The sequence below is a fragment of the Pyrus communis genome, chromosome 15 (assembly GCF_041283825.1).
Source record: "Pyrus communis isolate YQ-2024b chromosome 15, ASM4128382v1, whole genome shotgun sequence".
NCBI lineage: Eukaryota > Viridiplantae > Streptophyta > Magnoliopsida > Rosales > Rosaceae > Pyrus > Pyrus communis.
Genome location: NC_142579.1, coordinates 38,053,595 through 38,123,896, shown reverse-complemented (window position 1 = coordinate 38,123,896; position 70,302 = coordinate 38,053,595). Strand labels below are relative to the sequence as shown.

Sequence of the window (70,302 nt, the reverse complement as noted above, 5' to 3'; positions counted from 1 at the left end):
GATTAATTAATTGATTTTCTAATTAATCGATTAATTTTCTAATTAATTGAAAAATATTATAATTACACCCTAAAACCACTAAATGTGGCCGGTTCCCACCTCTCCAAAGGGGGCCGGCCACACCCCTATAAATACCACTCCATTTTTCCAAAAAACCTAAGTAGAATCCTCTTGCAAAATTCTCTAAATTCTCCAAACACTTTTCTCTGAAAAATTCTAACTTTGGTTTCGGAGGTTCTTTGGCCAAACCCCCCCCCCTCCAAAATTCATCGTGGGCGCATGAGGCTCTTAGCCTTGACCTAAGTTGTTAATTGTCACTACTACAATATTAGCTTTAGGTGGTGGATGATGGTGGCGGATATTAGAAAAATCATGTTGGATAAAATATATCCGACACATCATTTAATTAGTGACGGATATTAGAAAAATCATGTCGGTTATATCTTACATAAAGTCCTGGCGGATATTTAATGGCTGATATAAAAAAATCATGTCGGATATTTAATATTTTTTAAGATTCTGGCGGTTTTGAAGTTAATTGTGGCAGTTATAACCGACAGAAATTGACTATTTTATTATTTTACTTTCTAGCGGTTATTATTTTAGTATTCTGGCGGTTATAACCGACATAAATGAAAATTTTATTATTTTAATATGTTATATTGATTAAAAATAAATAAATAAATAAACACATATTTAAAATTATTTTTTTCACTCATGACCCTAAAGTCTAATGAACCCAATTCCCACGAGCCATAAATTTTCTGAGAGAATAATAACAACAGACTACAATCTGAAGCTCTATCATTTTTGTAATAAGGATTATGCTCCTTAACAAGCAAGCAACAAGATACAACGAAATTCAAACAATTTTTTTCAATGCGTCACAAATCACATTGTCTGGCACATAAACACACATGAACATTTGGTGTACTCTATCATGTCTGATTGTATTATTTTAAAATGTTATATTGATTAAAAATAAATAAATAAACACATGTTTTAAACATTTTTTTTTTTCACTCATGGCCCTGTCGAATATAACCGACATGAACAAAGCAAGATTTTGGACGACCGCCAGAATAATCTCTGAATGTTTTTTTTATGCGATTTTTTACACATGCTATCTCGGAGTATATACAAATATATATGACGGTTGGATCGTTGAAACTAATTTCGTAGAATGCATATCCTATCAAATTGATAGATTTAGCAAACACTTAAGAGTTAATGTTATACTTCCAATAAGTATAAAATAAGATTTATCCACTAGTGTAAATATTTTAAATTGAAGATTGAATTTATTCATTACATTCTTATAGGGTCGAGGAGTGTAGCTGTAAAAAATCATCAAGATCGGAGTTAAAATAACCGTTAATTTGTGATTTTTCGTTTATAACCGTTGAAAACTTTTGTTCTGTTACCTAATCTCTGAATGTTTGTTTTTTGTGATTTTTTACGTATGCGATCTCGGAGTGTGTACAAACAAGTTTGATGGTTAGATCATTGAAAAAGTTTCGTAGAATGTTTATCGTGTCAAAACGGTAGATTAAATAAACACTTAAGAGTTAATGTTATACTTCCATTAAGTATAAAATAAGATTTTGTGGTATCCACTAGAGTAAATATTTTAAATTGAAGATCAAATTTATTCATTGCATTCTTATAGGGTCAAGGAGTGTAGCTGTAAAAAAATCATTAAAATCGGAGCTAAAATAACCGTTAAATTATGATTTTTCGTTTATAACCGTCGAAAACTTTTGTTCCGTTACGTAATCTCTGAATATTTTTTTTTTACAATTTTTTACGTATGCAATCTCGGAGTGTGTACAAATAAGTTTTACGGTTGGATCATTGAAAAAAGTTTCGTAGAATGCATATCACGTTAAAACGGTAGATTAAACAAACACTTAAGAGTTAATATTATACTTTCATCAAGTATAAAGTAAGATTTGTGGTATCCACTAGTGTAAATATTTTAAATTAAAGATCAAATTAATTCATTGCATTCTTATAGGGTCAAGGAGTGCAGCTGTAAAAAATCATTAAAATCGGAGTCAAAATAACCGTTAAATTGTGATTTTTCGTTTATAACCATCGAAAATTTTTGTTCCGTTATGTAATCTTTGAATGTTTGTTTTTTACAATTTTTTACGTATGCAATCTCATAGTGTGTACAAATAAGTTTGACGGTTGGATCATTGAAAAAAGTTTCGTAGAATGTATATCACGTCAAAACGGTAGATTAAACAAACACTTAGAGTTAATATTATACTTCCATCAATTATAAAGTAAGACTTGTGGTATTCACTAGTGTAAATATTTTAAATTGAAGATCAAATTTATTCATTGCATTCTTATAGGTCGAGGTGTGTAGATATAAAAAAAAATCATTAAAATTGGAGCTAAAATAACCGTTAAATTGTGATTTTTCGTTTATAACCGTAAAAAACTTTTGTCCCATTACGTAATCTTTGAATGTTTGTTTTTTACGATTTTTTACATATGCGATCTTGTAGTATCTACAAACAAGTTTGATGGTTCGATCATTGAAACTAGTTTCGTAGAATGCATATCTCCGTTAAATTTGCCTAAATTTGTAAGTGGAAAAAGTAATTTGTGCTAAATTTTTATTTATATTTTTCAAGTATTGATTAGATAATATTTAGTTTGTGTGATGACATTTTCAGTGTACAATTATCTTTTTGTTTCTTTATTGCATATTTTACATGGATTATTATCTATTAAACCAAACAATTATTTATTTAATTTTTAAAAATGTATTCTATTTAAATACATATTATTTATTAAACCAAACAATTATTATTTTATTTCTTAAAATCGTAACAAAATTTTGGGGGGATTTTTGCCGCCTTTTTTTCTGTCGGTTATAACCGACAGTAATTAAAATGTTTCCGTAGATTTTATATTTTAAAAAAATGTTTCTGTCGGTTTTAACCGACATTAATTAAATTTTCCAGAATAAAATGGCGCTCTCATTTTACTCACTACAAAACTCTCTCTCCTCCCTCGCATTCACCCCCCAAAACCCCCTCTCTCTCTCTGAGTCTCCAACCCAAAACCTTGGGAATTCAAACAGCGCCAGCCATGGCGGACAAGGAGAACTGCCTGCGTGTCACGAGGTCGATGAAGAGAAGGCCCGAGGTTGCAGTGACCCCGGAGTAGCCGGCCACCAAAAAACGCGTGGTGTTGGGAGAGCTCCTGAATGCTGTCGTTCTGGAGAATAAAATGTCTGGGGCGGAGAAGCAGATCCAGAAACGCGGCTCTAGAGGCAAGGCAAAGAAAGTAGTGCCCTTGATCAAAACGATACAGCAGCCGGAGGCGGTCAAGATGACACCCCCCGATCCTGATATTCCCCAAATACCTCGATAGGCACGTGCTGGCCGATACCCGAGGGTGACGAAAGCCATTAATTGATACAAAAGCTAAGAATGAGAAATAAATAAGGGTTATAAATTGAAATACAATGAATTAACAATTTAGGAACGTGTTCAGAGCATACAGCTAATTAGAACACTAAAAGAAATAATATAAAATTGAATGAATAAAGGAGTGGGTCCTACACCGAGACGGCTTGAAGATGCTGATGTTGAAGTGCCTTGACGCCAAAATTGTTTGCCTCGATTCTAAGACCTGAATGGGGGCACAAAATAAATGTGAGTGGACCAAGTTTATATATATACATAATACGAAAACAGTTGTGAACATACTAACCCCCCAAGTTTTAATAATGAAAACTACTAGCATAATAAGTGATAGGTTTACTAAAAACCCTAGCATGCCAAAAACATCTCAAAAGACATATCGCGGAAAAACATCGCAAAAATCAAAATATCAATCATCTCACAGATCGTCTCGTAAGCGTGGTGTGCTGCTAGTAAGATCACTGAATAAATATAACTCCCGGCCCTATGCCAGCACCGTGGTCTCTGCGCCCATAGCCAGAGATTACCAACTCCCGGCCCAATGCCTGCTCCGTGTCCCTTAGCCCGTAGCTAGGGATTATTTCTCCCGGCCTAATTGCTAACATCAGATCCTCGCCCCAGGCGGCATAGTGTCCTCTAGGTACGCACAAATAGTTACGCCTCTCATAAATAACCACTTCATAATATAAAGTCATCTATCGTCTATACTATAAAGAGGGGTTTCTAAACATGTTCTAGCATCCTATCGTCATCTATCAGATAGTCTACCAGTTCATGGTTTTTATAGAAAATACGATATATTAAAATATAGCTCAATATAGGCCAACAATTAATTCCTTGCAAAATAACGAGACGATAATCAACATTTCAATAAACATGCTTAACATAAAATCAATCCATAAACTCGTAAGGCATGCTTTTCATTTATGCAATTAAACTATGAAATCATGTAATTTTAGAAGGGGTTCACTCACAGTACTCAGCTGCCGAAGAGCCACGCAATTAGCAAAGACGGAAACGCCACAATTAATTGCCTCTAAGCACATAAAGGGTACATTTAGTCAAACTCTACTCAAACGACTTATTTTGGAAAAACAGACATCGCAAAAAGGTTCAGGACTTCGAAATTAGCCTAAGAGGGTCTCGAACGAAAACTCGAAAAAGTCAACAAAAAGTCAACGTTGACTGTTGACCAGTCAAAGTCAAAGTCAACGGGTCAAATAGTCAAACCGGGTCAAAGGGTCTTGGGCTTAGGGTTTGGATCTGGATTAGGGCTTAGGTCCTAAAGCCCAAGGGTTTAGGGTTTTGCTACACGGGTCGAAGGCCCTTGTTTTCCCAAAGCCCAAAGGCCTGCTTTGAAAGGGTTTAGGGGGATCGGGCTCAAGCCCTTAACAGAAAGTGGCCCAAATGGCCTATTTGGTTTAAAAGAATTAACTAAAACTAAAATAAAAAGGAAATGGGTTTGGGTTGGGCTCGGCAGGAAAGGCCCAAAGGCCTTGGGTTTGGTGGGTCACCGAATTCCAAGAAAGGAGAAGGCCGGATTTCTGCTGGAGAATTCCTAAGCTCTGATGAAGCTCAAAACTCAACCAAAAGATGTCATTCAATATATCAAATTAAAGCCCCGAAGGTAAGGAATTAAAATATACCCTTGGTTCTTGTCATCGTGGCCGGAGTTGGCCGGAAAACGGCCTGGAAGCCACGGGTGTCTGCTGGAAACTGGGCAAAATACAAATGGATATAACTTCTTCAATACTCAACGAAATTGGGTGAAACAAAAAGGAAAGTTGTATTACTCGACAAGACGAAGAGATTGATACCTTTCATGCCTGCCAATTAGCCGTTATTTGGCCGGAAATTGCCTCGAAAGGGGCGGTGCTCGCCGGAAAACTGAGAAAGTATCCCCAAATTGGTTCTTCTTGGTTTTGACGTCCAAAGCAAGTACAAAGGGGTTAGTTTGCAACCAGTGACGAGGGAAAGATGATCAAAAGGGTTTAGAACTTACCATCGTGACTGGAATTTGAGAAAATACTTTGAGGCTCATCCTCCATACCGGAGCTCGGTAACTCTTTTGCCTTCATCGAGTTTCAATGATGCCGAAAAGGAGCTCAAGGATGGTGGTGTTGTTTGTTGGTGAGAAAAGCCCTCAGAGGGGACTGAGATGGAGAGAGCTGAGAGGGAGAGAAAGTTAAGGGAGGGTGAGACAGAAAGTGACAGAGAGACAGCGAGAGTGAGAGAGACATGCAGATCGGGAAAAGAGAAAGAGAATGGGAGTTGGGTGTTTGCCACGTGGCAGCGTGGGGGAGAAGAGAAATCGAGATAAAGGTCCGAATTAGATTAGGATAAGGGACCAAAAAGAAATTTTCAAAAACCTTTTAGGGAAAATATGAAATTTACAAAATAATTGGGGTGGGGTGTAACACAAGGACGTTGATGCGGTGTTGGATGACCACCAAATGTGTGCCCTGTATGCTCGTGACATTTATGAGTATCTTCAGAAGCTCGAGGTAAAGGGTTATCGAATTGTAGCTTTCTTTTTAAAATTAGAATTTATTGGAAAAATGGGAGCTGGGTTTTGTTGATTTTTGGGTTCTTAGTTTATCTGTGGGTTCTGGTTGCATTGAAATTTGAATTAGGGATAAAGGCTAAAGCTTTCTGGTGATTAGTTTATGTCATTTTTTCTTAGCCAAAGATTAAGCTATATATAGGAACTTCTGGAGTATCTGTAGTCTGGGCTTGGTTTGAAGTGGAATTTACTGGAAAATTGGAGGCGTGTTTTGTTAATGTTTGGGCTTTAAATTTTCTAGCGGTTCTTCTGGTTACTCTGAAATTTGAATTAAGGATAAAGGCTGAAGCTTTCTGGTGATAGTTTATGCAACTTTTGATTAGCAAAAAGTTTGACGCTTAATTTAGCAGGTCTCGTAGTCTCTGTATTTTGTTTTGGTTTGAATTGGAATTTGGAGGTTATTTTGGGTTTTGGGGCATCTGGGCTAATGGTGATGATGGGTTAATATTCAGGCGGATGAAGATCGAAGACCTTAACCCGATTACATGACAAAGATTCAAAAGGATGTAATTGCCAATATGAGAGGAGTCTTAGTGGACTGGTTGGTTGATGTTGCAGAGGAATATAAACTCCTTTCTAACACTCTTTTCCTCACCGTTATGTATATTGATAGATTCCTATCTATGAATGTTCTCAACCGGAAGAGGCTTCAGTTACTTGGTGTTTCTTCGATGCTCATTGTCTCTCTGGGATGTGATTATGCTATTTGATGTTGAGGGTCAGTTCATGTGAAAGTGCAGTGAATATGGAAGGATATGGAAAATGCAAAAAGTGGTTTATATTTTTTATTATTATTAATATATTTTCTGTTGGTTTTAATCGACAGAAATGCTCTTCTTTATTTATTATTAATAAATTCTCTGTCGGATATGTTCGACATAATTTTTGTCGATTTTAACCGACAGAAATGCTCGGATTTATTTATTATTAATATATTCTCTGTCGGTTATATCCGACACAATTTCTGTCAGTTTTAGAGTATCTTCTGTCGGAAAATTCATTTCCTGACACTGGCAATTCTGTCGCTTATTATATCTGCCACTGCATGCATTTTTTGTCGGATTTTGCTTAAAATCCGACAGTAATATACGTCTTTTGTCGGTTTTTGGACCGCCAATTATAGATAATTTTGTAGTAGTGTGTTTTTGTAGGTGCATTTTCGTCAGACTGTAGTCCATGTTTTTTAAATAAAAGCTTAATTTTATTGAGGAACCAACAAACAAGCAACAAATTAACAAAAAGAATGAATATATCGAATACATAGAGATCTATTAGAGTGATATCCCCACAGGATTTATTCGAACACAAACAAATATTGAAAGAGTGAAGTATATATGGTGGCCATTTGCCCCCATACCCTCGAACTATCAATAATTTATTGTAATTTACATTTCCAAACAGTATAACTTAAAGAATTACGACTTGTTATCGTCTTAGGTAACAATCAACCAGTAAATACTTTCAGCATGCCCGTTGGTTGACCCTGCTTGGCGACTCTCTCTTTCGAGAGTAGCTTAGCAAACCTGAAAATTCTAGTTAATTATATGGTTAATTAAGTTACAACTTCCCACTGATCATCATTTACATAAACAAATCTGCAAGTTTAACGATAAATGTTTTACCTTATAAGAGCCTCTACATTTGTCTCATGATTAGAAGCCTCAAATTTACCGTTGTCCAAATTAAGCCGAGAAACTTGTTTCAATAACCCTTCACCAACTTTCACAAGATTGGCCAAATTCCTCTTTGTGGCTATATCCACAGAAGATATGGTCCCATGAAGGGTATCATTCTACGTTCGATATTGTTGTGCTTTGAAAAAAAACTGTTTCTGCTGTGCTGTGAGAATAAGCTCATTTTTGCTGCTTCACGTTTTCAGTTTTTTTTCATCCAAAACTATGAAAATGAGTTGTTTTTAAGTATTTACCAAACACATTCTTTAGGTTAGTTTTTTTTTTATACCCACTTTTTATAAATGCATTTCGTATGACAAGTTCACTACCTGAATTCTAAGATGGTTTTTTTTTTTTTTTTTTTTTCTCCTTCAGAATGAAAGGCTTGGAAAACTCCAGAAAGGTGAAGATCAACCATGTCTCTACGCTTGCTTGACTGAAAACATCAATAATTGGAATGGAGCCACCGCTGGTTAACCAATTCAACAGGCCCCATTTTGCTGCTGAACGTGCATGGTAATTCAGTTCAGCTTTTGATGAGCCAGTTCCTAATGACATCACTAGAAATCTCCCATAGTCCACAGGTTTCACGGGAAAGACGTCTTCTTTATTTCGTTTGTCATTTCACAAACAGCAAGTAAAGTCTGCACCACAAAGTATTTTAAGTGTTTAAGTTATTCTAAACGCTAAGTTTACTTTTAAAAGCAACGGTGTAGATTGAGAGTCTCTGGCAATATATATAACTCCTCCTCTAATATTATACATACCGGATTATTTGTAGCCACGTCGCCATCTATAAGGTTGAATTCTTTATCTTTGCCTGCAGCGTCCTTGGTTTTAAAATAATGAGTTGGAAGATAAGTTGGTGCTGCTGAGGTTGCAATGCATATGTCAAAGAGTAAGGCATCGTAGGTTGGCTTCCTTTTCACCTAACAATCAAAATAATGAGCATATCATATTATATTACAACCATATAAGTAATTTGATTAAATAATTTTTGGACATGAACAAATTTTACAGTGCTTCCACATATAATTCTGGCATATACTAAAAAATTTAGAAATAGTGAATATATCATAAAGAAGGTGAAGTACCCTATGGTTGGAGAAGACGGTTGGATGGAGATTCTTGATGTCAAACGTGGGAATGACAACATTAGTCAATGTGTCGTGCAGTTTTTTGTTGCCCAGTTTTTCTCTGATCAAGCTATGCAGATATTTTCCTTTGTATTTTGGTCCTGCTAGAGATTTGATAATCTTTATCGTATAACGAAAAATTGGCCTGTCTTCCAACTTGATGTGAAATCGGCCTTCCTTAATGGTGAACTACTTGAGCAAGTCTACATTAAGCAGCCTCCTGGTTATGTGATAAAAGGTAATGAACATAAGGTTTACAGACTGAAGAAGGCGTTATATGGACTGAAGCAGACACCTCAAGCCTGGTACAGTTGTATAGAATCACACTTTGAAAAGGCAGGTTTCAGCAAATGTCCATATGAGCACACTCTATTCATCAAGTCTGGAGAAGGAGGTAAAATCCTGATAGTTTGCTTATATGTTGAAGATCTCATTTTCACGGCCAATGATGAGGCTATGTTTGTTGATTTTAAGAATTCTATGATAGCTGAATTTGACATGACTGATCTGGGAAAGATGAAATATTTTCTTGGTATAGAAGTAATGCAAACAACCACTGGATTTTTTATTAGGCAACAGAAATATGTTCAGGAGGTTTTGGAGAGGTTTCACATGGAGAATTGTAATCCAGTTGGGACTCCAACTAAACCGGGATTGAAGCTCACAAGTGATCTTGATGGAGAGAGGGTTGATAGTACTTACTTCAAACAAATTGTTGGAAGTTTAATGTACTTGATAGCCACTCAGCCCGATATTATGTATGCAGTGTGTCTGATTAGCAGGTATATGGAAAGACCAACGGAGCTCCATCTTAGAGTTGCTAAAAGAGTGTTTCATTACTTGAAGGGAACAACAGATTTCTACAAGAAAAATGGAGGATCTATTTTGACTGGTTTCACTAACAGCGATTATGTTGGTGATTTAGATGATAGGCGGAGTACATCTGGCCATGTGTTTATGATGGGTTCAGGTGCCACATCATAGGCATTAAAGAAGCAACAAGTTGTTACTTTGTCCACAACTGAAGTAGAGTTCATAGCTGCAGCAACTTCTACATGTCAAGCAATTTGGTTGAGAAGGATTCTTGAAGAGTTACATTTTTATCAACATGGGCCTACTGTGATTCATTGTGATAATAGTTCAATTATCAAACTATCCAGGAATCTAGTTTTACATGGAAGAAGCAAACATATAGATGTGAGGTATCATTTTCTTCGTGATCTTACAACTGAAAAAACCATTGATTTGATTTATTGGCGAAGTGAAGACCAAGTTGCAGATATCCTGACCAAACCTCTAAAGCTGGAAGCATTTGAGAAGCTGCGTGGATTACTTGGAGTTTGTTCAAGTTCCCTTTTAAACTGATTGCGTAGATGGCATTCAGTTTAAGGGAGGGTGTTAAGATATTTAGTTGTTTGTTTTTCAATAAATTCTTGTTTGTTAGGAAGTATGTTGCTTTTACCTATTCCATAGCAGAATCCCAAATTAGTCGGAGTTGTTAGTCATGGGATTAGATGTTGCTTTATTTTCTGGCTTTCAGTTCTTAGCATTTGTATTTAATTAGACTTCAAGTCAATAAATCAGTATCGCATTCCTTTTACTCATTCTGCAGCAAACTCAGTTTTTAGTTTTACAACATGCCGGAATGAGGCCTCTAATTCCGCCCCCATCGATACTCAGAACTCTGACTATCTTTCCTAAGACTGGGGGGCGCTCTACGCTACCGCTTCTTTCCATCAGATAAGAGAGAGAGAGAGAGACAGAGACAGAGAGATTTTTGAGTTATGCTTTGAGAGAAGTCGTCTTGGTATTTATAGACTGGAACTTTCGTGCATGCGTGTTTCTGCATTGTAACCCATCTTCCAGGAAATATGCAACCTCCCTGAATTGCCGAGCTCTTCCTTCAGAAATTAGGCGAATTAAATAATGTATAGCTATATTTAATTGACTCTTTAATTATAGGTGGGACTGATAATTAATTCTAGTCTTTATAGATTGAGTAACCAAACGTTACACAACAATCCGGCAAGCTCCCATATACGATTAGAGAGATACTTGACTCCAGAAGAATTATACAGAAATTTCCACACAAATTACATCATAGCTAATTCAAGGAATTTTTGTTTATGATCAGTAACTATTTATATTATTTAACACTTTGTATAATAATCTCTATAAGGAATTTTTATTTCAGCCTCCTCCCAGACTTGTGGTCAGGGAAAGGCTTAAATGTCTATGTGAGTCTTTCCGGCCCCTAGAATAGGTGGATAACCATGGCTTGCCACCAGTTGTCCTCTTTTTTTTTTCTTTTTTTTCAAAGAAAAAAACTATAATAAATAAATAGATGGTTCGTATTACTTTTCTCAATTCCGATCATCTAGCATTATACATTTCGATGACCAAAATCTCCTACCAAACTTTATGGAGCCAATGTCCAGCTTGATGAGGCTCTTGCGTATGTAATATACTCCTGCATGCAACATTGACTTGTAAATGTTCATGTAGTGCCTCAAGGGCTTATATATAGGGTAATGTTAGGTAGACCAAATTTTTAAACCAAATTTATAAACTGAATGGTGTGTCCCAATAGTAAAATAAGTACATTAATCAACACTCAAGTAACAATCCAATTATCAACAACCATATCATTTAATTTACAAAATTAAGTTTCAAAATTTGGTCTCTCTAGCATCACCTTACCTTTATATATATGCTCATGCATAAATGGGAATAACTATTGAAATAAAATTTGGGAATAACTATTCTGAAGCAAAAAATAATCCAAAAATTTTTAGAGCTGACCCATATATTTTTACCAATGAATGACGATAATGCTCTTATTCAATTGGTGAGGCCATATTTATTACGCACACAATTCAACTTTGTTGAAGACCTAAATTGCTCGCAAGTGGCCCTTTACCATGGTGGTGGAGAGGAGTGTTACCCTTACACCACGGCGTGGGTTCAACCCCGTTGGCTTCCTAATATAACAAATCTATAGTTTGACCGAAAAAAAAAAAAAAAAAAAGACTTGAACTACTCACTACATTCTCATCAACCTCCCCAAGAAAAGTCAAACATATTAAAGATAAGATATTAATCTTATCTTTAATTAAATGAAGACCGCTCCCTCAAAAAAGTCAAGTAAGGAATCACAACCAAAATTCAATCAGAGCCGGATTTTACAAAATATTATTATTCAATAATATCTTCGTGATAATTATTTCCTACTCCATCTAATAGATGATATGGCTTGGCCAATTAGACGATGACACGTGCATTACAAACTCTACACATGTGGTGGACCCTATGATCTATAAATACAAGTCAAGTAAGGAATCACAACCAAAATTCAATCAGAGCCGGATTTTACAAAATATTATTATTCAATAATATCTTCGTGATAATTATTTCCTACTCCATCTAATAGATGATATGGCTTGGCCAATTAGACGATGACACGTGCATTACAAACTCTACACATGTGGTGGACCCTATGATCTATAAATACCTCAGTCTCCGCTAATTTATGATAAGCGAGACATCAAATTTTTGCGACTACAACCATATATTTCATTTATTCAATGTCATGCAGCCGTGTTTCATTAATTCAGTTCAACAAACAGAAAAAGCGATTGAATTTATTCCATGTCATTGTCAACCAATTGGTCTCACATATGCCACTAGGCAGTAGCCAATTCAACAATATCAGGTTGACACATAGGTTAATATGTAATTTTATCCAATAGGACTTCAAAATCTTCTTTTTAAAGAGTGTGAAGAATATCATCTCTTAGCTTGTAAATAATTAGACTCTAACACGTGCCCTAAAAAAGGTACCAAAACAGTCAGATGTTGGTTTTAAAGGCAACGTATACACCATTACTACCATGACCATCACCACTCGACCATTAAATGAATACACTTGAGCTCTATTTACCCCAAATAGAATACTATTAACAGAAATTTATAAGTAAGAAAATCAAAGCTTAATTTTATTGATAATTGAACAACAAATAAAAGAAAGAATGTATATGTTATACATCTGTTACAGTGATATCCCAACTGGGATTAATCGAACACGAACAAATATTAAAAGAATGGAGTCTGATGGCATTTGCCCACGTACTCTTGAACCATCAATAACTTTTTACAATTTACAAATCCAAACACTACTAAATTAAAGAATCATGACTTCATCAATCATAGGGTAATATATATCAGTAGGTATTTCCAGCAGGCTCATTAGTTGACCTGCTTGCTTGGCGAAACAGCTTCTCTTCGGAGAGTAGTTTAGCAAACCTGAAATCATAATTAATTAAGTTCCAAATTTGCATTAATAAATAATCATTACAATATATACATGTGGATTATATATGTGAATAATAATTATGTTATGTACCTTGTAAGAGCCTCTGCATTAGTCTCATGCTTAGAAGCCTCAAACCTGCCACTGTCCAAATTAACCCTGGAAACTGGTTGTTTCAATAACCCTTCACCAACTTTCACAAGATTGGCCAAATTTTTCTTTGTTGCTACATCTACAGAAGATACTGTCCCGTGAAGGGTATCGTCCTGCATTTGTTTCCACGAAGGGTATCAGAAATGTTGTTTTGTGTGTCTAAACCATATTACTAGACAAATTAGACTAGCAGCCATGGATAAAATACATTTCAGATGATGATTTCATTACCTGAATTCGAAGATAGTTTTCTTCAGAATTAAAGGCTTGAAAAACGCGAGAAAGGTGAAGATCAACCATATCGGCGCTTGCTTGACTGAAAACGTCAATGATTGGGGTGGAACCACCGCTGGTTAACCAATTCAAGAGACCCCATTTGGCTGCAGCAGATGCATGGTATTCCCGTTCAGCTTTTGATGAGCCAGTTCCTAATGATATTACTAGAAATCGTCCATAGTCCACACGTTTTACAGAAACGATATCTGAATTCTCCTTCTCTATTTCGTTTACCACTTCACAAATAGCAACAAATGTCTGCAAGGTAAAAAATGTTTAAGCTATTTTCTAATTAAACCAAGTTTATTATAAATGAAATCTTAGATATACAGTACAACATTCTCTTGTCTGCAATCTATAATAAAAATAATATAACAGAAAATAGGGGTTTGAATCGTGTTATAATAGTTACCGGATTATTTGCAGCCACGCCGCCATCTATAAGGTTATATTCTCTAACTGTTCCTGCAGCATACTTGGTTTCAAAATAATGAGCTGGAAGGTAAGTTGGTGCAGCTGAGGTTGCAATGCATATGTCGGAGAGTAAGGCATCGGTGCACGGCTTCTTTTCCACCTGGTAAAAAACCACATAAATGCCCATGCGTATTAGATATCAACTACATATTTTTAGTAATTTTCTGAACTATTTCTTTGGAGATGATGAAGAAGTGAAATTTCCCGATAGAAGAGGGTGATCAAGTACAAACCCCGCAGCTGGAGAAGACAACTGGCTGGAGATTCCGAATGTCGAATGTGGGAATGACAACATTAGTCAATGTGTTGTGCAACTTGTTGTTGCCTAATTTTTGCCTGATCAAGCCATGCAGATACTTGCCGTTGTATTTTGGTCCTGTTAAAGCTTTCATAATCTTTCTTGTATACGGAAACCAACTGTAAACATAAGTAATATATTGACTATAAAAAATCTTAACCATATACAATAGCAATATAGTAACAAAATAATAAATTTGAAATTTAACAGTTGTAAAAGCATTACATCTTTTGGGGGAAGATTTTAGGGCATTCACTTAGGTAGAAGTCCTTAAGATCTTTGGCAGCAAACAGTGGGCGGTTATTCTCGTTTGGGGTTGTGAGCATGGCTGTCACAAGACCACCAGTGCTTGTTCCTGCGATCACATCGAAGTAGTCGGCAATTCTTGCATCCTCACCGTCCAGCTTCTGCAAACATTAATCTCAATTTACTACTTCAAAAAAAATATATTATTATTGAGGGAAGGGGAAGGATTCGAAACTATTACAATACGATAGGAAAGAAGAAGTTTTAGGACCTAAGGCACATGGAAACCTGACACCTACCTACTACTTGATAATACATGACATTGAACTACGTATTAACTAGTGTATTACGCATGACCGACGTTGATTAAACTATATGTAACTATAATTTTGTTACACGCAAATGTGGAATGACATGGTGAGTATGCATTCACATATTTGCAAAATTAACCTATTCCGGGAGGGGAACTTGAGACCTCTTCGGACAAAGTTGGAGATAAGTACATGACCAACAAAGTTAACATAATATTGTTAATCACATTACCTGAAGTTCAGATTCAAGAAAACCAAGGATGGTGGCTGGAATAAGGCCTCTTATCCCGCCACCGTCGATGCTGAGAACTGTGATGAGCTTTCTACTGGTTATTTCCATTAGACAGTTTGAGAAAGGGAGAGGGAGATGGAGCCTGAACAATTGATAAGCTAGAGTTCTTAATTTGGTTGTGATTTCTCCTTGAGAGTAGTTGGTATTTATAGACTTGAGCTTGGTAGCTTGCTTGCGCGAATACGTATACCATTGGTTTTCCAGGAAAGAACCTCTCCCTTTAGATAGTTCATTTCCAACATGGTCACTATCATATTAAACTCATGCTGAAGGCTTTAAGCTCATCCTCCACCTCACCCCAGCTCCCTAATTAATCCAGAAATTTAGAGGACAATTAACTGAGTTTGAATCATACTTAAATATGGGGAATGAATTTCGCATACAACTTTTTCTCCTTTTGCATACCCTGTTTATTTATTTCTACTAATTCTCCTTTATTTTATTTAATTGAAGTCCCAAAAATATAAAAACAGGAATATCCATGCAAAGAAAATATAGTGTGAAAATTATTTCTCTAATTATAAAAATCAGACTAATGTATACTAGTCATATATATGTGAGAATTTCAAAACGTAATACAAAAATTATTAATTTAGCTAGCTTTTATGATCATAATCCTCGAGGCTGTTCCGTACAGGATGTAAACATGAATGGTTCTTCGTGCTAGTTGCATATCCGGCGCATGCAATATTGACCTGTTATTCAGGACCACTAGTGGCCAAGTAGTGGTCCCTCCAAAATTTATACAAATCCCGATGTCAGCGTATGCATATATGTGGGAATATATAATATAACTGGTTTTATTATTCATTTCCTCGTGCCGTCTTATTTATTCGTTCAATTCAAACAACAGAAAAAACGTCACCCGTATTACTGTTGCGTCAACCAAATGGTCCATGGCCCCAAAAGCCAATTCAACAATCAGCAAGATACATAGGACGACACGTAATTGATGGTTTTATCCAATCATACTATATTTATTTATTTAAGGTGAGATGAACTATCTCTCTTCGTTTGGAAGTTTTGAATCACCCTCCCGCTGTTGAATTAGGACTTTCATCTCTTTATGTTTTTATTTTTATTTTTTTTACATTCACAAGAATTAAAATTGTGACATCTTACATCACTCAGGGGAGTGATCCTTATATATATATATATATATATATATATATATATATATATATATATATATATATATATATATTTTCTCATCCCTACCTAGCACGAGGTCTTTTGGAAGCTCACTGGCTTCGGGTTCCGTAGGAACTCCGAAGTTAAGCGAGAAGGGGGGCTAGAGCAATCCGGGTGACCCACTAGGAAGTTGCTCGTGAGTTCCCAAAAACAAAACCGTGAGGGAATGGTAAGCCCAAAGCGGACAATATTGTGCTACGGTGGTGGAGCGGGCCTGGGAAGCCCCGGGCCGGGATGTGACATTTGGTATCAAAGCCTAACCCTGGTCGTGATGTGCCGACGAGGACGTCGGGCCCCTAAGGGGGGTGGATTGTGACATCCCACATCGCCCAGGGGAGTGATCCTTATATGTATATTCACATCCCTACCTAACACGAGGCCTTTTGGGAGCTCACTGGCTTCGGGTTCCGTAGGAACTCCGAAGTTAAACGAGAAGGGGGCTAGAGCAATCCCATGATGGGTGACCCACTAGGAAGTTGCTCGTGAGTTCCCAAAAACAAAACCGTGAGGGAATGGTAAGCCCAAAACGAACAATATCGTGCTACGGTGGTGGAGCGGGCCCGGAAAGTGATCCGTCCCGGGCGGGGATGTGACAAAAATTAACCAAATGTCCGGTATGTTGTGAAGGGGAGAGACAATATTTATTTTAGTTTCAAAAAACAATGGCTTGAAGTTTGAACTGCTATAATCTCCAAACAGTAAATTTGAGTCTAAAAGGGAATGCACACTATCTTGCCTAACCCAACATCAGCGAAAAGTTAACCAAATGTCCGGTATGTTGTAATGCATTCTTTCTTAAATGCATTCTTTACATTCACAAGAATTAAAATTAACCAAATGTCCGGTATGTTGTAATGCATTCTTTCTTAAATGGAAACGTGGAAACATTTCATTGTATAGTGTAAGAATGAAATTCATAATCAACTAAAAACCCTTATTTGGATTAGAACCGCGATTTGTTGAGCAATCTTTTGAGTATCTACATCTCTCCTTGTATCATGACAACTCCATAGCAAAAACAAATGATCTTCTACTCTCTTTCACTCATCTTATCACAACTCTATTCAATGGGGCTAGAAGGGTTATTTCTGGGTGCCGAATGTGAGAGCAGTGACCCTTGTTATATAGTAATAGAGGTAGAATCCGAGTAGGGAACTTCCCATCATGTAATTCTACTCAAACAAGACTTTATCGCCTAAACTTTAGATTCATATCTAATTAGGTTTACTAATCGTATCAGGACTTCTATAGTTATAAAAACCTAGTAATACACTCTCCTCATTAGCGTACAAGTATTATTAAAATCAATATCTGCAATCCTTAATCTATAAGAGACGTTACATACAAGTGTGCAGCTCTAATATAGTCTCACATATAAACATTATAACCAGAACCCTTCATTTTCATATCTAGAAAAATTCATTCAATTTAAAGACCGTTTAATCATTCATAAGTGTTGAACAAATCAATGGTTATGGTGATAATTAAGCAACGTACTTATGATAAACGGTCAATTTGTATGATCTATATATATGAATGCTAACAGTCTTCAAATTGAATGATTTTTTTCTTCTAAAGATGATCTTTAGATAATGATTATCAAAGAGAATGAACGGCTATGATTATGACGTTTATACGACAAAATGATGTTTATGTCATCATGTATGGAGGAGTAGCTTGATGTAAACTAGAAGAATGGAGAGACGTTCAATGAAGGTTATTTGTTGTTGCATATCCCGAAAGTCAAGGTTTTTTATTTTTCGGCTTGTTGGAGTTAACATAGCTTTAGTATGGCATGTCAATTTTGGACCCACATAACACACCTACGCTTTTTGAATTGATGTGCAGCCAAACTACAACAAACATCGTATTCATGCCATTTTTTCCACTTCACGCTAATCCATATCTTTAAGGTCTGTGTTCTGCCACAAAATAAGAGGTGATTACCGTGATTTGCACTGAATTAAGGAAGCTCGAAAATTTCAAAAATAAATAAAAAGAAAAGAAGAAGAAAGAAAAAGCTGTATGTGGGAGTTCAGGAAATTAATCCCAAAATCTCATCATTTCACTCTGCATATTCGGTTTAATATCCTCCAAATATATACGTAATGTTGCGTGACTAGGATGCCTGCTTCTTGTAATCGTATTTTTGATACTCTTGCGTACATGATGAAGAACTATAGTGTGGAGCCAAAAGTGATCAAAATAGGTATTTATTCAGAATCTATTTCATCCATCCTCATCAAATCCCCCCACAAGGTAACCTCCAAATATTCATTCAAAATAGGATTAATTACCTAAATTAATTAATTGATTTTCTAATTAATCAATCAATTTTCTAATTAATTGCAAGATATTATAATTACACCCTAAAACCACTAAATGTGGCCAGTTCCCACCTCTCCAAAAGGGGTCGGCCACACCCCTATCAATACCACTCCATTTTTTCCAAAAACCTAAGTGGAATCCTCTTGTAAAATTCTCTAAATTCTCCAAACACTTTATCCTAAAAAATTCTAACTTTGGCATCGGAGGTTCTTCGGCCAAGGTCCCCCCCCCCACCCAATTCATCGTGGGCGCGTGAGGCTCTTAGCCTTGACCTAAAGTGTTAATTGTTTTTGTAGGTGCATTTTCGTCCAAGAATAAGAATGAAGAAATTTGCATCCACATATAGACGGTAGTCCATGTTTTTAAAATGAAAGCTTAATTTTATTGAGGAACCAACAAACAAGCAACAAATTAACAAAAAGAGTGAATATATCGAATACAAAGAGATCTATTACAGTGATATCCCAACAGGATTTATTCGAACACAAACAAATATTGAAAGAGAGTGAAGTATATATGGTGGCCATTTGCCCCCATACCCTCGAACTATCAATAATATATTGTAATTTACATTTCCAAACAGTATAACTTAAAGAATTACAACTTGTTATCGTCTTAGGGTAACAATCAATCAGTAAGTATTTTCAGCATGCCCGTTAGTTGACCCTGCTTGACGACTCCTCTTCTCTTTAGTAGTTTAGCAAACCTGAAAATTATAGTTAATTATATAGTTAATTAAGTTACAACTTCCCACTGATCATCATTTACATAAATAAATCTGCAAGTTTAACGATAAATGTTCTACCTTATAAGAGCCTCTGCATTTGTCTCATGATTAGAAGCCTCAAATTTGCCGCTGTCCAAATTAACCCAAGAAACTTGTTGTTTCAATAGCCTTTCACCAACTTTCACAAGATTGGCCAAATTCTTCTTTGTGGCTATATCCACAGAAGATATGGTCCCATGAACGGTATCATCAATTGGCCAAAACTGTTTTTGCTGTGCTGTGAGAATAAGCTCATTTTTGCTGCTTCACGTTTTCAATTTTTTTCATCCAAAACTGTGAAAAAAAGTTCTTTTTAAGTATTTACCAAACACATTTTTGAGATCAGCTTTTTTTTATACCCACTATTTATAAATGCATTTCGTATGACAAGTTTAGTACCTGAATTCTAAGATAGTTTTTTTTTTTTTTTTTTTTTCTTCAGAAGGAAGGGCTTGGAAAACTCCAGAAAGGTGAAGATCAACCATGTCTGTGCTTGCTTGACTAAAAACATCAATGATTGGGGTGGAGCCACCGCTGGTTAACCAATTCAACAAGCTCAATTTTGCTGCAGAACGTGCATGGTATTTCAGTTCAGCTTTTGATGAGCCAATTCCTAATGATATCACTAGAAATCTCTCATAGTCCACAGGTTTCACGGGAAAGACGTCTGGATTCTCCTTCTTTATTTCGTTTGTCATTTCAAAAATAGCAAGTCTGCAAGACAAAGTATTTTAAGTTATTCTAAACGCTAAGTTTACTTTTAAAAGCAATGTTGTAGATTGAGAGTCTCTGGCAATATATATAACTCCTCCTCTAATATTATACATATCGGATTATTTGCAGCCACGCCACCATCTATAAGGTTGAATTCTTTATCTCTGCCTGCAACATCCTTGGTTTTAAAATAATGAGCTGGAAGATAAGTTGGTGCTGCTGAGGTTGCAATGCATATGTCAAAGAGTAAGGCATCGTAGAATGGCTTCCTTTTCACGTGTCAATCAAAATAATAAGCATATCATATTAAATTACAACCATATAAGTAATTTTCTTAAATAGTTTTTGGACATGAACAAATTTTACAGTGCTTCCACATACAATTCTGGCATATACTAAAAAATCTGGAAATAGTGAATATATCATAAAGAAGGTGAAGTACCCTATGGTTGGAGAAGACAGTTGGCTGGAGATTCTTGATGTCAAACGTGGGAATGACAACATTAGTCAATGTGTCGTGCAGTTTTTTGTTGCCCAGTTTTTCTCTGATCAAGCCATGCAGATATTTTCCTTTGTATTTTGGTCCTGCTAGAGCTTTGATAATCTTTATCGTATAACGAAAAATTGGCCTGTTTTCCAACTTGATGTGAAATCGGCCTTCCTTAATGGTGAACTACTTGAGCAAGTCTACATTGAGCAACCTCCTGGTTATGTGATAAAAGGTAATGAACATAAGACTGAAATAGACACCTCAAGCCGTGTACAGTTGTATAGAAGCACACTTTGAAAATGCATGTTTCAGCAAATGTCCATATGAGCACACTCTATTCATCAAGTATGGAGAAAGAGGTAAAATCCTGATAGTTTGCTTATATGTTGATGATCTCATTTTCACGGGCAATGATGAGGCTATGTTTGTTGATTTTAAGAATTCTATGATAGCTGAATTTGACATGACTGATCTGGGAAAGATGAAATATTTTCTTGGTATAGAAGTAATACAAACAGCCACTGGATTTTTTATTGGGCAACAGAACTATGTTCAGGAGGTTTTGGAGAGGTTTCATGTCACATCCCGGCCCAGGGCGGATCACTTCCCAGGCCCGCTCCACCACCGTAGTACGATATTGTCCGCTTTGGGCTTACCATTCCCTCACGGTTTTGTTTTTGGGAACTCACGAGCAACTTCCTAGTGGGTCACCCATCATGGGATTGCTCTAGCCCCCTTCTCGCTTAACTTCGGAGTTCCTATGGAACCCGAAGCCAGTGAGCTCCCAAAAGGCCTCGTGCTAGGTAGGGATGGGAATATACATTTAAGGATCACTCCCCTGGGCGATGTGGGATGCCACAATCCACCCCCCCTTAGGGGCCCGACGTCCTCATCGGCACACCACGACCAGGGTTAGGCTCTGATACCAAATTGTCACATCCTGGCCCGGGGCGGATCACTTCCCAGGCCCGCTCCACCACCGTAGCACGATATTGTCCGCTTTGGGCTTACCATTCCCTCACGGTTTTGTTTTTGGGAACTCACGAGCAACTTCCCAGTGGGTCACCCATCATGAGATTGCTCTAGCCCCCTTCTCGCTTAACTTCGGAGTTCCTACGGAACCCGAAGCCAGTGAGCTCCCAAAAGGTCTCGTGCTAGGTAGGGATGAGAATATACATTTAAGGATCACTCCCCTGGGCGATCTGGGATGCCACAATCCACCCCCCTTAGTGGCCCTACGTCCTTGTCGGCACACCACAACCAGGGTTAGGCTCTGATACCAATCTGACACTCCCCAACCCCGATATTCCCTGAGAATGCACGTTGTAGAGTACAAAACTGCTTCATATCTTCCAATTTTATCGGATGTCCTCATTTCACATGGAGAATTGTAATCCAGTTGGGACTCCAACTAAACCGGGATTGAAGCTCACAAGTGATCTTGATGGAGAGAGGGTTGATAGTACTTACTTCAAACAAATTGTTGGAAGTTTAATGTACTTGACAGCCACTGAGCCCGATATTATGTATGCAGTGTGTCTGATTAGCAGGTATATGGAAAGACCAACGGAGCTGCATCTTAGAGCTGCTAAAAGAGTGTTTCGTTACTTGAAGGGAACAACGGATTTCGGTATTTTCTACAAGAAAAATAGAGGATCTCTTTTGACTGGTTTCACTGACAACGATTATGTTGGTGATTTGGATGATAGGCGGAGTACATCCGGCCATGTGTTTATGATGGGTTCAGGTGCCACATCATGGGCATCCAAGAAGCAACAGGTTGTTACTTTGTCCACAACTGAAGCAAAGTTCATAGCTGCAGCAACTTCTACATGTCAAGTAATTTGGTTGGGAAGGATTCTTGAAGAGTTACATTTTTATCAACATGGGCCTATTGTGATTCATTGTGATAATAGTTCAATTATCAAACTATCCAGGAATCCAATTTTACATGGAAGAAGCAAACATATAGATGTGAGGTATCATTTTCTTCGTGATCTTACAATTGAAAAAACCATTGATTTGGTTTATTGTCGAAGTGAAGACCAAGTTGCAGATATCCTGACCAAACCTCTAAAGCTGGAGGCATTTGAGAAGCTGCGTGGATTACTTGGAGTTTGTTCAAGTTCCTTTTTAAACTGATTGCGTAGATGGCATTCAGTTTAAGGGAGGGTGTTAAGATATTTAGTTGTTTGTTTTTCAATAAATTCCTATTTGTTAGGAAGTATGTTGCTTTTACCTATTCCATAGGAGAATCCCAAATTAGTAGGAGTTGTTAGTTGTGGGATTAGATGTTGCTTTATTTTCTAGCTTTCAGTTATTGGCATTTGTATTTAATTAGACTTCAAGTCAATAATTCAGTATCGCATTCCATTTACTCATTCTGCAGCAAACTCAGTTTTTAGTCATGCCGGAATGAGGCCTCTTATTCCGCCCCCATCGATACTCAGAACTCGGACTATCTTTCCTAAGACTGGGGGGCGCTCTACGCTACCGCTTCTTTCCATCAGATGAGAGAGAGAGAGAGAGAGACAGAGAGAGATTTTTGAGTTATGCTTTGAGAGAAGTAGTCTTGGTATTTATAGACTGGAACTTTCCTGCATGCGTGTTTCTGCTTTGTAACCCATCTTCCAGGAAATATGCAACCTCCCTGAATTGCCGAGCTTTAACTTCAGAAATTAGGCGAATTAACTAATGTATAGCTATATTTAATTGACTCTTTAATTATAGGTGGGACTGACAATTAATTCTAGTCTTTATAGATTGAGTAACCAAACGTTACACAACAATCCGGCAAGCTCCCATATACGATTAGAGAGATACTTGACTCCAGAAGAATTATACAGAAATTTCCACACAAATTACATCATAGCTAATTCAAGGAATTTTTCTTTATGATCAGTAATTGTTTATATTATTTAACACTGTATAATAATCTCTATAAGGAATTTTTATTTCAGCCTCCCCCAGACTTGTGGTCAGGGGAATGCTTAAATGTCTCTGTAAGTTTTTCCGGCCCCTGGAATAGGTGGATAATCATGGCTTGCCACCAGTTATCCTCTTTCTTTTTTCTTTTTTTTTTAAGCAAAAAACTATAATAAATAAATAGATGGTTCGTATTACTTTTCTCGATTCCGATCATGTGGCATTATACATTTCGATGACCAGAATCTCCTACCAAATTTTATGGAGCCAATGTCCAGCTTGATGAGGCTCTTGCGTATGTAATATACTCCTGCATGCAACATTGACTTGTAAATGTTCATGTAGTGCCTCAAGGGCTTATTTATAGGGTAATGCAAGGTAAACCAAATTTATAAACTAAATGGTGTGCCCCAATAGTAAAATAAGTACATTAATCAACACTTAAGTAACAATCCAATTATCAACAACCATATCATTTAATTTACAAAATTAAGTTTCAAAATTTGGTCTCTCTAGCATCACCTTACCTTTATATATATGCTCATGCATAAATGGGAATAACTATTGACATAAAATTTGGGAATAACTATTCTAAAGCAAAAAATAATCCGAAAATTTTTAGAGTTGATACATACATTTTTACCAACGAATGACGATAATGCTCTTATTCAATTGGTGACGCCATATTTATTACGCACGCAATTCAACTTTGTTGAAGACTTGAACTGCTTGCAAGTGGCCCTTTACCACGGTGGTGGAGAGAAGTGCACCACGGGCGTGGGTTCAACCCTGTTGGCTTCCTAATATAACAAATCTATTGTTTGACGACCAAAAAAAAAAAAAAAAAAACTTGAACTACTCACTACAATCTCATCAAGCTCCCCAAGAAAAGTCAAACATATTAAAGATAAGATTAATCACCAAATCTTATCTTTAATTAAATGAAGACCACTCCCTCAAAAAAGTCAAGTAAAAAATCACAACCAAAATTCAGTTAGAGCCAGACTCTACAAAATATTATTATTCAATAATATCTTCGTGATAATTATTTTCTACTCCATCCAATAAATGATACGGCTTGGCGAATTAGACAATGACACGTGCATGACAAACCCTACACATATGGTGGGCCCTATAATCTATAAATACCTCAGTCTCCGCCAATTTCTGATAAGCAAGACATCAAATTTTTGTACCACAACTATACATTTCATTTATTCAATGTCATGCAGCCGTGTTTCATTAATTCAGTTCAACAAACAGAAAAAGCGATTGAATTTATTCCATGTCATTGTCAACCAATTGGTGTTACATATGCCAGTAAGCAGTAGCCAATTCAACAATATCAGGTTGACACATAGGTTAATATGTAATTTTATCCAATAGGACTTCAAAATCTTCTTTTTAAAGAGTGAAGAATGTCATCTCTTAGCTCGTAAATAATTAGACTCTAACACGTGCCCTAAAAAGGAACCAAAACAGTCAGATGTTGGTTTTAAATCAAACTATTGAAGTAAGCCAAACCCTAAATTCAATTCGGGGTTTGGAAAAAAGGAACAAATGAATTATTCTGTTGTAATTGAAGGATACTTTTTTTTTGGGTAAAACAATTGAAGGATACTTTCATCTTCTTGTTTAATTATTGGGTTTTTTTTTTCATTGAAAAAGACAGGTTTAAACTTATTATTGGTCTATATCAATTAGGGTGGAAATGAAGGTGCTCCTTAGGGTGAGGACATATTCTCTCTTACCCTCAAGACATAGTTTGAGCTGCGTCACCGGTCCAATAAATGTTAGCCGTGTATTTATTTAAACCGTCTATTAAATGATAATTATCTTTCTTAAGGTAAACCTAAGTATTTGTCATGTTTAAATAGATTAATGCATGCTACTAACCACACCAATATTATTCTCAGCTTACATAACGATAATCCGTGGGATTGATGGACTTCGTATTCTTTTCGAAATTGAAATCAAAATCCATATGACTTCTACATAAAATAAAATAAATGAGTTCCTTTCATTTTTGCCCTTCAACCTCAGAAGTTGCTCTAGCGACCCAAAAATCAAAAGGCAAGTGGTGGGCCAAGTCAAGCTTGACCAAATGCCTGTGCAAGATCTGCCCAATTTTTTGCAAATTGGCTTGGCTAACGTGAACCACGTTTGTTGTATTTTATGTCAAGCGTATGTATTACGCACGCATTAGAGAGAAAGGATCGACAACATCTATTGTTGTGGGCTCCCCAGATGTTGTTAAAGAAACCCAGACCCCCAACGGCTATGCACGTGGCGTTTATCGCCCATTGGATTTGAAACAGTCATAAGCACCAACTTCCGAAATTAAGTCGGTTTTAAAATTTTATTTAAAAAAAAATCATAAAATGGTTTTAAAAAATAGAAAATTTAATAATAATAAAATATATTTTATAAAATAAAAAAATAATTTTGCAATTTGATGTTCATGTTTTACGGGTGGAGTTCCCAAAGACAATTCCCTTTGCAAGGTGAAAATTCTGACTTAGCAAAGGGCATAAACTTGGGCTTCAAGAAAATAAAGAGAAAATTCTGACAAAAAAAAAAAAAAAAGGAAAAACCAAGCGTAGCCGAGGCCCATCAGGCCCAGTTTAGCAGCCCATACCGTTACTTGAGGCAGAGGTTCGCATATCCCCCAAGAAAATTCCTCTCTCCGTAGACCCTTGTTTTATACTGAAGAGTTCCCCGTATAAATCGCCAAATTTCCTCCCGCCATGGAAAGCCTCCCTCCCCAACGCCACCACCTTCACTCCCCTTCTCTTCTCCCCGTTTTCTTTTCTTTTCCCCCAAACTTAAAATAATCATTTTCCCACAATCCCCAAATTCCCAATTCCCCAAATGTTGCTCCGCCTCTGTTACACAACCCGCCGCTACTGCCACCACCTCTTCCCCCACCACCGCCGTCATCACAATCGCGCCCTTTTATTTTCCTCATCCGCTTCCAGAAACCACAACGAGCCCCTCAGCAATCTCAAGAATTCCAATCAAGTCCAGCATCCTCCTTCTGTTCTCCGCCGCCGCTTAAACCCTCTATATCCTATCCCTCTCTCTTCCTCTCTCCCTCGCACCGCCGCCATCGCGCTCTCTGGCACTCTCGCCTCCGCCCTGATCGCCTCGTACGTCTTCGTTTCGACGGACTCCGACGACAAGTCGTCAAATTCTCTATATGACGGCGTACGACACGCCGTCCTCAATTCCACCGAGTCATTTAGGAAGCTTCTCCACCACGCCAAACAGACCGGCGTCGCCGCCTCCGTTTTGTTGCACTCTCTCAGCTCCGTCTTGTCCTCTGCCAACCACGAGGTCCGCTCCGGCTTCGAGCTCCGGGTCGCCGCGCTCCTTGCCGATATCGCCGCTGCCAATGCCAGCCGAAGGTCCGCCCTTGTTGGGGCTGGAGGTGGCGTCGTTGTCGATTGGCTGCTCGAGTCGGTGGCGGTCCCAAGAGATGGCTGTGGGACCCAGGCCGAGTCGGCTAGAGCTCTGGCCTTCTTGATCGCCGATCCTAATGTGTCCGCCGCCGTGCTCGGCAGGCCCGGTGCCGTTCCCAATCTCTTAAAGTTCATTTTCTCCTGCCAGCCTCAGCCGTCTAAGAAGGTGAGATTTCTCCATTCTTCTCTTGAATTTCGTTAAATTCTTCAAATTAGGAAAATTTTGTGCCTTTAGCATTTGCGCATTGAGTTCGTTTTTCGTTATGAACGTTGGCATTGTCTTTCTATTGTGAATTCGGAGCACTAGAATAGTAACTGAGATCAACATGATAAAGACGATAACTTTCAATAGGGAAATGCTTTGAGGCAATTTCCAGTGAGTGAGTATCGGTAGGATCCTTTGAGCCCCATTTTAATTAAAATCACTCGAGCTTCATAACCGAGTTTGTTGATGCGTTTGGTTTTGTTTTAATATAATCAATGGAATTTCTGTCCGAGCAGCGTGCAAGACGCAGTTCACTCGATGTTTATGAAAACCTGAAAGGCAGGAGCATGCTTGTAGCTGCCATTATGGATATCGTCACAGCCAACTGTGATAGTTTAGGAAAAGTGTCCTTTAAACCATCCCTGTCAGCGAATGCTGAAACACGGGATATAGCAGCTGCCATTCAAGTTATTGAAGATGGTGGCATGTGTTTGGACGAGTCACGTGAAAATGATGACGAAGATGGGGACACTGGAATCAAGGGGATTGGTATTAAGGTTCTTGGGGGTACATCGGTTTTAGGCCTTTCAAGAACAAATAGAGTTATGAAGCTGGGAAGTGTTGAAACGAGTGAGGTGGGATCAGGAAGGGTTACTCCTCATAATCTTGTCCTGCAAAATACGCATGAAAGTTCGATTGCACAAAGTAATCGGTCTTCTGCTGTTGTTCCTGGCCTCTGGGATGATTTGAATTGTCAACATGTTGCTGTTCCTTTTGCTACTTGGGCATTGGCTAACTGGGCGATGGCATCGGAAGTGAATAGATCGCGAATACAGGAACTGGATGCTGATGGGGAAGCTATCATGACTGCTTTAATGGCGCCTGAGAGATCAGTTAAATGGCACGGAAGTTTGGTGGCTCGCTTGCTATTAGAGGATCAGAAACTACCCCTGATTGATTCAGTTTCTGATTGGAGTTCCAGTCTTCTTTCTACTGTTTATCAGGCAACTAAAAATGAAGACATTCCTTTGGCTCGGGTGGCTTTGTCAGCATTCTTGATTTCTGTTGAGAGGAGCCCTGAAGCACAAAAGATTGTGATGGAGAAGGGTCTTCATCTGATGAGAGACACTGCGAAGCGGACGATGAAGCATGATCATGTGCAAGAAGCATTGTCAAAGGCATTGGAATTGCTTTGTTCTGGGGACTTGCATTTACCTCTTGAAGAAGGCCAAAGGTGGTCTGCTGTTTTGCTTCCTTGGGTGTTTGGAAAATCTTCCTCTGACACTATACGTTTGTCAGCGATAAAAATCCTTTCTCGCATTCTCGAAGATTATGGACCATACTCTGTACCCATTTCTCAGGGATGGTTAGCTATTCTTCTTACTGAAATTCTGACTGAGAAAAAGGCATCATCAGTTAAAGGAACACCTCAGGCTAGATCTGTCAAAGTGAAGGTCAGCATTTTTATTTCCAGTTTGCAAATTCTTTTGTACCTTTAAGAGGGTTGCTTCCAATTTTGCATTATGCTTAAACCAATTAAAGTTTCATATCTCTCATCTAGTTTTGTTTAGAATGTACATAGTAACCTTAATTTTTCTTTTGCAGACTCAAATTGATCAGTCAAACATGCTTTCAGCTGCACAGACTTCTAATCAGTTAGTGGTAGCTGTTGTTAATCTAGCAGGAAATCAGCTAGGAACAACCACTGATTCTACTGATACATTTCCACTGGCAGATCTTCTTTCCGCTGAACCTTTTTCCGGGCCATTTAAAACTCTAGAGAAAGATAGTTTGCCTAAGGTTAATGCGGCAGATTCTGCAGTGGCAACTCTGAAGGGAATCAAAGCACTGACTGAAGTTTGTGCTGACGATTCTTTATATCAGGAGAAACTAACAGATTTTGGAGTCTTAAGTTTGCTGAGACGGTTTTTGTTACGTGATGATTATGAGAAACTTGCTGCCATAGAAGCGTATGATGCTTCTAAGACGCTTGAGGCACAAGAGCGAACCTCAATTGTTCCTAAAGAGTCATCTATTCCAGATAGTAATGGTCCATCTAGTGTCCAAGTTCCACCTACAGCTCACATCCGTAGGCATGCAGCTAGGCTGTTAACAATTCTCTCGATACATCCAAAAGTCCAGAGAGTCATAATAGCAGATAAAACTTGGTGTAAATGGCTCGAGGATTGCGCTAACGGTAAAATCTCAGGTTGTAGTGATCTTAAAATTCAAAGTTATGCTAGAAAAACACTCATAAATGTATTTTGTGGTCGCCAAATTAATAAAGATTCTGCAAATGGTGACGTTGCAAACGGAAACAAAAATTGTCCCCGTTATGATGACATGATATTCTTAATCAATCCTGAACTTCCCCATTGGAATTGCCCTGAAAAAGGTGACCAGGACACAAGTCCAAGCGATGCATCCTCTTCGGATGAGGCAATTTCTGTTGAGGGTGTGGATAAATCTGTGACCAGAATTTCAGATGATGTTAACATATCCAGTTCTGTGAATGGATCTCAAAGTAGTGCAGACACAAGGGAGCCTCTTCTGGATATTGTTTTTGTCCATGGCCTCCGTGGAGGCCCTTATAAGACTTGGCGCATATCCGAGGACAAGTCATCCACCAAGTCTGGCTTAGTAGAGAAGATTGACCAGGAAGCAGGAAAGCTAGGTACATTCTGGCCAGGTGAATGGCTTTCATCTGACTTCCCTCGAGCTCGTATGTTTACCCTTAAATACAAGGTTTGGTCTGGTGATGGTTGTAATAAATTTATTATTTCTTTTATAGGCTGGCCCCCTCATTGGCATCTAACTCTATATCTGAATGCTATATGCAGACAAATTTAACACAGTGGTCTGGTGCTAGCCTGCCTCTTCAGGTTAGTGTTTTTGGTTGATGAAAATTGGTTTCTATAGGGTGTTAAGGGCGCTAGTGCTTCAGATTCTATTGACTTTGGGAGTGTATTGATTTGTAGAACATATGAATCTGTGCATGAGTTAATTTTAGGCAATGATCTTTGGTTTCGCCAACAACTCATGTTTGAGTCTAGCTGATGGAGATGTTTTTAGCTCCTTCCAGTTTCCAATTGTCTTCTTTTGTTTTGGATTGTGCAGGAAGTTAGCTCAATGCTGTTAGAGAAGCTTGTTTCTGCAGGTATTGGGAATCGACCTGTTGTTTTCGTGACTCACAGGTCTGTACAGTGTTGCTTGTGTGTTTCAATCTATCCCACTGATGTCCCATTTTCGGTTTTCTCACACTGTGGCCATAAGATAGAGATATATATATATATAGGAAAGTGTTATTAGCACTCCAAAAATCTCATTCTACACTCCTCACAAGTGTATTTTTTTTTTCCAAATATAGAAAGTTTGGAGTGGAGAATGAGAATTTTGGAGTGCCAATAACAATTCCCTATATATATATATTTCACTCATCACACACACATATAAAAATAAACTCCTCTTTGTTTTTTCAATTTCGAGTTCTAACTTTGACCAATTTAAGGATGTCTTTGAGGTCTTGTGTGTTGTCATAGAGTTTTTTGTATCCCAAAAGAAAAACGAAACGAAAGTAAAGGGAGCAGGTGCTGCGGATGTTTTTTCTTTTAAATGAACTTTCTGGTAAAAACCAAATGTGGTGGACAGTCTAACAACTAAAGGATATAGTCTTTTAAAGTGTCTTCCTTTTCCCCCTTCAAATTTTAGTGCAGTAATTAATGCAATCTTTCTCTTTTTTTTATGAACGGTTTATTACTAAGGTTTTATACATTATATTTTATAGATGATTTTAAATAATGTACTAGCTTCCTCTTGTTTGCAGCATGGGAGGTCTGGTCGTCAAGCAGATATTACATAAAGCAAGAGCAGATAATATTGATAACCTTGTGAAAAACACCGCTGGAGTTGTATGCACCTCTCTATAATTGAATATTTCACTTACAGTGCAGTTCTTCTCCCACCTGTGTATTATTACTCTTTATGTGATAACTCTTGTGTTTTATGCTGGCTTCAGGTTTTCTATAGCTGCCCGCATTTTGGAAGCAAACTTGCAGACATGCCTTGGAGGATGGGACTGGTGTTTCGCCCAGCACCAACTGTTAGTATATGATCTTTACAACCACAAAGTTTTCCATTCCAATAGTATCACATCGCTGGTTCTCAATGTTACAACCAGCAAATCTTGTCGTATTAATGTTACTAGAATTATTTAATTATCTCTTGATGTTTCCTAGATAGGGGAGCTAAGAAGTGGATCTCCAAGATTAGTAGAGCTTAATGACTATATCCGCCGCCTTCACAAGAAGGGGACGCTTCAAGTCCTTAGTTTCTGTGAGGTAGTCTAAAGTTGTGAGGCTGTGCTTGTGTCTATTTGCGTCTTTGTGAACTTGTTAATCATGTAATGACTCCTTTTGCAGACCAAGGTAACTCCAATCGTTGAAGGCTATGGCGGATGGGCCTTCCGGATGGAAATTGTATCAATCGAATCAGCATATCCTGGATTTGGTGATCTCGTTGTAAGTATGATTGTGAACAAGTATAGATCACTTAAAGAATGATTAGGTTTAGGGTTGACTAACTTGCTTAAAACCAAATAAATAAATCGATTAGGTCATCCCCTAAAAATGATATATAACGAACTAGAATATCTTAATTTCGTTAGTGTTCCATACTCGACATGTCTTTTTATTTTCAGCATTAATTTTGTAACTTTGGGACAGGTATTAGACTCAACAGATCACATAAACTCATGCAAACCACTCAGCCGCACCGATCCCTCATATACAGAGATATTACAGTTTTTGCGGAAGCTGAAAGCAAGCCAGAAATGAACAGGCAATAGTGCAAAGAAAGCATGCCTCAGAAATTGTGTTCATGAATCGTCCAAATCCAACACCACCAGGCGTCCCTGGTGGTTTCTGATCCAACAGGGATCAGGTCACCGCAAGTCACGCCTGGGCGGAAGCGGAACCAAAAAGCATATTTTTGACACATGAGAGTTAAAGTCAGGTATCCTGTATGTATAACAGAAACCAATCCGCTCCAACCCGTAAGCGGACTTGTTACGTGAAACTGCAATTGCCATCCGACAGAAGCGGAAAGACGGCAGATTGTTTTGTACATTCTCCGGAATCGCTGCCGTTCTTGACTGTACCCATTAGCATTGTTTTATTTTTTGTAGAATAGCACCATAAACAAAGCAGTTGTATGATATCATATCCATGTAAAACTCCCTGTTAGTGAAGATTTGATTTATACGAAACGAAATGAATAAAAGTTGCAATTGTTTGTCTGGTTTACTTAGACAAGTAATTATTCCGATTGGAAAAGAAACTCTCAACTCAGACTATTCTCTCAACTTTCATACTTGATTTTCTTTTTCAAGGTTTATTTCTTCTTGTGATTATCCAAAACTCAACTATTTGTTCTTGTGAAATTACGATTATTGTGCCCCTTGTGAGTTATCGATAATTAAGGTCATTTATCATGTACGGTGGTGCCTGCATCGAAAGTAAATTATGAATAGTGTTACAGTGTAGTATTATTCTTCTTCACTTGTAAGTGAAAAGTTTTAAGTTCGAATCTTAATATCAGCGAGTTCTTAATCAATTTATTTCTTACCCCCTTAGAAGAGACAAACTTACTAACAATTGATACGTCATTCTCCTGATACATGATTAATTTGAAATACCGCCTCACGGCTAGAATCTCCTCATTTTAAGGTTGGGATGAGTTGGTAGATATATAGGTTGGGATGGGTTATAAAGGGTGCTCGTGACACTGTTTGTAACACCATTATCTTCTGCAATGCAAATTATGCAATGCGCAACGATGTCGTTCATGGAGAAAACCGTCTCACCATCAATCGCTAATTTCGTCTTTCCACACCCCCATTCGTCGAATGCCTCAGCAATTTCAACCAGAAAGTTTCGTCGTCGAGCCCCGCCGCTCCGCTGCTCCGACTCGAGCGCCGCCGCTTCCATGTCTCTTTCTCCGCCGCCCATTTCGACGGCGAACAACGGTACGGCGCCGCCCGTGGTGAGGAGGAGGATGAGGTACCGGAAGCAGTACCCAGGGGAGAGCAAAGGCATCACTGAGGAGATGAGGTTCGTCGCCATGAAGCTCCGCAACATCAACGGCAAGAAATTGAACATCAACAGTAACAATTCCTCTTCTGATAACGATGACGGTGATGGTGAAAATGACGATAATGCCCCCGTCGAGGACAACACCTCGGAATCGGATGCCGACGGCGACAGGGGTGAAACGGAGACTTGGCGGCCGAGCTTGGAAGGGTTTATCAAGTACTTGGTGGACAGCAAGCTCGTCTTCGACACCGTCGAGCGCATTGTCGATGAATCGAACGACGTCGCTTGTGAGTTTATGGCTGATTTCATTTCATCAAGTTACAGTCTTTTTTTTCTTCAAATTAATTGGGAATTTTAATTACAAATTAATTGGGTATTTTATTTTTCTTCAATCTAGATGCATATTTTAGGAAGACTGGATTGGAGAGATCGGAGAGTCTCTCGGAAGATCTCGAATGGTTTAAGCAGCGGGGCAATGTGATTCCAGAACCCAGTAATCCAGGAGTTTCATATGCTAAGTATTTGGAGGGGCTGGCAGAGGAGTCTGCCCCATTGTTCCTCTGCCACTTCTACAACATCTACTTTTCACATATAGCTGGTGGGCAGGTCATTGGAAGACAGGTACTTTTCGATTTTTCGGTACTTCCAATCTTTGCCCATAGGATTCAAAGTCTTGAATTTTATGTTGATTGTTCCGAATTCTGAGGCGGTGTTGGTGAATTTGCGTAAATTCTAGAGTACATTGCATTGATGTAGAGTAGGACTCCAAGTTGTTGCAACTTCTTTCAGTCTCTTTCGTTAAAGCATGATATTTTTTATCTTTGTGTGGAAAAATGAGGTATTTTTGAGTGTTTTTGCCAGGACCAAATCAACTGACTAGTAGCTACTTTTGCCTTCTGGAAACTGGGATTGGTGAATTTTAGGTATCTGAGAAGTTGCTGGAAGGAAGGGAGTTGGCATTTTGCGCATGGAAAGAGGACGTGCAGGAGTTATTGAAAGGTGTTCGTGAGAAGCTCAACAAGCTCGGAGAGGTTAATGCCCGAGAAACTATTTGTTCTCACTTTGGTTGAGTTTTCAATTGTGTTGAGTTCTTGCTAGTACTTAGAAGGTGGAAATTTTTGTTTTGTGACTACAGCACTGGACGCGAGACGACAAAAACAAATGCTTAAAAGAAACAACAAAATCATTTCGGTATTTGGGGCAGATAGTTCGTTTGATCATCTTGGAGCTCAAGTAATCTGAAATCAAAATGCTCGGGATCTCACTTATTGGTACACCTGGAAGACAGTTCTTTACCCTCCTGTTCTGAATTCCTCTGAAATTAACAGATTCTTTATTATTCAACATCTTGTCAACTAAAAATTTGGTTTTGCAGAAACTGGATGAGGTTCAAGACTTCCTAAGGTTATCACACAGGGAGCTCAAGAGCCGTCAGGTTAAGATACATACAACGCCGGTGTCGAAACAAGTCGAGGACTGGGAAGATGTGGAGAGAACACTCAGAGGGACGTCGTATGAGAGTTTCATGCATGCAAACCATCAACTGCATTCTTCAGTTTCACCCATTAATTTGGTTCATCAGACTCTCATCAGATTGAATTGTACATAGTTAACCACTTAAGTTCAGAAAATCAATTTTTTTCTATTTAAATTTTTTGTTGATTCATATTTTTTTTTTAAAATCCTCCAGCTTTTTTATCCATTTTTTCGTATTTTTCAGCGGAACTTTTTGTTCTTGTAAATTTCATTGTGTTTAGAAGATTGGATCTTGTAAATGCACTTCCTTTGCCCTCCTTGGCCTTCAAAGTAGGGAGACTTTGAACCCTAAATCTCCGTTGTAGATGAGACATTCTGCCGTGTAACCAGTAATATATCTTTTTGTATCTACATCTCTCGTTCCGGGTGTAAACAAGGGGATTTATTGCCGATCGTTGTACCTAAGAATCTGTGTTCATGGCGTGGACGACACGAATCAATCCGGAACCGATGCGCATGACCAAGTTTCTGTGCAAATCGGGCAGGTAAAAAATTTAGGATGCAAAATATCACACCACAAACAAATTTTTTTTCCTATTGCTTTTCATTCATTGCTATCTAAACGAAGGAAGCTACAATAATATTACAAATAGAGCAAAGCGCAGATCAGCTAACTACTGATGCATCACTTGCTCCAACATCAGTTTTATCTGTTTGTCGAATAACAAACTGATCAACGATTTTAACTGTATTTAACGGATCTTGTTGACCAGCTGACGCACTCCATTTGCTCGGAAATTCTCTAAGGTGGCTCATCTGTTCCGGCTGTTTTGGCTCCCGATCCCATTCAGGGTCTAGCTTCCATTTTTTGGGGACCTGCATGTTTTAATTTTGGATGTTAATTTTTAAAAGGCCTGAATATGTTATCGGAAAGAGAACCAGCATTGAGCATTGCTTTCTTACCTTATCGACCGCAAGAGTGTAAACTTCAAGATCGCCGTCACTGTTGATGTGGAATCGGGTGAAAGACTTGTAATTTGCAATTCGGAGAGAGGAAAAGGCTTCATCGAAGTGTATGTGAAGCCAATTAATGCAGATGTATAAATAACTTCCAAACACCAAAGAAACTACTGGAGTCGAGAAGACCCAGAAATAGAGGAACACGGAAGCATAATATATGACACCACCAGCTCTAGATAGTGATTCCATCCCATTCTTGCATATATTGTTTCGGGTGACAGCCATAACCTGATGATATTACTTCATCGTCAATATATAACAAAGAAAAGGAATACCGAGTTTGCAAAGAGTTTTCCATACCTCTGGAACATCAAATGCAGACATGAAATACTTGATGCATGCTGGATAAAGGCCAAAAGTCCATTGTTCTATACGAGCTCGAAGGCCAGTTGGATCTGGAAAGTGCTCACTCTCCACCGATCGGTACCACTGATATAAAGTATGATAGCCTGAAAGTAAAAAGTACATCATACAGCATACAAGATCCAAGAACATGATTTTCATAATGGTAACAATTATCGGATAATTAAAAGTGATCAGATGAACAAATACAACAGATAAGGACAGAAAATAACAGAGAATATAAAGCTCACCTGAAGTTCCCAGTAGTTTATGCTGGATGCACATCTCAACACCCAGTTCCAACAGTAACATAAGAACTAGAGCTGCAGCCAGGTGCGCAGACACATGAAGAACTCCAATCATCAATCGTTTCTTCCGAGATACCTTAGAGGGGACAAATGTAACTGCTACAATTAGCAGCAGCAAGGCACCTGCTAAAGATACATAAGAGCGTGCCAGCATGTACATAAAAGCATTCCACACTGTTTGAAAGAAAGACCCCACGTGACCAGAAAATGAATCTTCTCGCAGGATATGACCAAGCTTACACTACAAAAACAAAAAGGAAAATTACAATTTTCATGTCACAATAACAGAGTACGATCCCATCACTGGATAAGCAAACATAAAAACAATTTTGCAAGCTCCAAGGAAGGAAAAACACTAGTTTAACAAAGATTGGTAAGGCACAAGGTATTTCAATAACAGCGAAGAATCAATCAACGACTTACCTGTGGGAACATAGAACAAACCAATATGAAGTATATAATTCCACCAATAAAATCAAATTGCCAGTTCTTCTTTCGAAACTTTAAAATATTTCCCAGAGCAATCTGAAAGAGAAAACAGAACAAGAAACACACATTAGGACTAAGAATTTGGAGGAAATAAATATAAATGTGAATTTTTATTGACAATCTTGGTCTCATAATAAATTAAAAACCGAAACTAACCCTGCTTGAATCTTCAAATGAAGGATAAGCAGCCTTGGTCTCATAAGAAACTCCACAAAATTTCTTAAAATTACTAAAAGTGTGAGTGGGATGTAGAAAAGCCCCACCGCAACCATTTACAATTAAATGTTGCACGGGAACTGGGCCATCTGTTTTAATAAATGAATGACGCATATAATGATGCAAATCTCCAGCCACTCGAAGCTTACATCTCCCTTTTAAATAATCGCATATCAGGTGCGCAACATTCTTTCCAGAAACATCATTCCAGTACCAATCAAGAAGCCAATTTGGTTCATGCGTCATAATGATTACAGAGTCCCCATCTCTAACCTGAAAGAAACATGATGAGATGGGAATGTTAACTACGATCAGAAAATTTTTGGAACTTGAAAAATTAGAAATAAGCAAACAGTAAAAAGCTCAACAGTGTCCCTGGTAAGCATATACATAGTTTATGTACGTTTACATGCATCAAGCACAGGCGTAGCTATAACATTGGTGAAACTCTCAATTCTAAGACATAATATACGACATTTCTACTTTTATAAACAGGGGACAATATATAGGAACTCATAGCAAGTCTAGTGTGAATACTCTCCAGTTCACTATTAGAAAAACAAAAGCACCAGTCTCATCCTCAACCAACATATGGCTTGTGTAATGTTAACCATAGAAACAATTAAAAAAGCCGTGCGTACAAAAATTGGATCCTTCTATTTACATCTCCAAAAAGTTAAAAGAAAAGGCAAAGGACAAAAGAAACAACTCACAAAATGCAGCACAACTTGATAAGCTATGGGTGCCACTTTAAGTAAACCATATTGAAATTAAAAAGCAAAAGAAAAATAAGAAATACCTTGTTCTTAATAAGTTCTGTAAAGAATTTGAACTGGTACACATCAATATCACCATGGAGTGCGAGATCAAAACCAAATACCCACCATCTTTTAGGGAGTTGAAGAGCGAAATAACTCTTCTTTTGAGGCATAAACCACCCACCCAACCAGTTTTTATGGCATATATACCTCATGAATGTTTGAAGTCCATCAAACCAATCTGTAATTCCATAAAGAAACAAAGAATATGTACTAAACCATATTAACATTATAGGTTTTACAAAGACGTTCATGCTAAGAAGTAAAGCGAACCATGGTTTCCAGGAATGACAAAACACTGAGGTCCATCATATTTCTTCAGTTCAGACACGCCACGAGGTAGTTCAGGCTTATCTACAGCTATATGCTCTTGTTTAGACCATGGAGGAGGCTGGAGAGCATACTCAAAAGGACAAAAGAGGCGCCTTTCATACGTGAAAGATGATGGATTAGGATACCTAAACATATCAAATTCACAGATTATTAGATATTTAACATGATAAACTATCATTATCAGGTATGCTTTTATATTAAAATGCCTACACAAAACAAAAAAACCAATGGAATGAAAGGTTGAAGTGCAAACAAAGGTCCAAATAAAACATGATTGGCATATGCATACGAAGGGAAAGGATGAAAAACATCGGCAAAACTTTAATGGAATCTTCAAATGAAACATCATGGGCATATTCATGTATTTAGGTAATTAACATTATCTTAACCAAGGTTCCAACACGGACTTTCTCTCAAGCAGGGAATAAAGTAGACAGCACCAGCTGAGCAGCTAACCAATGTTCAACTGGTCAGTGAAATGGTGTAAGCAGAGAAAATGGTGGCAATGAAAAGTCAATGTTGGACCAGGGCAGGGCAACGTATGATGCAGACAGCATTGAGGGCAATAGGGTTGTTAGTGGTGGTTTCGTCATAGTGATTGCTCATCAAAGTTTCTGATGAAATTCACATTTCCCACCTCAAACATCGGTTTACGTAGTCCACAAAACTCTAGTTACACTTACAACAGGGATATTCAATCTCAGATCAATCCGGTTCCAGGAGTAGTCATTGAAGAGAACTACCTTCCGTAAAGGTCTATAACAAAAAGAAATAGCCACCAAATCTGAAATCTTAACTACAAATTCCAGTCAAACAACATTTGGATTTTTTCTAGCACTTTTAAACGTAAACAGATATTTGGTCTATAAGGGTTTGGAAATTTGAGACTCAAAAATTAATTAATTTCATTTCATACCATGTCAAGAATACACTACTGATGAACTACTTTAGAGTAATCATTTAAGCCTCATAAAGAAGCTCACAAATCATCACTTATAATTTACGATGAAACAAAAATCTATATAATAAGTTAATAACTGATCGGCCATGCCAATGATGCCATATGTTAATCACAAATAAGAATGTCAACTTACGCAAGATCCCCTCCAATAAGGAGCAAGTCTCCACGTGGTAACTTCAGCATGGAATCATCTCTGTTAATATTAATGGAAGGTTGAGCAAGGAGCCGAGCCACAGAATAAGATGAGTTTCCACCATCGCCAGTATCAGCCATGAAGTCAAACCATAAATCATCCTTCTTGGCAAAGTTATCAAATAAAAGATCCTTTTGTTTGGCTCCATCATGGACCTTGTCCATAGCTGCCTGATCAGTGGAGAGGGAAACATAAATATGTCACTATATCATGGCCCTTATTTAAATTACAGAAGAAATTTCAAAACAAAGTAAATATTGACAAATAAAAAGACAGCTCATTTCAACCAAAGAAAACAAGAGATCAATTTTTGAAATTAGAATATATGTTTCACGATCAACCGATAATCAAACAAACATTTTTCTTCTTTCTATTTATTAATTAATTAGACTTATAAAAGACAACCATACAATAGCGTACCATAGAGATACTACTGACAACAAGGAATATATAGAGACACTACTGTGAACAAGAAACTTCTGACCAATTAGACACTATTTGTAATATATATATATATAATATGTGTATATATATATAATATGTGTATATATATAAGGGAAGTCACAGAAGCATACAAATTAAAATAGTAAATGGAAAAAATGGTTTCTCTGGAAAAGTAAAACAATGAAAAAAAAATTCTTGAATGCTACCATGTATATTGGAAAAATGAAATGATTCAAGTGCATGATAGGCATTCAAAATTTTGAGAGGATAATCTCAAGGCTAAGCTAGAATACAGAACATGAAGCTATGAGATTACCTGCATCATACGCATGTCAAAGCGGCCGACAAAGACGGTTACTGATACCAAGAGGTCAAAGACAGTCTTGAATAAATCAGCTGATGTTCTGCAATACAAACATCAGCAAAGTGAGCACAGCTCCTCCTGTGCACGAGAATAGAAGGGAAGGGAAAGAAGAGAGAGGAGAGACATAGATACACAGAGAAAGCATATACCCTGAATACCAAGGAACCATATCCAAAAAATCTGGCTTCATTTGCTTCTTCTTCGACTTCTGACGTTCTTCAACAGACAGGGGGTGAGTAAGAGCCCACCTATTTATTTAAGAAGCAAATGAGCATGAGGCAATTATAAAAAGAATTGAAAGGCATACGGCCATAAATCATTCCATCTAACAAAATTTTTGTTACATATTTTCCTCATTTTCCATTAGTTTCATTTTTTAATCTGTTTTACAATCACCACTTACCCTGTTGATCTCTCCACTACATAATTAGCAATGTAGAGGCCTATGAATGTGGCCCATAATGAGTATAATGGGGAGATTTCATCCGATGAACCAGTACATGCACCATTGCATGCTAACTGAGAAATTAAAACATTAATAAGTATATAAACATAATAATAACAGAAAAAGAAGAAGCAAACAGTAAAAGTGTTTTTTATTTTTTTTTTTGGGGGGGGGGGGGGGGGGGGGGGGTGGGGGGGTGGTGGTTTGCGGAAGGGAGGGGACCTTTTCTTGTTCTACATGTACCTCACCATAAATGACCCATTTGGACAAAAGTGGATAATCACTTGCAGATCCAACTGGAGCAAACCAAGATGAGCAGACCTGATCTTTCAACTCATTCATTCGGAGGAACTTCGAAAGCCATGTGTTCCTCTCATCTTTCTTCCAGAAATTAAACCAAGAGTTTCGTCGCACCAGTTGTCTATCTCTCAGAATAGCACGGTTGCCACAATGACTATAAAACACACAGCAGGCTACGCTAAGAACCTACATGAACAAAATGCATGAATATAATACCCAAAGATAATATATTGATGCATAAGCATTTAAGGTTCTCCTGTACTACATCCTGAGTAAACATAAAATCATGAGTAGAGATGGTGTTACTGTAACTTACAGCACAATTTTGGAGAATGGTCAAAATTGCTGGCCTCCTTCCAGCAACACGCGACACGAGACCAATGTACCAAAGGCCAATGAATATAATGTGGAAGAAAAGAAGAAACAAAACAGAAGTGACAAATACATTAAAGCCCAAAGACAGATTCATCCTCATATCAACTCCCATTGATTGAAAACTAGGAAGATGATAGACAGCCGCAACTAGAATCCAGAGTATATACCTACAAAAGCAATTCACAAATTTAAAACTTGTTTCGACTCTTAACGCTTCCATGCAAACTTATATACACTGTATGAGTACAGGTGTACGAATGTGAGACAGTGCAAATGTACTCACATTGATAGGATACAGAGACATGTACTTACCACCTACTGAAATTTGAATAGCTCGGTTTGATAGTCTTCCCTATAAATGGGGACGAAAAGAAATAGAAGAAACCCAGCAAGCATGCATACATAGACCACCATTTAATATTGTTGTCTAACTTTTCTATAAGGTTGTTGATGTTGTCGGATGAGATAAAAAAGAGGCAGCCGACAACAACAGCAATTACGGCATGACGGGAATGTTCATGCGGATAAGGATATGTATGGGTTAGAATTGTCCTAACCCTCTCCATTTTTAAGGTATCTAGAAAACCAACGGACTGCACATCCGACCCCATCGAATGTACACGCACTCCTTCAAGTTATTACAAATAAACCACACTACAGTCGTAATTGCCAGAATCACCACGTAGACCAACTCCGATTTCCTGAGCACAAAGACAGATTATAAAAAAACAGAAGTCAATAAGTGGATCAAAATAAGCAAATTACGAATGTTTCATATTGTTTTACGTAGAACAAAAAGAAACCCAGATAATAAACGTGTGAAGTGATCTGGGCAAGACAGATTATCCTCGTTTCTACTAACATCTTTCGGTCTCTCATCTTATACAAATGCACAAAAAGAACTAGTTCCAAGCTGATAATATTGTCTGCAATGCAAGTTAACATCGATACAAAAATTTCTATCAACCATACCACCAAGTTTGAACTAAAAATCAATACTTTTGAAAATAATTAGAAGTAACCCAATTCATTAAAACTAATAACAAAGCTTGTCACATCGCCCAAAATGCAAAGAGCTCAAACGACACCGTAAAGTTACTCAGAAGAAACTAACAAAGCAGACACCAATACGCGAGCAACCCAGATTTGAAGCAGAAAAACAGAAACCATACAGAGTATTAGGCACTAGGGTTTGATTCCAAAATTCCAGGAAACCCAAAACGAAAAGCAAACCATTGCAGAAAGCACAGAAGCAAATAACAATCAAACTAAATTAATCACAAAATTACCAGAAACCACCGTCGGACGCCGGAAACACCCACCAGAAATTGATCCAAGAATGCTCGGAGACCTCTCAAGATTAAAACTTTTCTAGAGAGAGAGAGAGAGGAGGTGGAGAGGGAATATGGGTATTGCAAGTAGTTGGGAATCCCGGGTATCTTTTTCTATGATTCTGAGAGACTCGACTCAACCGACTTGGCATTTAAGAACGTCTGCGAGGACACAAAAGCATTATTTCAACGGCATATTCTCTTTTTATTTTTGCGCCAAACCGCACCGGCCAGACTCTCACGCCAACGACCGTTGAATCCTTGAATTCAATCATTTGGGCTCTCTCTCTCTCTCTCTCTCTCTCTCTCTCTCTGCATTTTGCTTGCGTTTTCCGTTTTCTTCCACATTTCCCTCGTGCCCTTGCTTTCGTTGCAGAGTCGTTTAGGCCGTTATTGGGCTTGTGATGGTGGGTTGGGCTTATGTTTTGGTGTTTGTTTTTATGGACCTTTTGAGATATTTTTGCTCTATTTTTTACTTGAGCCCAATTTGATGTCTTCTAGTCTTGATTCGATTGACACGAAACCCATTCGGAATTTGGCTCTATTGTCCACCAAGGACTGTTCTACTGGTAGCATGAATTTATCTACCGTGGTTAACAATTACTTCGATCTTAAATCAATTGAAAATTACTAATTTTCTGACAATTACTAATTTGGCTTTTTTTTTTTTTTTTGGAAATGTTTTGAATTGAAAATTGATTAGGAGTTTAATAAGGATGTGAGTATTACAATCCTAAATCAATTACTAATTTTTATTTTAAAAAATTATGTAACTGACATGTAAATTGATTAATACATTAATGCTAGGACTTCGATCAAAATCTGAAAAATGATAAGGTTTTAATCAATAAACATTAGTAATTAGGAACCAGATACTAATTTTTCCTATTTATAAATATGGTTTGTAACTTAGTAAGTTAGAAAAAAAAAATAAAAAAATTTCCTTGACAAGATGCAGTGTTCTTCTTTATTTTAATCCATAAAACAAAAATCATAGTTTGTAAGCAGCCTTTCTTCCTCTCTTGTCTTTGATTTGTTCCACGCATATTTGAGTGGGTAGCTAGATTGAGCTCACTTGTTCATTTTTGGTTTACCTTGGAAGATTTATTAATCATGTGTGACATAAAGCATAAAGCATAGATACTATTAACTTACTTTCTCTTGGCACTCGTAATTTTTCTCCCACCAGAGTTTTTTCCTCCACTCTCCTAAACAACTGCTTCCCATTGACTTTACACTATTTTTATATAGTAGCTCAGCCGTTAAAGCGAAGAGAATCTCTCCCTCTTAAGCTTCCACAAAGTGCTCAATTACCCTTTTCGACAGATTACTCATCTCAGTTACATATCTATGGTTTTCAACGACTTGGTAAGAACTTAAGATTTGTCAGCCTCTTATAATGCTCTCTCAATTTCAACAAAAGTCAGCCTCATTTTAATTGAAGAAGTAGGTACTTAGTCACTCACAGTAATTTTCGTCGACTGAAAGCTTACTCCATTTTGTAGGGTCAAAACAAATTGGATGGTGGGACTTCCATGACTTTAGGAACCAACCAGATGTGGATACCAAGATCTCACAAATTTTGGACAACCCTTTAAATGAGCTTACACCACTTTTCAAGAGTATGGTCATAATTATTCATTCACTAGAGTCAACGTAACTTTTCGAAGGCCTATTGGTACACTAAAGTTGAAGGTAGAGAAAGTTTTTAGAAGTCCAATTTTAAGGTTCGAGCCCACTAAATAGAGCTCTAGACATGTCCAAAGAATAACCTGTTTTGATACAATGATAAACGTTTTAGACCTAATATATATAGTCCACCACCAACATCATTGATATGTGTCCCATCTTACCCATATATTACCAGGCGTTGGATTTTATCACAAAAAAATACTTGGTGTATTAGGTGAGAACTCCCACATATAATAATCCATAAATTATTGTTGTTGTTTTTTTTTTTTTTTTTTTTTTTTCCAATGAGAACTTTGTTCTCTAGCATTATCATGTTTCTCTTTTCACATAATGATAAGCGGAAGAGAAATACTAAGAAAATTCTCTTGAAAGAATAATATTCGGACATTACTGAAAGAAAGAGAACATGAAACTTTGTATCCATAGAAGTCAATTTGGATACTTAGAGAATATATATTGGGGGTTGAAAGGCATAGAACATGAATTATTACACGTTTCATTGAGTACTGTAGTTTCTTATTCCTATAGGCTATAAGGGGCTGCTGTGTATCTTTGTGGGGCTTCAAACCTTGATGACCTTTCTTTTACTAGCAAGACTAGTTTTTTAAAATGTTAGTGCGCACTGCGCACGTGGTACCAAGATTGAACACTTGCAGTCGACCACTTTTAGTAATGCTTCAAGATCTTTGGATTATGCTTAGACCAAGTCTTGATTAATTTTGTATTAGCTAGACTAAAATCATTGATATCACCATTTTTTGTTAGGAAAACGATGATTAGAATGACGTTTAACCTCCATTGGTATTTGTTTAACTCGTATATTTTATATCTAGTGGCTTCCCATCTTGTTCATCAATTGTGAGTTGCTTCTCACCCGTGCAAAAAATTTGTCCGTTAATTGAAAGGCGCGACCAAACCACTAATTATGTGTTAACATTTATGAATCACTGGGTAATGCCCTTATGTTATATAACACGTGTATCTATTTGTTAATAAAAAATAATTATTAACACGTAAAAAAGTCATTGCCCTTTGTTTCCTAGTGAAAAAAGTGAGAGAATGAGGAAGGTAGAATGATTTTTCTGATGCTCTAATAATAATTTTTTATTAGCTTTGTACCCTAATTTTATGAATATTAATTTTTTTTCATCTATTCATATTATAATCTATGAATTAATAAAATCACATAACGATGAGATTATTATATTCAAAATCTCTCTCATTCTTAGAAATCAAATCATGATGAAAGCTCTAACTTATTTGTTGTCTATGATTGACATGGCTTGGATAACCTATATTAGATTCAATGAATGTTCAAAAGTGCTACTTCTTACTATATATTTGTATCATCTCTCTAATAGAAATATGACCCACGCACGTTGGCAGGTCCTACCTCTATTAGAAATATGGTACAAATGATATTACAAATAGATGGTAATTGTAGCATTACTCATGAATGTTAGATAAAAATATGGATGTCAACTTGCATAGTTTTGTGTAAGTGGTAGAATGTAGAGAAGTCATGAAAAAAATTCTCTCTTAATCCTTATTTTTGTGGGGATTAGGAAAAGTAAGCTTTCTTCATGGTTTTTCTATGGTCTACCTTCACTTGAACAAAATATAGAAATTGGTATATTTTCATTCAAAACTCAATAATATTGGTGAGTTTTCCAAGCCAAATCAAAATCCAGGACAACCGACATGGCCTAGTGTACTTAATTAGATCGACTTGGGTCGTGGTGATTTCATAATATTGGGTATTTGGAGGGCTTGGAATTGGCGACAGAATCATGGCCAGATGCTTAAGTGCTCAACTGAAAAAAATGGCATTACGTACGTACAGTTCGAAGTATACTCGATCAGGGAATATACTAAAGATTCAGTCAAAAGGAGATTTATAGCCTGTATCCCCAAACAATATCCTATTCCTAGTTTGGTACTTATACACACACACACACACACACACACACACACACACACACACACACACACATATATATATATACACACATATATATAGCCTGTATCCCCAAACAATATCCTATTTCTAGTTTGATACTTATATATATATATATATATATTAAAAAGAGACTAGTTGGTGGTTTCGTTACGACAGTCTACCCTTTCGGAGACCAAGAAAACTCACAGAGGCATTTTAGCCTCCTCTGGCCACCATCGTGCGATTCACCAGTGGTAGAAATTGAATCCATAACGTATCGTATGAAATAAGGGCCTAAAATTCGTCTTCAACGGCCACCCCTATGATGGTTTTTTTTTAAAAAAAATTTTGGGTCCCCCTGTGATGGTTTGATAATTATCATACATGATTCATGATAACCAGCGCACAAAACGGCCTTTAATTTTCACACCATTTGACTGCACTATATATATATATATATATATTACTATAAAAACTTAGCTAACTCAAATTGTATACAAAATTCAACCGTGAGCATTTAATTAGATGACTTTTTACTAAACCTTAGTGTTAGATTTGATTTTAAAATTTTAATGATGAAATTTTAACTTATTTAATTTGCATCTTTGATTTTCTGCTTAACAATTGCATTATTACTATTAGTACTTGATAGGAATTAAGACATACATTGTAAACCTTTTACTAAACTATAGCAAAGATTAATTAGTTTCTCTTGGGGTATGCGTAGTACTCTATTTCCTTCGACTGAGTTACAAGTTCCAGCAAGATTTTAATGTGCTCACCGATCGTGCATCATCATTCTTATATAGGCTAGATATTTGTTCCATCTTTGATGATTTGTATTACTTCAAAATAGTTGAATATGCATGAATGGTTACAGCACAGTAGGTCAAGTGTTGGATTCATGCCAGAAACGTCTCATCAGGCTCTGGCTAGTGGGTCTGGATGTTTCGCACCATTTAAATTCTTCCTTAATTTGTTGAAGCATTACATACATTTTAATCCCCACAGCTAAACTTGATTAGCCAGGCTAGAAAACATATTTGAAAAACAATGTACGCAAGTTGGAAACATACACATGGTTATGCATGGGACATGCATATTCAGAGAATCTTGAGGAGGGGAGCATATAATCATTTAACCGTTTACTTCTCGATTAATTTACTAAGTACCTCTTTGAATTTGCTCAAATTTCATTTTTCAAGTATTTCACTCCACTACGCCAACTCCCCAGCTCAAACTCTATATATACCCTCCAATGCAGTCAGTTGGAACCACAGCACACCTCTCTCTCTCTCTCTCTCTCTCTCTCTCTCTCTCTCTCTCTCCCGTCAGTTTGTTTTCTAAACTAATCTTATTATCATGGCCAATGGCAAGCTCAGTGTGCTTCTTCTTGTTCTAATTTTCTCTTATGGGATCATTTCAACTGAAGAAAGGTTTCTGAAAACAGATCATACGAACGGAGGATCAACATCAATGATCAGTGACGACAATTATCTCAACTCGCGCCGAAATGTGTTGGGAAATGAATTATCAGACTCTGTGCCACCGGTTCGAACCGATTCTGGTGGCGATTCCCACCGGTCCACAACGCCGGGGCACAGTCCTGGTGCTGGCCATGACGCTGGTCATTCTGCTGGACCTCAAGCAGTAGAGAGCCAAACCAGTAAATTAAATCATTATTAACTTCTTTATTTGTATATGGGTCCAATTAAGTTCATGACTATCATGAACTGCAATCGTTAGCCCAAAAAAGAAAAAAAGAAAAAAAAGAACTGCAGTCGGTCATATACATATTAAGAATATTAGTTAATCGTTCATATATATATATATATATATGTGTGTGTGTGTGTGTGTGTGTGTGTGTGTGTATGTATGTGTGTGTGTAATTTGGTTGTAAAATATTATTCTAGTTTTCATCTATAGTTAGACTGTATAGTGTATTTTATTTTTATCTATGATCTTATATGTAAGTGCTTCCTTTATGTAGTTGGAGAGATAATATAGATGTGTGTCATCCATTGTATCAATTAATATAAATTTGGATTTTATTTGTAAGGAGCTTTTATGTTTGATTCTCAAATAACAAGTTTGATAACAAATTATTATGATTGTACCTTTTGAAGAATACAAACCCACATGGAAACTTGACAAAATATTACTACTTTTACATGAATGGTTACACTACAAATATCATCGAGACCTTTCATTTATGATAAAATTCAACACCTCTCAGGCTGTGCGTGTAATAAAATGAGATAATATCGATATAATTATAGTGGGCCGCAAAATTGACTCTTAAATCATGACAGTATGATTATATAACTTAGCTGAATTACATATTTCGTTCAACCTGTGGTTCTTATCTCAATTCGCTATGTCCTTCAACCTGTGGTTTACTGATTTTCGAATTCAAGGGCCTTTGGCCTCTGCCCTGTGCACAGCGTGACAAAAATAAAGCTATTTGAATCATTTTCTGAGACCATTCACGTCATAATTTATTAAACTGAGACTTATGTATATCGATCAGTTTCACTTTTATTAGATATGTGATTTAATATGTGATTCATGTAAATTTAGGACTACTAGTGAAACTTATGTCATGAACAGAACATAACGTATTATCACACGACTCAAGAAAAATGTTTAATTAAAGGAAATTTGTGATATTTTTTTTTACCAGCTCTGGAAAACAAAGGATGTAACTGCTCTGTCAAACCTAAAATTCTGACAAGTCTTCAGCCTTTTTTCCGGAACGTCAAGCACTTCTTTCCTTCTCCATGCAATGGCAGTTATAAGTTTCTCTTCTTCGTGAGTCTTGAAGAAAGAGTATGTCAGAGCAGTGAAATGTTGCTCATCAAACTTTCCCATATATACCCTTCATAACATTCAGTTTAAAGAACACCTACCTCTCTCTTTCTCTCTCTCTCTCTCTCTCTCTCTCATGGCGCTCGTAGCCAACAGATCCAAGCTTCTGTGGCTAAATATGTTTCTTTTTGCATTGATTCTCTCTTATGGAATCATTGCAGCTGAAGCAAGATTGTTGAACACAGCAGACACAAATTCAGCTGTTTAAGATCCTATGCCGTCTATGCCGGCATCATTACAGGAAGCAAAGCCGCCTGCTTCATCCAAATACAAACCAAACACCCCAGAGCTATGCGGCAGTAGATGAAGACACCTCTCTCCTGCCTACAACACCAGGATCATGTTAAATGTAGTAATATTCCATGGTATATCAATATAATTAAAAATTAATACTCTTCTCCCAATATATTTTTCTGCATGGTTAAGTTTTGCATAGCTTGAATTTAATTATTAAAAATCTATAAATAGTGTATAGTGTGCATAATTTAAAGGGTCCCTCGCACATATGTAACTAGCGCGTAGCGCGCCTGATTCAAAAAAGCCTTGGTACCATATGACATGTGATTTCGATTTAGATAAATATTGTAAGAGGCCTCGGAGCGCCTGTGATAATGAAAAGGCCTCTCGTATGCGCAGAAGCGCATGTCGAGAAGTAGTCTAAATTAAAGGGGAGGGAAGATGGTTTGAACCCAAAACATATTGAGTTGAAAGGAAGATCGTAACCATCAGGACACTCCATTACTTTGTAATTATGATCACTCAAAAGTGATAAACTTTATAGACCCAACATGGTCCACCACCAAAATCATCGATTTGTGTTAACTTAACCATATATTACTAGGTCATAAAAAGTCTTAGTGATATTAGGGGTGAAAACTCCTATATAGTAATTGTATATTATTTGTCATATGCTCGATGTGGGGTCTCATTATCCAACAAGTCCCCTCATGAGTGGCCTCACACAAGGTCACAAGGGAAATTAGTTCCCATATCGAGAACTGGTCAAGTGATTATACCGTAGCTTATGCAACTTTTCAAGAGCCCGATCTTTAGTTAAGAACTAGAGCCAACACAATTTCTGAGGGCCCAGTTATTCAATATCTTTAAGCTGAAACTAGCGCAACTTTTTGAAAGCCCAACCCAAGGAGGCAAATTAGATCCAAGTAAATCGAGTCAAAACGTATCAAAAGAATAATCTGCTCTGAAATCATGATAAACTTTATAAGCCCATCATGATTCACCACCAACATCACCGATATATCGCTCCATCTTTAATGAATATTGTATTACTTAAAAAACATATATTTATGAATAAGAAATAAGGTAAAACATTAACGCTGCATCGCTTTCACATGAAATATGATATGTACTTTTGGTTAAACGAAGATCATGAATCTGCTCGACCATGTTGGCCATGTAAAACAGTTGAATATGCATGAATGGTTACAGGCTTAGTACCGCACATTCCTATAGGTCAAATGTTGGATTCATGCCAGAAACGTCTCATCCGGCTCCGGCTAGTGGGTCTGGATGTTTCGCACCATTTAAATTCTTCCTTAATTTATTGAAACATTAGATACAATTTAATCCCTACAGCTACCCTTAATTAGCCAGGCTAGAAAATACATTTGAAAAACATTGTAAAGCAAGTTAGAAACATACATAAGGCTATGCACGGGACATGAAAATTGAGAGAATCTTGAGGAGAGGAACATATAATCATTTAACCGTTTAAATCTTAATTAATGTACTAAGTACCTCTTTGAATTTGCTCGAATTTCATATTTCAAGAATTTCACTCCACTACGCCAACTCCCCAGCTCAAACTCTATATATACCCTCCATTGCATTCAGTTGGAACCACAGCACACCCCTCTCTCTCTCTCTCTCTCTCTCTCTCTCTCTCTCTTTCATCAGTTGTTTTCTAAACTAATCTTATTATCATGGCCAATGGCAAGCTCAGTGTTCTTCTTGTTGTTCTAATTTCCTCTTATGGGATCATTTCAACTGAAGAAAGATTTCTGAAAACAGATCACACGAACGGAGGATCGACATCAACGTTCAGCCGCGACAATTATCTCAACTGGCGCCGAAACCTGTTCGAAAATGAATTATCAGACTCTGTGCCACCGGTTCTAGGCTATCACAGTACTTCCGATTACCGGCCCACAACACCGGGGCACAGTCCCGGTGCTGGTCATTCTGTAGGACCTAAAGTAGAGCCAAATCAGTAAATTAAGTAATTATTAATGCAATCGTTAGCCAAAAAAATAAAAAATATGAACTGCAATCGATCATACATATATATTAAGAATATTAATTAAGGCTTTATTAGCATGTACCTTAGCTTTCTATATAAATATTTTATTTTCATCTGTGATCTTATATGTAAGTGTTTCCTTTATGTATTTGGATATATATATATATATATATACACGTATGTATGTATATATATGTCCTCCGTTGTATCAATTAGTATAAATTTGAATTTTGTTTCTCAATGTATTACTTGATTTCAAAGCTTGATCGTTTGCATATTTGTAACAAATATTGTGTAACTATACATGTTCTATTGCAAATTAACTTACCAACGACATCTTAAACCATACTGAAGGCTTTACTTTTTTAAAAAAGATACATCAACGTAAAGTTGGACTTTTTTTTTTTTTTTTTTTTAATTTCCCATCCACTTTTATGGGTTAAATTAGCCCTCAGAAATTCCATGATATATAGGAGTTACAGTTTTTAACCGTGTGAACTATAATATGATCATTCAACAACACGCCTACGACATGGACCAGCCATCACTTACGGTCTTATTTAACATTGGTACTTTTGAACCTGTATTTTTAAAAAAAACTTATGGGTAACCATAACATAATAATTGATATCTGCCACTATCAGATGATTTAGTACCACTCAGATTTAGTATTTGTCGTCACTTGTGAGTATGAGTTTTTATGTTCTATTGTCACAAATGATAAATTTAGTAACTAATTATTATGGTGGTATACTTTTTCAAGAATGCAATACCACGTCGAAAACTTGATAAGATATAATACTAATTATACATAATGGTTTCACTACAAATAACACTGAGGCGTTTTGTGATAAAACACAACACCTCACGGGCTATGCATGTGATAAAATTGAGACAATATCGATATAATTAATAGTAGACCGCTAACCGGACTCTCAAATCTTGACATTCCACTATATAACTTAGCTCACTTCTCCATTTCGTTCAAACCTGTGGTTTTCGAATTGAGAGGCCTTTGGCCTCTGCCCTGTGCACAGAGTGACATAAACAAAGCTATTTGAATCATTTTCTCAGACCATGCACATTTTAAACTACTAGTGAAACTTATGCCATGAACAGAACGTAACGTATAATCACACGACTCAAGAAAAAATGTTTAATTAAAGGAAATTTGTGATTTTTTACTGGAAAACAAGGATGTAACTGCTTTGACAAACCTGAAATTCTGACAGGTCTGCAGCCTTTTTTTCCGGAACACCAAGCAATTCTTTCCTTCTCCATGCAATGGCAGATGTAAGTTTCTCTGCCTCGTGAGTCTTGAAGAAAGAGTGTGTGAGAGCAGTAAAATGCTGCTCATCTAACTATCCTATATATACCCTTCATAACATTCAATTGAAAGAACACCTCCATCTCTCTCTCTCTCTCTCTCTCTCTCTCTCTCTCATGGCGCTCGTAGCCAAAAGATCCAAGCTTCTGTGGCCAAATGTGTTTCTTCTTGCATTAATTCTCTCTTATGGAATGATTGCAGCTGAAGCAAGGTTGTTGAACACAGAAGACACAAATTCAGCTGTTCAAGATCCTATGCCGCCCATGCCGGCATCATTGCATGAAGCAAAGCCGCCTGCTTTGTCCAAATACAAACCAAATACCCCAGAGCTATGCGGCAGTAGATGAAGGCACCTTTCCCCTACCTATAACACCAGGATCATGTGAAATGTAATATCCCATGGTGCATAAATAATAAAAAAAAATAATTCTCTTCTCCCTTTATCTTTTTCTGCATTGTTAAATTTATAGTTTGAATTTAATTATTTTCTTTGCTTTTGCCAAGGATCTTTATATATGAATAATACTTGCATCCTCCAATTGAAAATAGGAATAAGTAACGCTTAACGCGTGTTGAAAAAATTAGGTCTAATTACTATATTAAATCACATAGAAAATCAAGAAATAATTCATGCAATTATATATCAAAGTAATGCATGCACATGAGTAACCAATGTTAAATGAACATGACATAATGGACTAAAAAAACCTAGAAATACAGTCCAGGCAAATGTTGGACACTTTGTCCTTAAGACAGTTTATGCTCCACTACGGTGCTCATAGTTGATCGGCGGTTGTCTCCTAAGATACAATGATCACGTCCTTATAATAGTAGCACTCCAAATCACAAGGCTCTATGAACCACGATTGTGTTGAAAACTCTCTTATAGGGACTCAATGAGACTCTCTAATATTTAGTGCACTCTATGTATGATTATGTAAAAATGAAAAGTTTTTTTTATGATTATAGGGGGTTTCTCTATTTATAGAATTTGAGATACCTCTTTGGAAAGTATGTAACTAGTCATGAAGAGTCAAATATTGCAACTCTACATTTGAATAAACACATTTTTCTACCAAAACGCTCCACTTCTAATTTCCATTCAATTATTTAATTGGGTAAAGTACAAAAAACTACCTCACCTATTGGTGTCACGACACTTTCATACCTCATCTTTTAAAATTGACAATGTCATACCTCATTTTTAGAAATTGTGTCACTGTTATACCTTCCGTTAGTTTGGCCGTTTATTTCTCAATAAAATGCTGACGTGGCTTGATCCGAAACCCATTTTTTATTAAAAAATTAATAAAATATTATTAAAAACAAAAAAATCATTTAATATTATTAAAATATTAAAATAATAAAAAAAAGTACATAAAAAAATAAACCTCTCCTTTCGTCCCTCCCTCCTCTCTCTCTCTCTCTTCCCCATCTTCCTGCAACCCAAAAAGAAGAAGGAGGAAGAAGAAGAAGAAGAAGAAGAGAGAGAAAAAAAAAAAACCCCAAACCAAACCCAGTTTGTCCCCCCACCACAAACCCAACCCCCTGCAACCCAAAAAGAAGGAGGAGGAAGAAGAAGGAAAAAAAAAAACCAACCCCAACCCAACCCGAAGGAGGAGGAGGAAGAAGAAGAAGAAGAAAGAAAGAAAGAAGAAGAAAGAAAGAAAGAAGAAGAGGAAGAAGAAGAAGAAGGAATAAAAAATAAAAAAATGAGAAACTATCGTCCTCCCTCCCCCCCCCCCCCCCATACCCGCCCACCAACCCACCCTGCAAAAGAAAAACAAGAAGAAGAAGAGAGAAGGAAGAAAAAAAAGAAAAGAAACCAACCTCAACCCAACCCGAAGGAAGAAGAAGAAGAAGAAGAAGAAGAAGAAGAAGAAGAAGAAGAAGAAGAAGAAGAAGAAGAAGAAGAAGGAAAAATAAAAAAATAAAAATTGGGAAACTCTCGTCCTCCCCCCCCCCCCCCCCCCAATTTTCTCCGTGCCCAGGTTCTCAACCTTCGAAATCGCCCTGGCGAAGGTTTTCCAATTCCACCTCAACGGGTTGCAGGTTATAGGTGTGAGGTTGGGTGCAAAGAATGGGTGCAAAGGTGGGGAGGTTGGGTGTGGAGAGTGGGTGCGGGGAGAAGAGGGGGTGGGGAGCGAGGAAAACAAATTTTTATTTTTTTTTTCTCTTCTTTTTTTTCTGGGTTGCAGTTGCAGAAAAGGGGGAAGAAGATGAAGATGGGGGGAAGAGAAAGAAGGGGGGAAGGGGACGAACTGATGTTGTGATGTTGGTTCATTTTTTTTAATAACTTTTCTTTATTATTTTAATATTTAAAAAATATTAAATGATTTTTTTAGTTTTTAATAATTTTTTAATAAAAAATGGGTCCCGGATCAAGACACATCAACATTTAACTGAGAAATAAACGGCCAAGCTAACGGAAAGTATAACATTGACACAAATTCGTAAGATGAGGTATGACATTGTCAATTTTAAAAGATGAGGTATGAAAGTGTCGTGATACCAATAATTAAGGTAGTTTTTTGTACTTTACCCTATTTAATTTAATATAATAATAATAATAATAATAATATTAAATTTTCTAACAACGCAGTGATAAAAAAAATCTTTAAGTAATGTATAGATCATGTAATTTAAAATGGTATCTTGCACATATGTAATTGGCGTGTAGTGCGTCTAATTAAAATAAAATAAAATAAAATAAAAAAGCCTTAATACCATATGACACGTGATATCAATTTACATAGATATTTTAAGGCGCGTGTAGTGCCTGTGATAATAAAAATGTCTCTCGCATGCACGTGAAGGTGGGAAGAAGGTTTAAACCCGAAAAATACTAAGTTAAAAAGAAAGACCGTAACCACTAGGATAATTCATTACTTTGTAATCACTTTTTGAGACCATATGCACATTTTAAACCACATCTTAATTTATTAAATTGAGACTTATGCATATAGATCGATAAGTTTCACTTCTATTAGATATGTGATTTAACATGTATAACGTATAATCACACGACTCAAGAAAAATGTTTAATTAAGGAAATTTGTGATTCTTTTTTTATTTGGATCACCTCCTAAGTTCAGGAGGCTGAGCCTCCTGAGCAAAGCACACGGACCGTTGGATCAAAATCCAACGGGTACAATTATTATAACTTTTAGAATGCCTCTCTGTTTATAGCTGTAAGATCAAAATCCAACGATTCATGTGCTTTGCTTATGAGGTTCAGCCGAGAGGATCCAAATCCTCTTTTTACCCAGCACTGGAAAATAAGGAAGTAACTGCTTTGCCAAACTTGAAATTCTGGCAGGTCTTCAGCCTTTTTTCCGGAACACCAAACAAATTTTTCCCTCTCGATGCAATGGCAGTTATAAGTTTCTCTTCCTCGTGAGTCTTGAAGAAAGAGTGTGTGAGAGCAGTAAAATATTGCTCATCTAATTACCATCCCATGCATCCCCTTCATAACATTCAGTTGAAAGCACACACCTCTCTCTCTCACCCATGAGTGTAGCGCCCTTGCTAATAAAAAAAGCTTGTCGCATGAACGGTGTGCATATATCGGTTAGTCTAAATTAAGGGTGAGGGGAAAATGGCGAGGGTTTGAACTCGAAATATAATAAGTTAAAAAAAAAAAAAAAAAAGACCGTAACCATTCGGACATTCCACCACTTTGTAATTATGATCAGTCAACAATGATAAACTTTATGGGTACGTTTGTTGTACCGGACTAACTGGACTGACTTTAGGGACTAACCTAGACTAGCTTAGATTCAACTAAGTTGGACTAACTTAATGAAGCGTTTGATGCAATGTCAGACTAAAAAGTTGGATAATAACAAATTCTAATATTATATTATTTACTCATATTTATATAATACTACTACTGTCTATTTTTTTTCATTCTAGAAACCTCCAATTTCCATTCCCAATTCTTTTCCGCTAATCCCCTTTTTCTTCCTAATTTTGCTCGGTCCCTTTCTCTTTGTTTCTTCCTAATTTTTCTTCACCCTTCTCCCTCTTTCTCTTCGTCTCTCTCTCTCTTTTCATCTCCATCTTTTTCTTCCTATTCTTCTCCATTCATCTCCTTTCTTCCTAATTTTTCTAGGACCCAATTAGCGAATCAAAACCCAAATCAGAGTCTGGGTCACCTGGGTATTAATGGGTTTGCTTCTTTGGCGTCAATGGCGAAGGTCTGGGATTAAGGAGTCTGGACTAGGTGCACTGTGATTAGAGAGACTACTGTGCGTTTCAAATGAAAGGGGTGAAGCAAGGCATAGTTTGTATATGGGACTTGGGTTCCGAATCTTGTGAGGAACAAGTAGATGGGACGGGCGAAGCGAGGAGGGACGAAGCAGGGAGGAGTTGGCTTAGCAGTCCGGCCGCGGGGGGTCTTGCTAAGACCCTTTAGCGAAGTTCTTAGTCCCGTTTAGTCGGGACGAGTCTTAGTAAAGCTTGTCCAGGTTTGTATCAAACATGGGACTAGACTGACACTTAGTCCAGTCCAGTCTAGTGAATGCTAGTGAGTGCAAACAAACGCACCCTTGAGGTCGCTAAAACCTCCTAGTGAGGGATTTAGTCAGGGTGAGTCCTCTTTTATCCTATTAAGCTTAGTCTTGCTTGTAACAAACACATGCTTATACTAATATGTAATCTGGTCCAGTTAAGTGAAACTTAACGAGGCCAAGCACACGCGTCCTATAGGACCAACATGGTCCACCACCAGATCACCGATATTGTCCCAACGTAACGGCCTATTACTAATTGTTGAATTTTGTCACAAAATGCCTTAATGATATTAAAGGTGAAACTCTCATATATGAATTATATATTATTTTGTCTATACCTGATTTGAGATCTTATTATGCAATACGCCCCCTAACAAGTTGCTTCACACAAGGTCACAAGGGGAACCAATTCCCACATCGAGAACTTGTCAAGTCATTGTACAGGAGCTAATGCAACTTTTCGAGAGCCTGGTCATCATGCAGGGATTGGAGTCAACACAACTTTTTGAGCATGAGCTAGCACAATTTTTAGAAAGCCCAACTTAAGAAGGTAAGTTCCACTCCAGTAAATCAAGCGTAGGGCGTGTCGAAAGAATAGCTGCTCTAATACCACGGTAAACTTTACAGTCCTAGCATGGTTGACTACCATCACGGATATTGTCCCAACTTAATCACTTATTATTAGGTGTTGGATTTTATCAACAAAAACCTTATGGGGTGGAAACTCTCATATATTAATTGTATACTATTTTGTCATATGCCTGATTTAAAATCTTATTCTCCAACAAAAAGAATGACATTTTTAAGAATTACATCACAATTCATCCCTTAGTCATAATTTTTGTGACAATTAATGTCTAATTTGGTAATGCATTGTGGTCAAACTCAAACATATTACGCTAAAGCTATTTTTTATTTTTGTGTTAGAGATGACGAAAAATAGTACATAAGGAAAATGAGGAGTATATAAGAGCAAAAATGGTAGGAGAAATGTAGAAGATTAGAGGATAGTACTTGTGTTCGTAAAAACTTAAGGGTTGTGATTTTCACACCCTTAATTACTTTTCTCACACTCCTTTTTAATTTTTAATACTTAATTGGTATCCTACTATTTAATCTTCCATATATACCCTTCTTACTTTTTAATGGTAATTAATGAAAGATTAAATAGAGAGGGGTATATATGGAAGATTAAATAGTAGGATACAAATTAAGTACTAAAAAAATATGAAAGGAGTATGAAAAAAGTAGTTAAGGGTGTGTGAAAATCACAACCCAAAACTTAATTGTCAACTTATTTATGATTTATTTTCACAGTACAACATTTTAATTGGAACAGTATACTTAATGAAAGTTACTATATTAAAAAAAGAAGAAAAAAAAGTGCATGAATTTATTGTGAAATGATTAATCACCGTTGAATCTAGCCCTTAACTCCTAGTTGTTGATTGCGGCTACCATTCTCTCTCCATCTTTCTCTCTCACCCTCAAAATCTAACTCGATTTGAATTGATTTTGATACTTTCCTTCTATTGTCGGCAACCCTTGTGTTCTGCAACCTTGTTCCATCTATAGCTTTCCAGAAGAGGACCCAATCTTCAGTTTGCCAACACAAACACCCTCCTCTGCCCTTTCCCCTGACCTCCGTACTTATCCGCGTTCGGTAAAAAAAGAGAAGGATTTTCTCTTTTTGTTTTTTTTTTGTCCTCATCTTCTTTCATTTTATTTAAACGATCACAGTTAAATCATTAAAAAAAAAATGTGAAAGACGGAGATGAAAAAAATAAAAATAAAATAAAAAAAGAAAGAAAGAAAGAAAAGAATCCTAATCCAATAAAAAAAATAAGGATTTCTTTTCACCTCAATAAATCCTCACTGAAATCCAAGAACAGAGCGTGAAGTCACGCGGTAGATCCAAAAAGCCCCAATAGTATTATAAAAAATAAAAATAAAAAAGGAAATATTTTCGTTACGAGGACAAAGGGCAGCTGGCGGCGGATCAACAAAACAGTATACTTGTGCTTATAACTTATCAGTTGTGTGTGTGATCCAACGGTGGACAACAGACCCCACCGTTTCATCCGTCGGTGGAGAAACCAACCGCATTTTACGAAGCCAACCCATGAATCCGTCGTCCTCACAAATAATAAATCCTCCCCTTCCTCCCGCAGCCCAAGCCCCTCGTCCCTCCCTCTTACTTTCTCTCTCTAAAACCTCCAGATTCGGAAAAGCTTTCTCTCTTTCTCCCTTTAGAACTCCCAGAAGTACTTCTCAGATTCGTTGAATCCATAACTTTCTAAATTTCGAATTTAACTGCGTCGGTTAGCGGAAGGAGAGAGAAGAAAGAGTGTGTTTTTGTGGTGTGAGGATGCAATCGAACGGCTCTGATTCGTCAGTGCAGCAGCAGGAGGAGCAGCAACAGAGTAATAACCAACGGCCGCAGCCGCAACAGGCTCAAGCTCAGACGACGCCGCCGCCGCCGCCGCAGCAGCAGCAGTGGATGGGGATGCAGTACCCGGCGGCGGCGATGGTAATGCAGCACCAGATGATGCCGCCGCAGCATTACGCGACGCCTCCGCCTCCGCCGCAGCACTACATGGCGTACCACCAATACCAGCAGCAGCAGTACGTACAACACCTCCAGCAGCAGCAGTTGGGATCTAGCGGCGGCGAGAATAAGACCATCTGGGTGGGCGATTTGCACCATTGGATGGACGAGAATTACCTCCACACCTGCTTTGCTTCCACCGGCGAGGTCTCTCTCTCTCCTGTCTATATATATATATATGTTCACGTGCACATTTGTATGGGTTTTTTTTTCCTTGTAACGTCGGTATATTAATTCATATTAAAGATGAAAACTTTATTTTGATTTATTTTGAAAATTGATGTTTGAGTTGAAAGTTGGATGCTTTGAGGTTTCTGCTTAATTGGGTTGCAAGCATTTTGCTGGGTTTTAATGACTTTTTGCATGGTTTTATTTGTTCATTTAATTTTGATATAGTTCTGTGTGGGGTTTTATGGGTTGGTATATTTATCTGAGCTGCATTTGGTATACACAGATCCTTTAACAAAAGGGATCTCCATTTTTTTCAAAAAAACAGGGATTAGGTATGGGGTACACTTCACATCGAACTTCAACAATCTATTTTTCAAGTTGCACCTCATAGATCATCCTTGCAAAATATTAGCCAAATCGGAAATGTTTAAGACATCCAATTGGGTTCAAAGAAATTAACGAATACTTTGTTATATAAGAAACAATGAAATTTTATTTTGATAATTAAATAAGCAAATCATTTCGTATTGAATTGAATTTTTGCAAGGATAATCTATGAATCGAGACTTACAAAATAGACGATTCAGATCATTGAAACTCGATGTGGGGTGGGTCCCACACCTAATCCCCATTTTTTGATAAAGGATCTGTTGACTGTTGGTATACATGACAAAAATGGTGCAACTTTTGTGATTTATATAGTCAGTATTATCCGATGCCAAATTAATTTATCCAGTAGACATAGTTATATAGTATAGCGTACCAAACAAGGTCTGAAAATGTTAAGCTAACCCAATTAATGATGGACTAAAGAGGGGATATATAATTATAGTGGTATACTATTGGAAATTTTTGCCCTTGTGGTGGCTAATGCTGGATGGGAAAGGAATGTGCACGAACAACAGTACTTTTTTAGGCTTTTTTTCTCATTTGGGTATTTTGAGGCATTACTAAAAATGTACTGGAAACTGTACATATTTGAGGCACTTGCTGAAAGAAAAGGCCGAAAAGTACAAACCGGAAGAATATATTTTGAGTGCATATTGCTTGTTCTGATTTCTAATTCTGTCAGAAGGTAGATTTTAAAAGTTATGATATTTTGTTTCTCCAGGCATGAAATTGTGTTTATTTGTTTCTTATTTTCTTTCTTCTTTGCAGTCGAAATTTTTTCCGAAACAAACTCGGCTGATTTCTTGAAGAAATTGTTACCTATTGTTTAATTGATCATTACTGCCCTTTTCGATAACATGTATTTCCTATGCCTTGCAGATTGCCTCCATCAAGGTTATTCGCAATAAGCAGACTCTTTTATCAGAGGGCTACGGATTCGTAGAATTTTTTTCACATGCAACAGCTGAGAAGGTTCTACAGAACTACGCTGGCATTCTAATGCCCAACACAGAACAGCCCTTCCGTCTGAACTGGGCTACATTTAGCACGGGTGATAAGCGTTCAGATAATGCTCCTGATCTTTCCATTTTTGTAGGAGATTTAGCTGCAGATGTTACAGATAGTTTATTGCACGAAACTTTTTCTAGTAAATATCCATCTGTTAAAGCTGCAAAAGTTGTCTTTGATGCCAACACTGGCCGTTCAAAGGGTTACGGTTTTGTGAGGTTTGGAGACGAGAATGAAAGGTCACAGGCTATGACTGAAATGAATGGTAGCTTTTGTTCCAGCAGGCCTATGCGCATCGGTGCCGCAACACCTAGGAAATCATCTGCGTATCAGCAGCAATACTCTTCACAAGGTATTTAGTTCTGCTTTTTGATAAGGAGGTGTTTTGTTCTTCTCTTTGGTAAGAAAGGTATTTGCCTCGACTTGCACTCTCTATTTGAAGTTGAGTTTTGGTACTTCAAATCTTTTGTATATATGTAGCAAGGGGTTATATGAATGTCATGCTGTAGTTTTACCTCCATCATGGAATATTTGAATCTACTGCTAGAAGTATTCACTGCTTAGTTAAGGTGTTTAAAGTTCATTTTGGCAAGTAGGAGCCGGTTTTCCCACATATTGCACATAAAATTGATGATATCTTTCTGGAATAGTTGTAATCATCAATCCTCTTCCTTTTGTTGGACTTTTTTTTATTAGCTGTTTGTAGTTTTCTCGTCCTTTGTGATCTATTCACCAGCAAATTAGATTGTTCCGTTTCCAAACGATGGTTTTATATTGTGAAAGAGGCTAATCTCTGCATGACCATGGCTTGAATGTTATGTTCTCTTTTCTCTGCTTATATTTTGTGGTTTGTGCAGGGGGTTATCTTTCAAATGGTACACCAACCCAAGGATTCCAATCTGATGGAGATTCTACAAACACGACAGTGAGTCTTCCAACTTTCATGGTTTTTTAACCAATCGACACTGTGCTTTTCTCTACCCCCTTCGCTGATGTGTATGTCATTTGTAGATATTTGTTGGGGGGCTTGATCCTAATGTTACTGATGAAGATCTCAGGCAGCCCTTCTCTCAGTATGGCGAGATAGTTTCTGTTAAAATACCAGTTGGAAAAGGATGTGGATTTGTACAATTTGCTAACAGGTAAACTGTTCGTCATGATATTGGTCTGCAACACTGGTGGTGGCATAGTTTTTACTTAACAACGAGTTGGGACATGATCCTTTTGACCTCTTGTGACAGAAGTAACGCCGAGGAGGCATTGCCGAAACTGAATGGCACAGTAATTGGCAAGCAAACAGTCCGCCTTTCATGGGGTCGCAATCCAGCAACTAAGCAGGTATATTTCTCCCTTTTCATAACCCCTTCCCAAGTCCACAACGAAACTCGTCTTCTTCGTGTTATGTGAAGAAATACAATTGTAACGCCTCTATCATGTCATTAGTTTTGTTTATTCTCACCACTCTCTTGTTTTCCTTGATTTTGATTTTCAGCAGTTCAGATCGGATTTTGGCAACCAATGGGGAGGTGCCGCCTACTATGGAGGACCTGTTTATGAAGGTTACGGCTATGCTCTACCACCACATCATGACCCAAGCATGTATGCTGCAGCTGCGGCCGCATATGGAGCTTATCCGGTGTATGGCACCCACCAACAACAAGTAAGTTGAGGCAGCAGCTCCTGTGTACGGTAGCAACCTACCAACAGTGAGTAAGCAGCATGAGTAGTTTAGAAATCAGACTTAATGGATCTGTAATTTGCTCAGTTCTCTAGAATTCTTATAAATCCCTCTAATTGTGGAGTGGAACTGAATTTTGACAACTTAAGGTAGTTATGCAAGGGATTTCGTTGATCATTTCTTCACATTTACCTAATTTTTAGGGAAACTATTATTCGATCAGTACCTGGCCTCCATGAATTGACAATATGCGATGCTAGTGCAAAGTTGCCCTTGTGTTATGTTTTACACCGGACTGCAGTCTACTTTAGGGTGAAGACCTGAACAAGTGCTGCAGAAGGCCGTGCCAAGCCAATGCACTGGATTTTACGTAGTATTAGACTGTCAATATAGTAAGATAAATGAACTTAGTTTCGCTATTTTAGATAACCAAAAGCGCTCAATGATGTAGCCACCCACAAGGCTAAGGTGGGCTGTAGCCCAAGGAGGTTTTCTGTAAGGGTAGTGCTATTCATGCACTCATTTTTACTTCTTACATACCTCTCTTAATTATCGTTTGTTTGGATCGAATAAATTGAAGATCATTACTAACAAAATATTAATAAGGCTGTGTTGGAAGTAAAATGGGTTTGTGAATAGATCTATTCTTTTGTAAACTCATGCTTATAGCCTACTCAATTTCAATACAGATTATTATTTTGACGTATATTTAGTAGATGAGAGGTAGTGAATAATACGTTTTATGCTAAAAATTATAATTTAGTTCTATCTCTAGTCCCCTTTTATTTACTTATTCTTGATTTAATTAGTAGGTTAATTATTTATATGGTCCTTGAATTTATCAGTTAGGATTATGATTTTGAGAATAGTTTATATTATATTGTTGTTCTTTTATATTGATTATTATATAATTTTATATAAGCAAAATAATAAATATATAATTTTATGGTACTATTTTTAGCTAGCCCACCCAAGAGTAAAATTCTGACTCCGCCCTTGAAAGCGTTGTAAAATTTCACACGAGTTTTTTTAAATCACACTTTAATTTATTGAAAGTTTAAAAGTGTTTGCATCTACTTATGACATATAAGTTACTTTTAGATAAACATTTGCAAGCGGATCGTTAGAATAATGTGCGTAGAGTGCGCTAGTGATAATTGACAACAACCATCATCATCATTGTGCAGGTCGCAGTCTTATATATATTATACTGCTCACATCGAGGTACGATCAAGTAGCCATAAACATACTCAAATCTGAGCACCATGAATCAAAATTGAGTTGGCGGGTGTTGGAACCTTGGGGCGCAAAACACCCTTGAGTTGGGTTGGGCATTCGGGACACATGGGGAACCAAAATTTAGCACAAACTAAAAAATGATTATGCAGATTTCTACCTTCAACAGACTTAATCCTTGCAATAAAATTAAGAAATTTTGCTACTTGGTTTTAGGATATGAAGTTCAACTTTCTTCATGGCATTACAACATGTTCACCTAAGAGTGAAGCTCTACGATTACACGTCACGTAGTGTGTGAGGATGACATGATGTAAAATGTTTTTCTTTGTTATAAAGTTAAAACATGTAACAAGGGATCATAAAATTTTACAATGTTTAGACCACATTGTTGAATGTGGTCGGATTTTGAAATAAACGAGGACTATATCCTCCACTAATTATGAATTTTGAAGTATGATTCTCTCTCCTCCTAATTTTCCTCTCATTCCCTCTCCTCCTGTTTGAACGTTACGGTTTAGCCACTTCAACATTTTATATATATATATATATATATTTTTTTTTTACAGAGAGAAAGATAAAAAAGAAAGTGTAAGAGAAGAGGAAGGATAGGAAGAGAATTAACAATTAAGAAGGGAGAGAATTCTAATCATGAATTTTTGGCCGTTCTTGGAGATTCGAACGCCCCGCCACGTACAACTTTCCCTTTGCATTTGTCCCTTGGAGATGCCCGCAGGCCGTAAGAGCAGTTCCAGCCCAAGGAAAATGGACCGGCACCAAGTGAAGAAAATGGACCGGGACTCTGTCCATCACCTCCAGCCCAAGAAACAGACCTAGCCCAAGCCAGGCAGCAGCCCAGCCTATTTCGGACGGACCCAGAAGCCGGTCCATTTCCCTGGCGCGTGCACAACACGCGCGAGTCCAGGCGAGTAGCCGACAGGCTTTGCAGGCGGTGGGGCCCGCGTGCAGGGCAACTTGCATTCATCCGGCTGAGGGCTACGTGGCCCTCCTCAGAGCTGTTGGATTTCCAACGACTAGTTTTTGTAGGCCGTTGGATTTCCAACGGTAAAAAAAATTTTAATTTAAATTTTAAATTGGACCGTCCGATCACAGATCAACGGTCCACGTTTTTTTCACCAAAAATTAAAAAAAAAAAAAAAAAAGGCCCAACGGTCAGAAATTTGACCGTTGGGCACGTGGCAGCGTGTTGGCTGTTGGATTTGATTATTTTTCAAATCCAACGGTCCAGATTAATTACAACATTAAAATTTATTAAAAATTGTCAAAAAAATTTTAAAAAATACAGAAAAATTTTAAAAAATTAAAATTTTTTTTTCTATAAATACTTAACCCTGATCTTCCACCTTACACCACATTTCAATATTTTCTACACTTTCTACATTTGAATATTTTGTACACTTTGAGAGAAAAAAATGACTTCGTGGAAGCTCAGTGAAGATGTTATGTTGTGTGAATGTTGGGTTCGCACTACTCATGACCCGATTACGGGTAATGAGATGGATAAGCGAGAAATGTGGAGTAAAATTACGAAATCGTTTTGCGATGTACATGGAAAAGATGTACATGGAAAAGATGCCAGATCTAGTCAAGGTCTTCAAGGTCGTTGGAAAAAACTCAACGCATCCTTTACTTGTTGGAAAAACGCCCTCTCTCATGCTTCTGGTAATCTGCGTAGTGGGACAAGTTTAGCGGATGAGGTAACAATATTTTTATTTATTTATATGCATTCCACCCACATCAATATTTTAATTTATTTAATTTCTTATGTAATTTTTATGTAATATGCATTCCACGCCCATCAATATTTTATGTAATTTCTATGTAATTTCTTATGTAATTTATATGCATTCCATGTCCATCAATATTTTAATTTATTTATTTGTGTTACACCCGTATTTTTTAATACTATCTTATCCCACATTTTTATAGACACTACAAGCACAAGTATTCTACAATGCAAAGAACCATAACAAATCATTCAACAAATGGGAATGTTGGCAAATTGTCAAAGATTGCCCTAGATACAAAATTGTGGCAACCGGTCCAGAAGTTGTCATGCACGGTATGGGTCTACACAGTTCGCCAGAAGCAGACACAGCTGAACAAGAAGCCAACACATTTGAAGACATGGAAGGGACGCCTGAACAAGTGCCAGAGACCCAACCGACTTGTCAGTCCCTCAGGCCTCAAGGTAAAAAGGCATCAAAGAAAAAAGGTAGTTCTTCCAAAAATGACTACACTAAATATATGGAGGAACTTACTCGTCAAGGTGAAATGAACATGGCATGGGAAAAGGCTAGAGATGAGGAAAAAGCTACTGCTATGGCAGCAATTATTGCAGCTACTGAGGCTCGTGATGCGGCGGCTGAGAGACAAAGAGAAATAGTTAATCGAGAGAACGAGATGATTAGAGAAGCACTTCATCAAGAGAATGAGATGCTTAGAGAAGAAATGATGGCTCAAACAGATTGTGACACTATGAACAAGTCTCTAGTAGGACTGTCTACGAATTCAAAATATTTTTGGACATCAGAAAAAAGAGATGTCGTGCGAAGGAGGCGTGCAAGAGATGCCGAAACAAGTCAAGGGGGTTCCAGCTACAGAAATCTTAGCAACCAAGATCCTAGCACCACATATCCTAAGTCCACAGACTTTGTTTAATTTCTTATTTATTTTTAGAACTTTATTTAATTTTTTATGTAATTTCTTATTTACTTTTAGATCTTTATTTAATTTCTTATGTAATTTCTTATTTACTTTTAGAACTTTATTTAATTTCTTATGTAATTTCTTATTTATTTTTAGAACTTTATTTAATTTCTTATGTAATTTCTTATTTACTTTTAGAACTTTATTTAATTTCTTATTTATTTTTAGAACTTTATTTAATTTCTTATGTAATTTTTGTACTTTATTTAAATATTTGAATAAGATTACATAAACTCACCAAATAAACATTTAAAAAAAAAACACCAAAAAAAATGACATAACCTCACCATTTAAACTTAAAAAAAACAAACACACTAAATAAGATTACTTAAAAAACAATACACTTTATTCTTCAACCACAAGCCTTATTTTAATTATCTTTGCCTTCGTGCAATCTCCAATGATGGTCAATCAAGTCATTATGGCGGGCTATGTGCCAGTATGGCTCTTGTAATGAAGTGTATCGTTGAACGATCAATTCATTGTAACGTCCATCCCGTTCCAACGGCTCGTGTTGCACGGGATCTTCGGTCCGGTCATGAGCATAATAGATTTGTGTTCTTGAGTTGTTCATCGGATCCGGCTCATATTCATCGACGGCATCATAATCATACTCGTCTTCAACAATCATGTTGTGGAGAATAATACACGTCATCATGATGGATCGAAGAGCCTCGACATCAAACATTCTAGCTGCAGCCCTGACAATGGCCCAACGAGCTTGCAGGATACCAAAACAACGCTCGACATCCTTCCTACACCCTTCTTGACACTTTGCGAAGTGTTTCTCTTTTACACTCTGCGGGTGTGGCACTGTTTTGACAAATGTTGACCACCTTGGGTAAATACCATCTGCAAGGTAGTATGGTCCCTCGTATTTATTACCATTAACCCAATATGTGCATTTCGGCCCACGCCCTTGTAGCAGTTCGTCAAACACTGGAGATTGGGCAAGGACATTTAGGTCATTCTGAGCTCCTGGAACACCAAAAAAAGCATGCCAAATCCATGTATCAAAAGAAGCCGCCGCTTCCAGAATGATGCTTTTGGCTCATTTTCTGTCTGTATAAGCTCCTTGCCATGCACTTGGACAGTTTTTCCATGTCCAGTGCATGTAGTCGATGCTTCCAATCATGCCAGGGAAGCCTCGCATCTCACCCTTCCTCAGAAGCCTTCGCATGTCCCTTGTCGTGGGTTGCCGAAGGTACTCATTGGTGTAGAGGGCTTCAATTGCAGAGCAAAACCGCATCAGGGACTCCAGAACTGTTGTTTTTCCCATCCTTGCGATCTCATCCACTTGATCTACAGATGCTCCATATGCAAGCATTCGCAAGGCAGCCGTAATTTTTTGCTCAGGAAGAAGACCTAGAACATGAAAAGCATCCTCTTTTTGCACAAAATATGGATCATGGTTGCAAACATCACTCATGATTTTAGCGAACAAACTTCGTTGCATTCTAAAACGACGTCTAAAAACATGATCAGGGAAAACGCTGTTGGGAATAAAATAATCTTCCAAGAGATCTTTACCTCGTCTTTCCCTTCTTCTATCGATGTTTGTCGCACGTCCGGGTTTGGCTATCTGACCCATAGCTTCCATGATACGGCGGGAATGTGAGGCCCTCCGCCTTCTATGGTGATCATCCTCATCCTCCTCCATTGCGAAGGCCTCATCTCCACCTCCACCTTGGTCAAGATTGACCAATTCTTCCTGTTGTGCCAACAACCTTTTCTGCTGCTCTTGCAACTGTTTTTACGCTCTCATTGAAGAAGACATTGTAAGAACTCAAGATTTGAAAACGATAAAGAAGAATTCTGAGCTAAAAAAAAGGATTGAATTTAGTGTGATGATAGATGTAGGGATGTAGGGTTTATATGGACAAAAAAAAAGAAGATGAGGTTCTGGACAATGCCACGTGGCACTACGTGATTGGTTGAAAATCTTAGAGGAAATCTATTCAAAAAATAGTACGTTCGGATAATGACACGTGGCGTGACGAGATTGGTTAAAAATCTTATCGAAATCTTGCCTAAATTATTGTAAACAGGAAGTGACACGTGGGTTGTCGGGATTGGTTGAAAATCTTGCGGAAATCTATTCAAAAAATAGTACGTTCGGATAATGACATGTGGCGTGACGAGATTGGTTAAAAATCCTATCCGAAATTAAAACTATTTTTTTATTTATTATTTTATAAAAAAATTATTTAATATTTTAAATGGACTGGGTGCCAGCGCATTTTGTAGGGGTGGAGATCGTTTGTGCCAGCGCATTTTTAGACTGGGTGCCAGCACAATTTTTTTGGGGTGAAGATGCTTTGACCTATTACTGTTCATTGGGTCTATTACTGTTCAATTAAGTGGATAAATGGGCTGGGTGCTGGCGCAAAGTGGATAGGGGTGGAGTTGCTCTAAGGTGAGGTGAAAAAGGAAACCATATCCTACGTGCAGCACAATGATAGCTCCAAAGACAAGCACATGACAGGAAGCTGATTGGTTGGATGCCTGGAGGGCAGTCCATAGCCATGTGACACATCCCACCGAGAACTACCACGTGTCCACTAACCCCACGCTACACGTGTCATCCGACCATTCTGGTCCGTCGTAGTGGACTAATCTATAATTTTCATAGCCTAATCAGATGATTGATGGAAAAGTAATTAATTAATTAATAGAGATTTTGTATACTTGACATGGCAATGGGCTGGCCTGCTGCAATCCTGCCTGTGCAACACGTTTCGAATGGCACACCTTTCTCTCTTCTCTCTCTCTCCTCCTATTTCCTACCCACCTTCTTGTCCGCCACTTCAACGGCGAAACTTCGTGGTTGCTTCCAGAATCCAAGTGGCCTCCGTAACTTCCACCTCCAATTCACACGCGCCGCCGAGAGTCATCGTGACTAGAGAGCACGGCAAGAACAGCAAGCTCATCGCCTCCCTGGTACGCATTGCTCTCCGCCTCTCGCTTTCCCTGTCTCTGCCATTTGTTTACCTGCGATTTTGTTGGGGGACTGGAAATTTAGCTGTTTGTGCTGTGTTGGATTTCTAGGGTTCTACATTTTGGAAATGTACTCTGGGGACGCCCTCTTTCTTGCATTTTCGAATTTGATCTTGTGAAATG

The 70,302-nt window shown here is 37.5% G+C and overlaps 6 protein-coding genes, 1 long non-coding RNA gene and 2 pseudogenes across 16 annotated transcripts in view; 5 read left to right on the top strand and 4 right to left on the bottom strand.

The window, feature by feature from the left end:
* Window positions 1-5,857: 5,857 nt before the first annotated feature.
* On the top strand, window positions 5,858-6,848 carry LOC148690985 (uncharacterized). Its single transcript, XR_015957328.1, has 2 exons — window positions 5,858-5,950; window positions 6,462-6,848. It is a non-coding gene; the product is annotated as an uncharacterized LOC148690985 (long non-coding RNA).
* Window positions 6,849-7,453: 605 nt separating this feature from the next.
* Window positions 7,454-9,252, bottom strand: LOC137715704 (patatin-like protein 2; annotated as a pseudogene).
* A 3,532-nt stretch (window positions 9,253-12,784) lies between these two features.
* LOC137710939 (patatin-like protein 2) lies at window positions 12,785-15,289 on the bottom strand. 2 transcript variants are annotated; one of them, XM_068450110.2, is made up of 7 exons: window positions 15,118-15,289; window positions 14,554-14,735; window positions 14,264-14,447; window positions 13,969-14,130; window positions 13,512-13,814; window positions 13,221-13,393; window positions 12,785-13,120 (listed from the first exon to the last, which is right to left on the bottom strand). In XM_068450110.2, the coding sequence occupies exons 1-7, from the start codon at window positions 15,223-15,225 to the stop codon at window positions 13,039-13,041; spliced, it is 1,194 nt and encodes a 397-aa protein (XP_068306211.1). In that variant the 5' UTR covers window positions 15,226-15,289; the 3' UTR covers window positions 12,785-13,038. The 2 variants fall into 2 exon arrangements, with proteins under 2 accessions (XP_068306211.1, XP_088542309.1); XM_088686183.1 differs by having other exon boundaries at window positions 14,554-14,732; window positions 15,118-15,284.
* Window positions 15,290-19,327: 4,038 nt separating this feature from the next.
* Window positions 19,328-20,971, bottom strand: LOC137715812 (patatin-like protein 2; annotated as a pseudogene).
* Window positions 20,972-26,281: 5,310 nt separating this feature from the next.
* Window positions 26,282-32,591, top strand: LOC137711529 (uncharacterized). Of its 2 annotated transcripts, none has more exons than XR_011065219.2 (10): window positions 26,282-27,218; window positions 27,554-28,711; window positions 28,863-30,002; window positions 30,098-30,139; window positions 30,375-30,414; window positions 31,081-31,165; window positions 31,273-31,356; window positions 31,493-31,594; window positions 31,676-31,774; window positions 31,979-32,591. XR_011065219.2 is itself a non-coding variant. In XM_068451051.2 (10 exons), exons 1-10 carry the CDS (start codon window positions 26,463-26,465, stop codon window positions 32,087-32,089), a joined length of 3,654 nt encoding a protein of 1,217 aa, XP_068307152.1. In that variant the 5' UTR covers window positions 26,282-26,462; the 3' UTR covers window positions 32,090-32,591. The 2 variants fall into 2 exon arrangements, 1 of the variants encoding a protein (XP_068307152.1); XM_068451051.2 differs by having other exon boundaries at window positions 30,375-30,451.
* A 413-nt stretch (window positions 32,592-33,004) lies between these two features.
* Window positions 33,005-35,233, top strand: HO2 (heme oxygenase 2). Its single transcript, XM_068455051.2, has 5 exons — window positions 33,005-33,633; window positions 33,744-33,967; window positions 34,270-34,377; window positions 34,482-34,617; window positions 34,722-35,233. Exons 1-4 carry the CDS (start codon window positions 33,066-33,068, stop codon window positions 34,581-34,583), a joined length of 1,002 nt encoding a protein of 333 aa, XP_068311152.1. The 5' UTR covers window positions 33,005-33,065; the 3' UTR covers window positions 34,584-34,617; window positions 34,722-35,233.
* Window positions 35,234-35,391: 158 nt separating this feature from the next.
* LOC137713311 (uncharacterized) lies at window positions 35,392-43,107 on the bottom strand. 3 transcript variants are annotated; one of them, XM_068453532.2, is made up of 16 exons: window positions 42,753-43,107; window positions 41,743-42,131; window positions 41,372-41,597; window positions 40,999-41,241; window positions 40,714-40,829; window positions 40,460-40,558; window positions 40,263-40,350; window positions 39,443-39,672; window positions 38,289-38,473; window positions 37,997-38,196; window positions 37,138-37,470; window positions 36,916-37,017; window positions 36,436-36,733; window positions 36,143-36,291; window positions 35,786-36,070; window positions 35,392-35,698 (listed from the first exon to the last, which is right to left on the bottom strand). In XM_068453532.2, exons 2-16 carry the CDS (start codon window positions 42,039-42,041, stop codon window positions 35,489-35,491), a joined length of 3,063 nt encoding a protein of 1,020 aa, XP_068309633.1. In that variant the 5' UTR covers window positions 42,042-42,131; window positions 42,753-43,107; the 3' UTR covers window positions 35,392-35,488. The 3 variants fall into 3 exon arrangements, with proteins under 3 accessions (XP_068309633.1, XP_068310117.1, XP_068309028.1); XM_068454016.2 differs by having other exon boundaries at window positions 41,988-42,131; window positions 42,753-43,101; XM_068452927.2 differs by having other exon boundaries at window positions 42,720-42,860.
* Window positions 43,108-59,395: 16,288 nt separating this feature from the next.
* On the top strand, window positions 59,396-63,393 carry LOC137746822 (polyadenylate-binding protein RBP47-like). Of its 2 annotated transcripts, none has more exons than XM_068486837.2 (6): window positions 59,396-60,116; window positions 61,410-61,890; window positions 62,396-62,463; window positions 62,550-62,680; window positions 62,780-62,876; window positions 63,031-63,393. In XM_068486837.2, the coding sequence occupies exons 1-6, from the start codon at window positions 59,730-59,732 to the stop codon at window positions 63,205-63,207; spliced, it is 1,341 nt and encodes a 446-aa protein (XP_068342938.1). In that variant the 5' UTR covers window positions 59,396-59,729; the 3' UTR covers window positions 63,208-63,393. The 2 variants fall into 2 exon arrangements, with proteins under 2 accessions (XP_068342938.1, XP_068342945.1); XM_068486844.2 differs by having other exon boundaries at window positions 59,501-60,116; window positions 63,034-63,393.
* Window positions 63,394-69,862: 6,469 nt separating this feature from the next.
* LOC137713337 (uroporphyrinogen-III synthase, chloroplastic) overlaps window positions 69,863-70,302 on the top strand; it is a 3,772-nt gene continuing 3,332 nt past the window's right edge. For 2 of the 5 annotated variants that reach the window (XR_015956153.1, XM_088685051.1), the window contains exon 1: window positions 69,879-70,122. Coding sequence is in view for 3 of the 5 variants with exons in the window: in XM_088685051.1 (XP_088541177.1) it covers window positions 69,925-70,122 (198 nt within the window). In the remaining 2 variants the exon portion in view is untranslated. Of the gene's footprint in view, window positions 70,123-70,302 lie in introns of all 5 variants that reach the window. The other 3 variants (XM_068452636.2, XR_015956154.1, XM_068452629.2) reach the window with 3 other exon arrangements.

Coding starts and splice junctions, on each gene's coding strand:
- LOC137746822 (XM_068486837.2), top strand. CDS start 59,730: ATGCAATCGAACGGCTCTGATTCGTCAGTGCAGCAGCAGGAGGAGCAG. Junction 61,891..62,395: donor GCAGCAATACTCTTCACAAG/GTATTTAGTTCT, acceptor TGGTTTGTGCAG/GGGGTTATCTTTCAAATGGT. Junction 62,464..62,549: donor GAGATTCTACAAACACGACA/GTGAGTCTTCCA, acceptor TGTCATTTGTAG/ATATTTGTTGGGGGGCTTGA.
- HO2 (XM_068455051.2), top strand. CDS start 33,066: ATGCAAATTATGCAATGCGCAACGATGTCGTTCATGGAGAAAACCGTC. Junction 33,634..33,743: donor TGAATCGAACGACGTCGCTT/GTGAGTTTATGG, acceptor TCTTCAATCTAG/ATGCATATTTTAGGAAGACT. Junction 34,378..34,481: donor AGCTCAACAAGCTCGGAGAG/GTTAATGCCCGA, acceptor TTGTGACTACAG/CACTGGACGCGAGACGACAA.
- LOC137710939 (XM_068450110.2), bottom strand. CDS start 15,225: ATGGAAATAACCAGTAGAAAGCTCATCACAGTTCTCAGCATCGACGGT. Junction 14,131..14,263: donor TTGTCTTCTCCAGCTGCGGG/GTTTGTACTTGA, acceptor GTTTTTTACCAG/GTGGAAAAGAAGCCGTGCAC. Junction 13,394..13,511: donor AAAACTATCTTCGAATTCAG/GTAATGAAATCA, acceptor AAACAAATGCAG/GACGATACCCTTCACGGGAC.
- LOC137713311 (XM_068453532.2), bottom strand. CDS start 42,041: ATGGGGTCGGATGTGCAGTCCGTTGGTTTTCTAGATACCTTAAAAATG. Junction 40,559..40,713: donor GTAGTGGAGAGATCAACAGG/GTAAGTGGTGAT, acceptor TTAAATAAATAG/GTGGGCTCTTACTCACCCCC. Junction 38,474..39,442: donor CTTATTGGAGGGGATCTTGC/GTAAGTTGACAT, acceptor TGATATGTTTAG/GTATCCTAATCCATCATCTT.
- LOC137711529 (XM_068451051.2), top strand. CDS start 26,463: ATGTTGCTCCGCCTCTGTTACACAACCCGCCGCTACTGCCACCACCTC. Junction 27,219..27,553: donor AGCCTCAGCCGTCTAAGAAG/GTGAGATTTCTC, acceptor CTGTCCGAGCAG/CGTGCAAGACGCAGTTCACT. Junction 30,140..30,374: donor GTGCTAGCCTGCCTCTTCAG/GTTAGTGTTTTT, acceptor TGGATTGTGCAG/GAAGTTAGCTCAATGCTGTT.